The 71,062-nt window shown below is 35.1% G+C and overlaps 7 protein-coding genes and 1 long non-coding RNA gene across 10 annotated transcripts; 5 read left to right on the forward strand and 3 right to left on the reverse strand.

The window, feature by feature from the left end:
- Positions 1-435: 435 nt before the first annotated feature.
- On the forward strand, positions 436-4,174 carry LOC133313749 (uncharacterized). 2 transcript variants are annotated; one of them, XM_061515157.1, is made up of 2 exons: positions 436-2,299; positions 3,752-4,174. In XM_061515157.1, the coding sequence occupies exon 1, from the start codon at positions 596-598 to the stop codon at positions 2,288-2,290; it is 1,695 nt and encodes a 564-aa protein (XP_061371141.1). In that variant the 5' UTR covers positions 436-595; the 3' UTR covers positions 2,291-2,299; positions 3,752-4,174. The 2 variants fall into 2 exon arrangements, with proteins under 2 accessions (XP_061371141.1, XP_061371142.1); XM_061515158.1 differs by having other exon boundaries at positions 3,758-4,174.
- A 6,700-nt stretch (positions 4,175-10,874) lies between these two features.
- LOC133313760 (uncharacterized) lies at positions 10,875-17,973 on the forward strand. Its single transcript, XM_061515170.1, has 14 exons — positions 10,875-11,018; positions 12,720-12,775; positions 12,860-13,034; positions 13,419-13,520; positions 13,775-13,846; positions 14,214-14,330; positions 14,449-14,526; positions 14,770-14,832; positions 14,919-15,015; positions 15,703-15,781; positions 15,857-16,083; positions 16,683-16,828; positions 17,381-17,503; positions 17,646-17,973. The coding sequence occupies exons 1-14, from the start codon at positions 10,941-10,943 to the stop codon at positions 17,805-17,807; spliced, it is 1,575 nt and encodes a 524-aa protein (XP_061371154.1). The 5' UTR covers positions 10,875-10,940; the 3' UTR covers positions 17,808-17,973.
- A 1,296-nt stretch (positions 17,974-19,269) lies between these two features.
- LOC133313769 (senescence/dehydration-associated protein At4g35985, chloroplastic-like) lies at positions 19,270-21,112 on the forward strand. The gene is made up of 5 exons (XM_061515181.1): positions 19,270-19,842; positions 20,077-20,210; positions 20,296-20,462; positions 20,568-20,652; positions 20,944-21,112. The coding sequence occupies exons 1-5, from the start codon at positions 19,270-19,272 to the stop codon at positions 21,110-21,112; spliced, it is 1,128 nt and encodes a 375-aa protein (XP_061371165.1).
- Positions 21,113-21,554: 442 nt separating this feature from the next.
- LOC133313770 (uncharacterized) lies at positions 21,555-21,884 on the reverse strand. The gene has a single exon (XM_061515182.1). The coding sequence runs from the start codon at positions 21,882-21,884 to the stop codon at positions 21,555-21,557; it is 330 nt and encodes a 109-aa protein (XP_061371166.1).
- Positions 21,885-22,880: 996 nt separating this feature from the next.
- Positions 22,881-24,738, reverse strand: LOC133313774 (uncharacterized). The gene is made up of 3 exons (XR_009751853.1): positions 24,600-24,738; positions 23,623-23,711; positions 22,881-23,208 (listed from the first exon to the last, which is right to left on the reverse strand). It is a non-coding gene; the product is annotated as an uncharacterized LOC133313774 (long non-coding RNA).
- A 548-nt stretch (positions 24,739-25,286) lies between these two features.
- On the forward strand, positions 25,287-36,467 carry LOC133313756 (uncharacterized protein C3F10.06c). 2 transcript variants are annotated; one of them, XM_061515164.1, is made up of 7 exons: positions 25,287-25,646; positions 25,757-25,935; positions 26,058-26,721; positions 26,992-27,092; positions 27,191-27,299; positions 28,332-28,391; positions 35,855-36,467. In XM_061515164.1, exons 1-7 carry the CDS (start codon positions 25,358-25,360, stop codon positions 36,043-36,045), a joined length of 1,593 nt encoding a protein of 530 aa, XP_061371148.1. In that variant the 5' UTR covers positions 25,287-25,357; the 3' UTR covers positions 36,046-36,467. The 2 variants fall into 2 exon arrangements, with proteins under 2 accessions (XP_061371148.1, XP_061371149.1); XM_061515165.1 differs by having other exon boundaries at positions 25,526-25,646; positions 25,762-25,935.
- A 1,278-nt stretch (positions 36,468-37,745) lies between these two features.
- On the reverse strand, positions 37,746-54,311 carry LOC133313752 (probable protein phosphatase 2C 6). The gene is made up of 4 exons (XM_061515161.1): positions 53,622-54,311; positions 42,035-42,322; positions 41,502-41,607; positions 37,746-38,443 (listed from the first exon to the last, which is right to left on the reverse strand). Exons 1-4 carry the CDS (start codon positions 54,078-54,080, stop codon positions 38,121-38,123), a joined length of 1,176 nt encoding a protein of 391 aa, XP_061371145.1. The 5' UTR covers positions 54,081-54,311; the 3' UTR covers positions 37,746-38,120.
- Positions 54,312-69,412: 15,101 nt separating this feature from the next.
- Positions 69,413-69,799, forward strand: LOC133313771 (uncharacterized). The gene has a single exon (XM_061515183.1). It carries the CDS (start codon positions 69,413-69,415, stop codon positions 69,797-69,799), a length of 387 nt encoding a protein of 128 aa, XP_061371167.1.
- Positions 69,800-71,062: the final 1,263 nt, after the last annotated feature.

Raw genomic sequence — 71,062 nt, forward strand, 5'->3', positions numbered from 1 at the left:
CAACGTCGTTTAAGTATTGAAATATTAAAAAACTATAATTATACAGAAAATAATAACCCTGAAATAAATTAAAATTACAAAAATACCATAATTTCCACCCCAAAACGATATCGTATTGAACTTACTACAGATAACTTATATCTGCAGAAATTGCGAACCCAATTTTATAATGATTTTTTTAGTGAATGAACTTATGAACTTACACTAATAATTTTTTAATAAGAATATATACTATTTATGTCGATTGATTACTATAAATATATAATTCAACTCCTTATATTCTTTTTATTTTTTAAGAATTTTAAATTGTTGGACAAATTTATAGTTTGTAAAGTTAATTTTTTATTTTTTTATTTTGCGCTTTTTAAACTCTATGTTAAATTCTTAAATATCCGCTCATGTTCGTAGACTCTGTACAAACTACAAAGCCCTAATTTCACATCAATGGAACGCGGATAAGGTACTTTCATGGTAGCTCTAAAACTCACCTCTTTGCAAGTGACATGGTTGTTCCATCCCTAATCCATTGTATCAATATTTGAGATTGCTACCTGGGTTTCCATTTTGTAAACTTCGTAGTTCTCCTGCTATTTCAATGTATACCAATATTTCCAAAGCTCAGGCATTTCCTCTCGCCACTAAAATCTCTTCGCAACCCAGATGCTTTAATTCACTTCCCACCTTAAAGTCCCAATCTTTACCATTTGTTTCTCATAAAAAACCAATCTTGAAGAACCCCAGTTCACTCGAGCCCAGTTATAAATTTGGATCCTTGGAAATGGGAAAATTAGCGAATTCATATGGGTTGATGCTGCGAATTGCTAGAAGACATTGTAGCGCGAGAAGTTTCTGTGGTGCAGGAAGTGCTGAAAAGCAACTTCCTTGGTTAGTTGCTAATGAAGTTAAGGAAGGTAAAGTGATGGAGAAAGCAAAAACGACTAAGATTAGTAGCTCTAATCAGGAGGGGTCAGCAAAGAAGGCAAGTAGTAAGTCCTCTTGGGAGCAATCCATTGAAAGGTTAGAGAAAGCAACAGTTCCAGAATCAAAGCCGGGATCAACAGCAGCAACATTTTCTGTAAAAAATGGTATTTCAGCTGCAGCAAGTAAAGAAAGGAAGAATGGGGTGGTTGAGAAGGTGAGAGAGCATAGAAGTGATCATGGTAGAAGGTATGGGAAGTTTGATGATGATGAAGAAGAAGAAGAAGGGGTTGATGATGAAATGGAGGAGGCTGTTGACGATCCTAGGTGGGATAACATACAGAATAGGTTCAAGGGGATGGTGGGAGCTAAAGTTGGATCAGAAAGACCTGAATTTCGAAGATGGAATAAGCAGGAAAATTGGGGTAGGAAGACATGGAAAGAGACCACAGAATCCACTATGCCGAAGATTGTTGGTGAGGGAATTTATGGGGTTGGTCCAGTTTTGGCTGCACTGTCAGCTGGACGAAGGGAATTCTATGCACTGTATGTGCAAGAAGGATTGGATTTGAGTAGCAACAACAGGAAGAAGAAGGACAAGAAAGGGTTTGAGAAAGTTCTGAAGTTTGCTGAAAAGGTCAGTTTAAGTATAAAAGAAGCATCAAAACATGATCTGAATATGGTGGTTGATAACCGTCCCCATCAGGGTTTGGTTTTAGATGCTTCGCCACTAGAGATGGTGAAAATAAAGGAACTTGACCCTGTTTCTATTGAGGAGGGGAAGGGTTCCCTTTGGGTAGCCTTGGATGAAGTTACTGATCCTCAGAATTTGGGGGCAATAATTAGGTCTGCTTACTTTTTTGGAGCTTCTGGGATAGTGTTATGTGCCAAGAATTCAGCCCCATTAAGCGGTGTTGTGAGCAAAGCAAGTGCAGGATCGCTTGAATTAATGGAACTTAGGTATTGCAAGAATATGATGCAATTCTTAGTGTCTTCTGCTGAAAATGGTTGGCGAGTTCTTGGGGGCTCTGTCTCCTCTAAAGCTATTTCTTTGGATGAGGTTGTGCCTGGTCCTCCAACTATTCTTGTTTTGGGCAGTGAGGGCACTGGTTTGAGGCCTCTGGTGGAGAGATCATGTACTCAGTTAGTTAGGATTCCTGGGAACATTCCTTTTGACTTAAATACTAGTGAATTGGAAGGTGAAAGTACTGGTTTGAATTGTGAGAACTCTGGTAAAGAGTTCCTGTCATTTTTGGCCGTGGAAAGCTTAAATGTTAGTGTGGCAGCAGGTGTGCTTCTTCATCATTTAATTGGGAAAAAGTTGGTAGATTCACTGCCAGACGGGCATAGACAGAATGATGTGTCTGAGTGAAACTGCCAGGTCTTAATTTATTTAGTCTGCTGTCTCCTAGTATCTTCTGATGGGGCGTTAATTTATTTCTTTGAATACATTGTAGTTTCTCCTTTTTTATCATTTGATCATGTAATCGTATTACAATCATGTTAGCAAGTTGGTCTGTGTAAAACTGGAGTTAATTAACAGTTTGGTCTGCATTTTAACTTGAAGACTATATATAGTTGACACCATTATTCAAATCAAAGAGAAATGATCACTTAAATTGAGAGTTGATGCTTCCTTTTGGGTATCAATTTGAAGTTGTCTTAGTTTATGTATTTATAGTATTTTAAGTTTGAATTGTATTGTTTCAAGTTTCAACTTTTAAGTTTTAGTCTTTTAGATTTGATTTTTTTCATTTACAACTCAGGTTAATAATATTTGAGAATTGAAAATCATCATTTTTTTTTTTTATTGTTTTTCGTTCTAGGGAAAAAAAGTGTTTACCAATACGATGTTGTTTTGGGATTAGGAAAAAAATATAGTGTAGTTTGTAGGGGTGATAAACGAACCACGGGCTTTTCAGGGGCCTTTGGCTCGGCTCGTGAAGGCCTGAGCTTACATGCCTAAAATTGGTTGGAACCAGACTTGAACTTGTATAAAAGCTCGTTTAATAAAAAGCCTTGGGCTCCAATTCAAAAGCTCGACCTTATAGCCTCTCAGGCTGGCCTGGTATATTAATTTTAATTTTTTATACTACTTGTAATAGTCCTCTCTCTTCTCAATCCATTTCACCTTATTTTATTGGTTAAACAATTTTTTTGAATGATTTTGTTCTATATTATGTTGTTTGGATATACATTGAATTTATGAGTATTTATAGAATTATTAGTCCTGTATATTCTGTTTGGATAAATTTTTGTTGTCTTATTTTTTTTAAACATGCTAAATCAGGCTTTTATTTTTTGTAAATAAGTCAGGCCACATGTCGATAATTATATTCATAACAGGTAACAGACTTGGTCAGACACATTTAAACACAGACTTAACCTTTTAAGACCAAAGCTTGGCTCGGCCTGGCCCGTTAACACTCCTAGAGTTTGGAAGTTTTACTTTTCTTTTATATCATGAATTTTATTAAAATACCCTAAATAAGAGATAACTATCTCATATGATAGAAGAAATGTTAATTCCTTAGTTTTATTGTGGTTACTGGATCTATGTGGTAAAGTTTATGAGATAGTTGTTTCTTGTCCTAAATTTTGGCCATTGCTCCCACTTAACATGAAATTAATGGTCTGCTTATTATCCTAACTTTAGCTGAATCCCTATGACTTCATAACATCTAGCGTGTTCAACTTTGTTAGTTAAATATACATAACCCTCTATCTGTTTCAAGTCTGAAGTTCAGAAGGAGACATTAAATTTATATATATATCTATATTATTTGGGGTACTTCATATTGGTTCCAAATTGTGCCCCTCTCATTTGTGACAGTAAAAGTGACCTAGAGATGAAAGTTTCGGACACATGCCCACACCGCCCACTGTTCCTGGTGTTTCCTGAGCTCAATCCACCGAGTATCAGAGCCATGATGCTTCAAGCTCTTGTTTGGTCTCATTGATGAGTGGCGAGGTATCTGAATATGTTGGTTGATAACCGTCCCCATGCAGTTGCAGTTCCTCTGGATCGAGCCTTAGGATACGCAATATGCCTTGCATTCCAAGGTTCTGCAAATAATGGGCCATTGTATATATTACCCGATAAATATTCCATGATTAGGAAAAGGGTTTATTCTGAATCCTCTAAACAAGATACTGAACTGCTTTTATTTTTTTTGGGGTATATGTACACCCGATAATTCATTATTAATTGATCTCATACTTCCTAGTCCCAAGCAAGGATTGTATGATCCGTAACATTCTTACACATTTTCCTGTTTAGTATTAAATTTGTTAAATTCTCATTTATAAATAGCAGTGATTCTTAATATTCTGTAAGATCTGAAGATGGTGGTTAATTGCATTCTCCTTTGCAAGAATTGTGACAAGAAACACTCCCCCAGTCTCCTATTTAGTGTTAAATTTGAGAAACTTATCATATAGCAGCGATTGTTAGTATGTTGGAAAGACATTTAGCGACGTGTGGTGATCAGGATAGATTATTATATTATGTCTTAATCCACAGGATATGATAAGTTTTCCGATTTAAGGGAGGACTATGTTAGGATTAGACATGATACGATGACAAATGTTATATCCCTTTCATTTCAAATATAGTTATGTATTTTTCTTATGAATATTGTTGGACGAGTGATGGTTAACTCTTAATTCTTATCATGGGCTAGCCACTTTTACTACCCAGTATCTGCACCATCAGCTATCACTTAGCCACTATCTTCACTATCGGCATTACTACGAGTTACTAGTCATCACCATTATCATCGTTGTTTCAATTGGCCACTGTCACCACCACCTTGGGCCACTGGCACCTCCAATCACCTACCACCAACCATCACCGCCGCCTCTGCCAACAGTCAACTGCCATAATTGTCACTAGTCATCTTCGGCCTAGCCCTATCACCACCACCTGTGCCACCAGCCCCACAATCACTGCCACCATCACACTAGTCGCCGCTACCCTTACCAAGCGCTATTATCACTGGTCACCGACGGTCAATATTAACAATGGATTTAAAATTTAATTTTTAAAAATTTATTTGATAAGGATATATATTTTTTTTATTTTGAAAATTTTGCAAGTCTCTTATGTATTTTAATATATTTTATTTAAACTTGTGAGTTTTAAGTTTTTTTAATAATTTAAAATAAGAACTAATGTATAAATAAGGGGGTTTGCATTTGTCATTTAATATGACACAACAAACTTTCCTACACACACAACATTTTGTGGGGCTCACACTTTTTGAATAAAAAAAAATTATGGCACGCAAAACGAATCTCTATAACATTACACAATCACTTTTCCTACAACATAACTCTTATAAAATTAGGGGTGTTCGCGGTCTAGATTGGATCGGTTTTGGAAGCAAAAATCATCCGATCCAATCCCTTCGGTTTGATCATATAATCATCCATTCGGTTTTGATTTTTTTTCAAATCCGATCCGATCCAATCCAATTTTTTTCGGTTTGGATTGGATCGGTTTTCGGTTTTTTGAAAATCCTAAAATTTATTTCATGATTATTGTGCAAATAACATTTTTTTGTATATATTGGCTTTGTAAATTTTTTTTTTAAAATACAAAAGCATTAGTAAACTATAATATAATTTTTTTAATTTTGGCAATGAGATATGGAACTCTACAATGATAAAATTTTATTGATGAGATATGATTAGATTTTTCTTAGGTTTAGTTGATGGGTTAATGAGTCTTGGGTTTAGAAATTTTTAGGCTATGATTAGGGAAATACCCAAGTAGGTAGAGGGAAATTAATATATTGGATCGGTTTGGATTGGATCGGTTTTCATCAACCCATCCAAAAACCGATCTAATCCAATTAAAATTTGCGGTTTTTAATCAGTTTTCGGTTTATTCGGTTATCGATTTTTCGGTTCGGTCACCGCGGTTTGAATCGGTTTGGATCGGTTGATGAACACCCATATATAAAACCCATAAATAAGTGAAAAAAATTTCAATTTTTTTTTGAAAAAATGATATGAAATTATGTTAAAAATAATGTTTTTGTTAATTTATATGATTACATCATATAATTCAACTCGAACACTAGATATAATAATATTATTCTATCAAATTACTTGATTGGTGCATCAAACATATGATAAGATATCAACTTATCAATCTCATATTCTTTTCTATTTTTATCCAACCCTCTTGTTCTATTATTTTATTTGTATTCTATCCTATTTGCCTTAACATATTTGAATGATAGCAGAAATATCACCGGAGAAATGCCAATTTTCATTGATGGCTCTTAAAATTACTTTCAAGCAATGGTGTCTCTCGATAGGATAAGCCACCTAGGTGAGTTTTCACTTTGTAAACAAGCTAGTTTGGTGGGGAAAATAGAATTAAGTACAGTCTCGTAAGCTTTGTATGTTACCCGTGTTTGATGCGCAAAAAGATAAAATATGAGTAGATAAAAAGATTTGTGTATTATAATTTTATATAACTTTTTAAATTTATTATTAAACTATTTTTTATTTTAATTTAATTATATATAAATTTTATTTTAAATTAATAAGAAATTTAAAACTTTAAATAAAATATATTAAAATAACTTACAAAAAAATTTAAAATAAAAAATTATATTGTCATTAAATAAATTTTTAAAAATAATTTTAAAATGATTAGTATTGATAAATGACTTTTTTTTGGATAAAGTATTAATAAATGATGATCGTGATAATAATAATGATTACCACTGGTTGAGGACTGAGGTGGTGGTGATGGTGAATGATAACAATAGCGGCGGTGACAGTGGTCATAATCGATGATAATTGCTGATGAACAAATATGGCTGCAGCTTGCAGTAAATGAATATGGCTACAGTGACTAGAAGAAAAAAAATATGGAGACCAGAAAAACTACTTTTGGGAGATAAGATAATACAGAGCGGAGAAAAGGCAATAATAGAGCAGCAACACATGAGTGGAAAAGCACCCCACTAGATGCCCAATAAGGGAAGTGCTTGTTTTTTTCATCGCAATTTGCAGTTACAATTATTCAATGAAGGGATTATGGAAGTGAAGCAGCTGGTTGGTAGCAATTCTTTGACAACAAACATATTACTTTTGATTTAAAAAAGTGAATGCCTCTTAACCTGTGTCATATGTAATCCTACCGCAAAGTAACAAAAAAATCATTCTCTACTATTGTTCCTAATAAAACCATTGAGGTCAGATTGTTGCTGAGCTAGCATAAATAATAAAGTCAAGAAAAGACCGTCAGGTTAGAATTTTTTACTTAAGTTACAAATCACGCCATAGATAACGCTGGCAATATATACATACATTGCAATGGGCCACGTGATGAGTGGTATTCCATTAGAACATCAAAAGCAATGGCTGGCATTACCATGTGAGTAAGGTGGGGGCAGTTACACATGGATACCAAACTAAATCTCTTGATGTGGTCCATGCATGCCTCTTCTCTCTTTTAATTTTCTCTTTGCGTTTTGCAAATTAAGACGATTACAACCGTTGCGGCTTCAGTGATGCCACCCTGATTTCCAAGGTCAAAATTTTGTTAACTGTAGCATTATTGTTGGTGACTTTTTCTATCAAATAAATGAGGAATGTTATATTGCCTACCACTACCAGTTTAATCTTTCTATCTTTATTATCACTTTTGCACATCATTATTGGATGATGATATCTAAATCATAGCTTTCCAAATATGTTGTATCTCACTAATTTCTCTCGCTTTCTTCTCTCGCTTCTCTGTTTTTCCGTTCTATTCAAGTAACCAATGCTTCGTTTATTATATAACATTAACCGAAGCAATTTCATTTTAATATCATCTATGTTGTTTTATATAAAATACAATCTTCTGTTTTGGATTTTCTACTGAGTATTAATAGAAGCATGCTTCCTGGATTCCCACATGGGCATTCCTTAGAAGAACCATATTACTAGATGAGTATATTGCTTTCTTGTTTAATGTTAAATTCCATCACTGGCATCCTCGAATTCTATAATTGAAGGGAAAAAAGAAAGAAAGAAAACTTAATGAACATGCAATAGAACAAGGAATATGCATGGTATATGCGGATGCTTTTGTATCTTCCGTGAGTAGTAACCTCATCTCCAGCTTTTTGTGGGGCAAAATGAGGCTTTAACAGGTGTAATTATACGTAATAACACGACATTCCAAAGAAATAATTTTCAATTTTGTACCACAGAGACAAAAACATAGGCAATTTAGCATCCGGCCTACACAAAGGCGGTCATCCAAATAATTTAGATGTGCTAGGTTAGACCACAAGTTAGGGTTCACATGTCCTTTTGTTTAAGGTTTGGGACAAAACAAATTTAAAAATTCTAAAACACGCAGTTTTAAAAACATAAAAAACAAGTCCATCAGATTTAAGGTTTAAGTTTTAGGATGTCCACGAAAACTTTTTCAGATTTTTTTTTTTTTAATTTTCGTTTCCGGGAATAGAAATAGATAGAAAACTTGTTTGGTAAAATCTGTTTACTTTTTTATTCCTAGGATGAAACGATTTAATTTTTGCTCTGAGAAATAGAAAAAAGACTAAAAAAATTTCTATTTTTTTTTGTTCTGGCCACATAATGAGAAACACTTATCTCTCTTAATCACTCTCCACTACTACCATTATAACCATCGTCGCCACAATCATCATACCACCACTGTCGTCGTCACCACCACCACTATCACTAACTACCACCATGCCACCACTACTACCATTACCATCACCACCACTATCACTACATTCACCACCATCGTCACCAACCACCACTGCCTTCATCATCGTCACTGCCCTCGCCACCACCACTATCATTATCACGCCACCGCAACCATCACTACAATTGCCGCAGCCACTATAGTCATCACCACCACCAGTACCATCACTACGCCACTACCACCACCACTGTCACCAACCACTACCACTATTGTCGCAACCATTGCCGCGTCACCACCACCACCATGTCATTACCACCACCACTATCATCACCACGCTATCGCCACCGCCACCGCCACTATTATCACCACCGTCACTAACCACCTGTCTCCATGCCATCACCATCGCCACCATTACCATCACCATCGCCGCAGCTACTGTCGTCACCACCACCTCCACCACTACTACAATCACCACACTACCGCCACCACCATTGTCGCTATCGCCGCCGCCACCACCACACCATATGAAAACAAAAGTGATGATCCAAAAATTCTTTATGCTTAATAGGAATAATTTTTTATTATATTATTTGTCGTGTTATCAAAAGTAATTCTCATTCTCGGAATAAAAATAGAATATGTTATCAAATACATTTTTTTTTTCTCAAAAATTGTTCCAAGGCATAGAAATAGAAAAGAATTATTTCTTTTCAGAAACAAACAGTGTGTTAGTAAACATAATGATTGTTATGCACACTCTTAAGTTAAAAAATTATAAATCTACAAATTAAAAGAATAGTAATTAGTTTGGTTCAAATTTAATGCGAAATGAACAAGTTATCTAAATTAAATTGAACTCAAAAAAATTATCACAAAAAAAAATGAACTTGATTTGAATTATATAGTTAATTAAGTCAATTCGACTTGATAAACACTACTAGATTAGAGCGTGGTTATTACTTAAGAAGGAAAACATAAATTTAATTTTAATTTTTAATCAATGAAAATATTATACTTACAATCTATTTTCGTTTACAACTTCTTACAACCATATCTTAATTGTTGATTTTCGTCAATCAACGGTTATCATTTATTGTGAATTAATAATTAATTAATAAATTTTATTTGCAAAAATCTTAACTGTTAATTGACGGAAATCAACAATTAAGATATGATTATAAAAAGTTATAAACAAAAATAAATTATAATTATAACATTCCCCTTATAAACTTTACACGCTATTGTCTTCTAAAATATACATATCTTTATCGTTACTTATAAAGTTACATGTAACTAATAATAACCCAAAAGTGAAGGGACCATGTGAATTGTGAAGGATGTTGTCGTTGTACAGTGTCCCCAAAAAAACAATTTGCGATTGAAAAGCGACGTAGAAAATGAAAGATTCGGATCCTATGAAAAGCACCTTCTTTGTTTCTTCCATGGCTCCCAATAAGCATGTGACATCTTGCACCCTGCCATTCTTCTCTCCTTCTTATATAACCACCAATCCAACGGTCTGTCCCCCCCACCCCACCCCCTCCCCTCTTCATTTTTATTTTCCTCTCCAAAACAATAAAACTTGAAATAGTAAAACATAGTAAAGTTCAAAATTTTCTCTCTTTAAATATAGAAAACATCATAAACTTATACATAATAAAAAATATGATACTGTAAAGAATATTCCTATTAAATGCTTCGATTAAATTATATATCTTCTTACTCAAGAATCATCTCAAATCTTAAATTAAATAAGGATTTGATTGGTTAAATATAAATTAGAGTGACTAATCAAATTGACAGTAGCTTAACTGAAACATGAGAGTTGAGGTGAGCAAGTGAGAATAATATTATGTGTTTGATCTTTCAATACCATATTTGAAAATAGTTTAAAACTTTAATCCTAAACTTATCTCGAATAATATTACCTCTTATAAAAAATATTTAATAATTTATAAAAAAAAAATATAAGAGTGACTAAACCCTAATCGAAGAAATCATTATATATTACTAGAGAGTTACATATTTTTTTTTTATACCTAACTAATAAAATCTCAACTAAAGTTTATTATTTTTCTCTCCTAAATTTGATTAGAATAACCTATTTCATTAAGAAAATAGAGATTCGATTCTTAAAAATAAAATGTTATTTAATCAATAATTTTAAATTAAATTTCAGCTATCGTTCAGAGAGAGGTCTTTTCTTTTCTATCTGTTGCCAGCTTCAGTTTCTCTCTCAATGCTGCTCATGCCCATCTGAGCTAGAGAGAGAGAGAGAGACGTATCCGTTTCAGAGAAAGACAGAAACTGAGAGAGAGAGAGAGAGAGACGCAGCACAATGTCTTCGTTGGATTTGTTCCTCTTCTCTCTCAGCAGAACCTTTTGTAGTCCAATCGCGGTTTTCATTCAGATCCAGGTTTCCCTTTTCTTTCTTTTCGATCCATCTCCTCGAAACCCCTCGTCAATAAAAATAAAGTCTTGATTATGTTTCTTCGTTTTGGGGTACTTCCTTCCGAATTTTTCAACAAAATGAGCATAGGTCCTTTGTTTCGCTGGAAATTCGGTTGAGCTGCTCTTGTTTCGTTTAGTTAAAATCCCCCTCCCTCTTTGAATTCAATTATTATTATTTTGTCACTTGGTTTTGTTCGATTCTAACAGTTCATTCATGATTAAAGCTTTTTTCAGTGTTAGATATTATTTCCTTCTTATCATCCCATGACTTATGCATTATTAGGTGATACAATGTGAGCTTTTAGCTCTTCACTATCTCTATGCCAGTCCGTTTCTGCTTGGTTGTGATTGAATTTGGTCGGTTGAAAACTATGCTTTGTGTGTGTGTGTGTGTGTGTGTGTGTGTATTGGGGGGGTTTACAAAGGGTGTTGGGAGGGGAAAGGTAGACTAAAGTGGTGGCCTCAGTTGGATTTCATCTCCGAATCAAGTAGTTGTAGTTCCCAAAGGTGCTTGGTGACACATGAGTTAAGGCTCTTGGGCAGACAATTATGCTTTTGGTTTAACAACTTGGGGCAATTGGAAGAGTATATGAATTTAAGGTTCTTTCTGGATTGCTGTTGATATTGATACCTGCTGCCACCAAGAGGATTGAATGATTTAGATTTGGCTTGAGAAACAATGACCTAGTTTGGCTTGATAGGATGTGTATGGTATTCAACTATACTTCAATGCATGAGATTTAGCTGTACAATCTCTACTTTCTCCCAGGAATCTTTTTCACTGATTTTATTCTCCAATCACGGTAGTTGAGGTATCAGCTTGTTGGTTGCTTCCCACCTTTAGTGTTCATAGGTTTGACATCCATAATCCCTGTAGTTGAGATGTCTGGTAGGCTTTAAATCCACATGTATAATATGCTTGCAACACAAGCAACATTCTAGAGATAATAAGTTCTACCTTGTTGCAAGGGCTTTTTCCGTTGAGTTGCATACATAGTAGTTAATAGCGCTGCAATAGTACCGCAAGCCGCGCCGTATGGGCGTTGCGATGCCTCCCCGCAAGAAACTGCGCCGCGTCACACCCGAACGCAATAGCGGCCATTGCGATCGCATTTGCGGCCAAATTGCAGCCATATTGCTGTCATAAGGCAAAATGTCAATGTTGTCCTAAATTTAAATGTGTAACAGAAATTTTTTAAGGGTTTTTTAGTCTATCTGCGTCTCTCTTTGTCACTTCTGCTATCTCTACCTTTAAAAAATGTTTCTTTTTGTTATTGTTTCTGTCATATATCTATTCCGCTATTTCCGCAACCGCAACCCGCTATAACGCTATAGCGTTTTTCGGGGTTGGCCGCGACGCGCCGCAATCCGCATTTGATAACTTTGGTTGCATATCAAACTGAAGTTGTGAAATTGCATGCTTATTGAACAAAATTTAATTTATGAATGAGGTAATGGAACCTTAAGTATCAGAATATGGGCTTTGTATGTTAGCGGCAGTGTTAGGTAGAGAGATATAGCTCTTGCGTTTTGATTGCATCATTGCATGATAGTTTCTCTCGTAAGTTTCCTTGACATCTTACTCTGTATTCCTCCGCGTTTGGTGCTTAAGAGAAGAATCATGATAACATGTCATAAAAACCTGAATTTTTTGTTTGCTCTGCAGGGATGTTTAATTTGCTTAACACTTGCTTTGGGGTGGGCACTTGCTGCTTATGTCAGGTACTCACTGATGTCAAACAAGAGATAGGAAATACACTCATTGTCATGTCAATGAGAAAATTACAGCATTTTTTCCCCTCACAGGAACAGAGAGATAAAACAAATGAAGGATGGTATGAAGAATGGCAATAGCTTTTCTTTCCTTTATCATGACATTAATGAACTTGAGCACTCCAATCAGGTCTATCTTCCAAGAGTGACAGTAATTATGCCCCTAAAAGGGTTTGGAGAACACAATCTCCATAATTGGAGGAGTCAGGTGAGAAGATATAACACATGCCCCTGGAACTTAATTGAGGTTTCTTTTTTTGGTTTCTCTGCGGTGCCTTGTTGGTTCTCTCGTGAATAAACATTATGATTTGAAAATTTAAAATTTAATTGAATCTTATATGTATTTATGTATTTCACATACTTTTTCTTGCATTTTCCTAGATTTCTAATTTAAATTATATTTCTTAGCATTGTGGATGTACTATTAATTATTATTTTTCTGCATAGTAAATAATAATTGGTTGTAATTTTGAATATTTTTTCAGCTAATAATTGGAATTTATTTTGTTAACCATTGTTGTACCTTTTTTTTTACTGAGCTTCTCCTTTTGATCGAAACTTTCATTATGATTCTGTTCTTTTTTAAACGCAGATAACATCTCTTTATGGTGGCCCTATAGAATTTCTTTTTGTGGTAGAAAGTACAGAGGATCCTGCTTACCATGCTGTATCACGACTAATATCAGAATTTGAGGTATAAATGAGTCCAGAAAATCTCCCCCCCCCCTTTTCCGCGTTCATGTTTGTATTTATTTGCTATTAAGTTTTTCAGTCTTAAACTCATTTCAGTTAGTTTTTCTACTCGTCCTGCTGGAACCAGCAAAACTTTCATATTGAGGCTTGACTCTGTTCCTTTGGTTCCCTTGCATGAATCTGTCGCTGTTTTGGGCTGTATCTGACAATCTTTTAGGCATCACACCTAATTGGATGCCTGTTTGATGTATGCAGGATTATGTTGATGCTAAGATTGTTGTAGCTGGTTTGTCAACAACTTGTAGTCAGAAAATTCACAACCAATTGGTAAGGAATTTTGTTGACGTATATTTTGATCGTCTTGTCAAATACAAAGTATGGCCTTGGCCTGTGCTATATTGGGAACTTAGCCTTGTCTTTTTCACATTTATCTTATCCTTTTCACATTTATTTGAAGTCAATTTAAATCTATTGTGAAAATCATAATGATCTTTGTTGTTTCGTTGACTAGTTGTTAGAAAGCATCTCCTCTACATAACTCTAGCTAGGCAAATAAATGTGTGAAGGACCTGTGGTAACTTATTGATATCAAAATTTTGGGTCATTTTCATTCTTGTTGGAATTTGTTAGGTTGTCCTTGCTAGATGCATTTTACCAAGTAGACTAGTATTACATAGTATTGGCACCTGGGCAGGTTGGAGTGGAGAAAATGCATAAAGACAGCAAGTATATATTGTTTTTGGATGATGATGTTAGGCTGCATCCTGGATCAATCGGAGCGCTCACTCGTGAGATGGAAAAGAACCCAGAAGTATAACTTGAAATTTATTTCTTTTGTTGTTCCTTTTTTAAGTGTTTAATTAGAATAATTTTGGTTCCTTTTGCCTTAATTATTTGATTACGGTCTTATCCATTTTGATGCTTAACAGATATTTATTCAAACTGGATACCCTCTTGATCTGCCATCTGGAAGTCTAGGGAGTTACTGCATCTATGAATACCATATGGTACACAACTTCCTCTAGCTTTATATCTCCAATCTATGCAGCACGTGACTGTGTATAAGATTGTGTTTTCTTTTATTTTCCACTTGATTTAAAATAAAACCTACAAATGAATCTTATCTAATTGAATTTGACTTCAGTCTTAGAATTTATTAGATAACTTTTCATGTGGGCTTTAGATAATATATTATTATAATTATTTGACTCTCTTGTTCCTTATCCTCTTCTTTTTATTTTATTTCACAGCCTTGTTCAATGGGCTTTGCCACTGGTGGAAAAACATTCTTTCTTTGGGGAGGGTGCATGATGGCGAGTAGCTTTTACCTTTTTCATTTTTGATGCTATGAAAAAATAAAAATAAAAACTTATGTTCTAACTATTTAATTTTTCTCCAGATGCATGCTGATGACTTTAGGCAAGATAGTTATGGTATAGTCTCAGGACTTAAAGATGGTGGATATTCTGATGATATGACTCTTGCAGCCATATCTGGTACTCTTATCAAATTTTTTTATGTTAACACTTTGATCATCATATATAACAGCTTTATCTGTATCAGATATTGAAAATAATGATTACTTGATTATTGATCCATAAAGGAGCTGGTTCTTTATAGTAAGATTTGACAATTCTAAGAGCATTTTCTTGCAGCTGTCTGATGCTTATTTTTGCACAGTTTGCATAAAACTTATGTTCTATGGAAGAATTTCTCCTTTGGGTTGTTCTTCATTAAATTCATTGTTCAAGAGACTGGTCCATATTTTGTTTTTCATGCAACTCCTTAAATAAAAATTTTCATCTTTGATATTTGTGATTTTTTAGAAAGGAAATGTAATGAGCTTCCAGTAATTCAACTAGATTAGAATAACTTTTTTAGCTATATATTTAATGTTTGTTCTAGTCTTTCATTTCTATTTATTATCTTGTTCATTGCTGTTGAAATTACAAGTCAAAGAATGAGAAAACAGAATATATATATATATATATATATTTCATTAATAGGATTTTGATGTTTTATGCAAACCACTAACACTACTATTTACCCTAATAATCAAGTTCAAATACTAGTGTGGTGAATTTATTAGAAGCCCAGCCTAATAAGACTACTAAAACAACAAGTTTCCTACAAGAATTAGAATTCTAATATTCTAAAAATTACTATAATATTTGCTCTTACAGGGGCTCACAAAAGGCTCATTTCCTCACCTCCAGTTGCTGTCTTTCCTCATCCCCTTGCAAGTGATCTTAATTTTGGAAGGTTTGTGATCATTATTCGTCTGAATTTAAAGTTTCTTTGCGTATTTGTTGAATTTAATTATTTTAACATGTGTAGATACTGGAATTACTTGAGGAAACAAACATTCGTTTTGGAGTCATATATATCAAATGTTAACTGGATAATGAACCGTGCATTGTTTGGTTCCCACTGCTATCTGTCATGGGGATTTGTAGCACCATATGTAATGGCAATAATTCATGTTGCGGCAGCATTAAGATTGGCCGCATTAAGATTTTACGATAAGGAGTACTTACTTGAAGAAATGACCTACACTTCTGGTGGTGAGCATACTACTTTCCCTTTTTAGGTAGGTTGTTAGTATTGATTCATGGATAAAATTTGGCAGGAGTCTGGTGCTGAATGAGGGATATTTTTCAACTCATTTGCAGTGATTGAAGCTCTCTATTTAAGATGATTCTCTACGGTTTTATATCCAAAATCTGAAATCCTTGACGATTTCTTTAATTCAGGAATAGCATTTGAGTGGAACTTTTTGAGTGTTATATGAAATTTATAACCGCACTTATTATATAAGCACTTTGTAAGAATTTTAGTTATGTTATTAATTCATTACCTTCTCACCCCTATATGGGATATTAAAATAAAGCAGACAAATCAGGTCTGTTCGCTGTAATTTTATGTCATGGATTACTTGTTAATAATGCAATGAGATGACATGAAATTTTAATAATAACATTCTCTTCTCGATTGATATAAGACATAAGTTGCATTTCCCCCGACTGACATTTATTTATTTACAGTGAATAGACAATGCTCGTAAAAAAGAATACAAAAATGGGTGAACTGCATTATTGAGATGAACTTTTCCATTAAGCTTTACATTTTCAGTTCTTGCATTTTGATATGTGCCTTTTCCCAGGGTTATCATTGGTGACCTTCCTAGCTATATGCACTCTTGTCGAGCTTCTTTCAATGTGGAACTTGACAAGGATAGAGGTTCAGCTGTGCAACATGTTGTCTCCAGAGGCAACGCAACTTTCTCTAGCCTCCTATAATTGGTGTCTTGTAAGTATTTTTTTTCTTGCTTTCTTTTTATGCGGAAAGATTTGAGTAATGTTTATCGTATGGGCTTCTCTTTTCTCATGTCACATGAGATATCATCTCTCATGTCATAGACACAATAAGTGGTGGGGCCCACCACTTATTAAAAAAGAAGAAAAAACTAAAAAGATAGCACGAATTTCGATGTCTCACAACATGAGAAAACTATCTCCTATTACATAAGAAAATGATTTCCCTTATCGTATATGTCTTGTACATTTCTACTGTAGTATTCTGAGTAAATCTTTATCAGCCTTGTACGCCTTATGACCACAAATTCTAACTGTAGATAAAACAAAAAAGATAATTTTATATTTAGTCAAACTTGGCAAGCATGGATACCTGCCACAACAAGGATTGACATAAGCATGTTGAACCCTAGATCAAATATAAAATAGAGATAGTAATGCATGGACTTGCGTGAATATATGGTGATATAAATATAATATTATGGCACCATAGGATGTGAAATATGCCTGATTACTAGCTGATAAAGTTAGTGATTTCTTTGAGCAGGTATTCATTGCACTGCTGGTGGATAACTTTCTTTACCCTATCTCGGCGGTTCGCTCCCATTTTTCACAATCTATCAATTGGTCTGGTATTCGGTATTATTTGAAAGATGGAAAAATTAGCAAGGTAAATTGGTGAAGGCTTTATGTCATCTCTGGCTTCAATATTGGAGTAGATGCAGGACCCTATCCTGTTTTGTACGGACAAGATGAACTTTTACAGCTATTTTCTCAACCAAAATGTATTTGTTTGTTTCTATGTGATGCAGATTGAAAGAACTCAGAGAAGCAAAGATATGGGTCCAATTTTCACGGACTTGGGAGGAAAACAATTATACGGAAAGAAAGGGATGCCTACAAGAGGTTCATTCCTCAATTGTTTGTCCAGAAGTTTGGCGCAATGGCATCAACCTAAGAAATTTGATAACTAGGAAAGAGTTTCATGTAGCCATCAAATTCTGTCTCTTCTGTCTATCTCTTTGCCTCACTTGGGAAGCATGGGTGTTGGTAGATCAAATTGATCTTATTTATTGTTTGGTGCATTCATGATTGATTGTTTTTGTGGTATGAATCCATTTCCATTTTTTCATTATTCATTCAATCTATATGATTTTTCAGCCCAAGCCTTCCCCTTGGTGTTGATTTTGTGATTGTAAACAGTTCAGTGCTCTAATTTATGTAGTACAGTAATCAAGAATTGCAAAAAAATTCTACTGGTAGCGATTCACATTATTTTCATCTCTCCTTCACGGTAACACACATTACAGGCTTACTCGAAGGACCATAAAGAAGTACTTGGGAATCAGAACAATCGATAAGAAGAATGTGAAATTTATATATTTTAGATGCATTGTAAAAATTTTTAACACTTTTTTTCAAATATAATTTTAATATATTACATGGGTTTAACGTTTTTGTTATATTTATTTAAAAGTAAGTGGGTCTCATTATATAAAGAAAAGAAAGAAAAAATTAATAGTATTCACTCATTTTTATGTGAGTTCATCTCATTACGACGGGTTCTATATCTGATGTTAATTCTCCTCTTTTATCCTGATTTGAGACAATTATTTTTATGTGAATGTGATATTTTTTTTCGGCAATAAAAATAGAACTAGTTCCATTATTTAATATGTTTGATTGTATTAATAATAACATGAGATATTAAAAATTTATTAAATGATGTGATAATATATTATATTCATTGAATTTAAGTAATAACAATGGTGAAGTGTTGAAAGGATATAGACAACTACTTGAAACTGCTTAATCTATCTAACAATTGGTGACGTTCATATGAAGGTGCTCCTCCTGCTCTTGTTTAGTTGTCTCACGTGAAACATGAATTAGTACCATGCAAAAGGAAAGTAGCCAGGACAAAATTCCACGGTGAAGATTTTAAAACAATACTCACCGAAGGAGAAAATAAAAAAACAATGAAAAAAGTTCAGGAAAAAGGATAAGAAAAAAAACAATGCAGGTTATAACAAAGTCTTTGATTTCACACTGAGGGCAAGCTGTGATGCTTTGACACATTTTTCAAGAAGCTCTCCAATTTTTTCTTTATAATACATTCCGCCGAAAGTAATATCACCATAACACCAAATTATTCATCGGCAACAGAATAAAGCCACGAATAAAAGAAGGAATAATGATTCTCGTGTTAAGAAATAAAAGAAGGAATAATTTTATTTTTTATGCAGATAAAAGTATATCAACCCATATGAAAAAAATAAAAATAAGTCTTATATATTTTTATGTGTAAAAAATAAAACTGACAAAAACTAATCTCATGAAAGAATCCATAACAAGAAAAACTTTTTCGATTGTCTTCGTTTCCATCCATTAACATTCCACTCCCTAGAAAGAGAAAGCAACAAAAGCAAAGCAGAGATGGGGTGCTGCTTCCGTGGCTCCACAAATATGCCTCCCAATGAAACCTTTATGCCTGTAGTTGTTGAAGAATACCCAGAACCCAAAAATCTCAAACAAGAAGTTTTGATACAAATTCCAGGATGCAAAGTTCATCTGATGGATGAAGGAGAAGCTCTTGAACTGGCTCAAGGCCAGTTCATGATCATCAAAACCTTGGACGACAATGTGTCTCTGGCTACTATCATAAAAGTAGGAGATGATCTTCAATGGCCTTTGACAAAAGATGAGCCAGTAGTGAAGCTTGATGCTCTCCATTACCTGTTTTCGTTGCTTGTAAAAGATGGCGAGCCTCTTAGCTATGGTGTGACATTTTCAGAAGAGAGTTTTGGAAATTTGGGTGTGCTGGATTCTTTTCTGAAGGAGCACTCTTGCTTTTCTGGCTTGAAATTGAGTAACAAGAATGATCTTGATTGGAAGGAGTTTGCTCCAAGGGTTGAAGACTACAATCATTTTCTGTCCAAGGCAATTGCTGGAGGGACTGGTCAGATTGTGAAGGGTATCTTCATTTGCAGCAATGCTTACTCCAACAAGGTTTTGTTTTCCTGTTGAATTATTTGAGCATTTTAGTGCTTTCCTTGTGCTTTTCACTTTTTTATTTTATAGAGCATGAACCTTATAATTTATTGAGGCCAGAAAATGCATGAAATGTGCGTGACTGTGATAGAAAGACTCATAATGTTGAACACGAGAAAACAGAAAGACTTATTATATCACTAAATTGCTATAATTTTTTTATCTAAAATTTGTTGGGTGGAAAATCATCAGGTACAGAAAGGAGGAGAAACGATCCTAAATAGTTCTGCAGGTGAGAAAAATGGTGTGGTGGCCAGGGAAAGTATGAGCAACAAGACTACACCAAGTGCCTCGAAGAAGAACAAGATAAATAAAAACCTCAAACGGTATCCAAAAAGTAACACTGAAAACACAAATGCACATGTGAATGATTATGAGCTACTATTAATTATCTTTTAATTTGCAATGTAGTGTGAGAAAGCTGTCCAAGATGACAGAAAAGCTAAGCAAATCTTTGCTTAATGGAGTTGGTATAGTTAGTGGATCAGTGATGGGTCCTGTGGTTAAATCCCAAACAGGAAAGGCATTCCTAAGAATGCTTCCTGGAGAGGTGCTGTTAGCTTCCCTTGATGCAGTCAGTAAGTAAAACCAAATCAAACACTTTGTGACATTCTATGTCCTGATTCTTTCTTTCAAATAAGCAGCATAATCTTCACTTCTCTGTTTCTCTTCTAATGCTGCAGACAAGGTTCTCGATGCAGCTGAAGCTGCTGAAAAACAAACTCTTTCTGCCACCTCCAAAGCTGCATCCAGAATGGTCTCTAACAGGTGTAAAGGCAACACATTTATAGTTGGACCTTATTGTCAATTATGCTTTAAAATGAACTGCACCCTCTAAAATAACTTATTCCACTTAAATATGCCAATAGGCCATGTGGGGTCCTCAAGTGGGATCAGTTCCCATCTCTAGAGTTATCCCCTTAGTAGAAATCTCACATGGCCAAAACAAGGGTCAGAAAGAATAAAATGTTGAATGGAATTCAGTCAGTGGTTGCTAATAAATTTGTTTTGTTTGTCAATATGTTATTATTTACATGTAACTTCATCCTTGGTTAACAGGTTTGGGGAAAATGCTGGGGAAGCAACTGAACATGTGTTTGCAACTGCGGGACATGCTGCTAACACTGCTTGGAATGTCTTTAAGATACGAAAGGTCATCAATCCAGCTTCTTCAGCAACTACTGGAGTGCTGAAAAATGCTGCCAAGATTAGAAGTTTTAAGAATTAAAATTCAATCAAGTTGCTTTGTACTTGTTTGTCAAAGGTGTGGGCAGTGGGCACAATTAGTACCCGTTTTATTCATTTTGGGCTTCTTCAATTAAGAATTGGTAAGCACTATGCTTTGGTTTTAGAAGGAGTAACTGGACCAAAATGAAGTCAAATCAAATTAAGTGTTAAATCGAAATGAATTCATGTATAAGCCACAGTTCCAATTGCACTGTTTTTTGTTTTGTTTCCGTCTTTTCTTTTTAACATTTCATTTACACATTCTTTTACATCCAATAGATATCACTTAAAACAACTAACTTTAAATATTAAATCAAGAAAAAAGAGAGGAGACACCTCCTTAATTTTGGGAATAGATAATCTTTCAATTTCTTTTCATTTTTTTGGTAAATAAAAGGCCTAAGCCCAAACAAACAAAAGGAAAAAACAGACAGAAAGAACACCTAAGAACTACAAACCACCTCACGTGGTCTACAAACAGAAGCCAAATCTGCAAACAACAAAAAATAAACACCAGGAGGAGGATCCCACCAAACTCTTTTATCAGGCTGCTCTTGATCATCAAGTAAAAAATTGGCCAACCAATCAGCAACAGTATTGTCTTCTCGAAATGTATGACGAAAAGAAACTGTCCAATCTTTCTGAATCCAAATCCGTATGCGAGATATCAGATGACACTCACGGATTGCTATACCATTCATGGATAGCAGAGTGATTACACTAGAAGAATCACTTTCAATCATCACATTGCGATAGCCTGAGCTCCAAGCCATCTCCAAACCCCTAAGCACCCCCTATAATTCAGCTCTGAAAGCATTACAAATACCCTACTTTGACAAATACTTCCCTTAATTTTGTGATATTATGAAGCGAGATGTTATTTGCTAAGAAAAGTATGAATTTCTGGATGGAAAAATTAAAATAATCGACTCAATAACTTATGTTTTCGGCTATGTCATATGTCATGTTTTTGGGGATAGCGGTGCTATTTTGAAAATATTTTTCAGTTATTTTTATTAATAGAAAAAGTATTTGTCATTACATAATTTTGTGTTATTTTTAATGAAATTAAGTCATTTTGATCTATTTTGATATTCTCTCTTTCTCCTTTTTCTTCTTCTTAATTTTATAAAAAAGAGAAAATATAAAAAAATACAAAAAAAATCCTACCAAAACAATATAATGTTATCATTAAAGGAAAAAATGTTTATCTTTTTAAATGACACAACTTATATCATTTTATTCTCATAAAGAAGTGGGACCCACACTTTTATTTTTTATTTTGTCAACTCTCTCTCCACCTTTATCTATCTCTTTCTCTCTTAGAATGACACAACTTTACATCCTTTAAAATGACACTGTAACATCCCCGTCTCGAGCCGGTTGAATTAACATACATATGATACTTAACAGAAACAGCGAAAGACTTAACTTACGAAAATACGAACTAACTTTTTAACTTTTTCTTTTATCCCTTTCGCATGATATTTACCGTTGCATACATCCACTAGTTTACTTATCATTTGACAGAAATGAAAATCAGACAGAGTACCGTCTGTAAATTGGACAAATGAGGATTTGAGAATCCCACTCTCAAAATATCCTGATAGACAGTTTACATCATATATGCTTTCAGAAATATCAGACATCCATGTAGGACCATATACCCATCCATGGGCGCATGCATAACTTGGCTCTGTGTCACTATGTCTAACAACATGCAAATCCAACAGGTAAACATATAACTGAATACTGCATCATAATATTAACATGCCTGAATACACAATTGTACGTGCATCAAAACGGAAACATGTACAAAACATATACAGACCATATACAAGTATCGGATCAGACATCATGATCCACCAAAAAGAATGGAATACAAAATAACCAGAATATACTCCAAAATAGCAGTAGCCTACAACTACTCAAAAAGTTGATCCGTCGTAGCACCTCTACCCACGGGTTGTGTCCCTACCTCGTGAGGGCTCACCGGGAATCTGAGAACCTGAAATTATGTCCTCAAGAAGGGGTGAGATAACAAATCTCAATAAGCTACAGGTTTATAGAGAATTCTTCATACCACTGGGCTCACTCCTGCATGAAAGTCAGATACATAGTATACAAAGCATCATATAACAGATATCAGAACTAAACAAAGCATATGCACATATCTTATCAGAGGCGTACGTAGTCATTCCCAAGGGAAGACCCCAAACGGAAATCAACGCACGTGTTCCCAATGGAGGACCTCGAGCGGAACCAGAACATAACAGAGGTGTACACAGTCAGTCCCGAGGGAGGACCCCAAGTGAACATCAGTACACCAACAATTCAATAGCCAAAGATCAATACAAAAATCATATCAGAACAAATCATATCATGTTATCAAATAGCTCTATATGAATGCATCTATTCAAAGCATCAAATACAATCATACAATCCAGCCATAGTTCACTAACCATGGTGGAGCACTCAAGCAGGAAAAGACTCCTTAAACATAGAGCTTACCTCTTGAAGCTTTACCAATTCGATTACTTGTAGAACAAACTACTTATCTTGCTCTCGAGAGTCCAAACGTTCACAGTCCCTAGGCACACCTAGAGGAGGAATTCAACACAAAACTCAATAAAATGATATAATACCATGTAAAGATACAAGACACACACTTTATTGTTTACTTTCTTTTTACTTAATCATATTAGGCCATGAGTGAGTGGTTCTTTGTTCAACAAATTCTCACAAAATTTCACATATTCACTTAGTCTTAGGATAGTCCCAAAAAGCCTTTAGAACACTCATTACTCCTCTTAGCACCTAAAAGCCTATTTTTCCCAATTTAAGGCAGAATGCCCATTACAAAGGAAGATTTCTCTTTGTCTAGTACCTAAACCCAAGCTTAGCCACCTATATAAATTATTTTATGCATAAAAGTGTTCTCACTTGGCGAAATAGTAACTCCAAACGTATACCTCATTTGAAAATGGCCAAAACTCATTTTAAGGCCATACAAATAAGCTACCTTATTTTCTTTTTTATTTCACCAAAGCGAAGGTTCCTACATCTTAGAATATTATTCCACGCGTAAAAGTATGCTCGCTTTGCAAAACAGTAACTTCTAGCACATACCTCTTTTGAAAATGGCCATAATCACATATAAGGCCTAAAGAAGGAACTTACTCATTTTTTTACTATTCATATATACGGTACTATTCATCGCTACAGTACTATTCACATATACGTCACTATTCACATATACAGTACTATTCACATATACGTCACTATTCACGTATACGGTACTATTCAAAAATACGGCATCTTCAATTTTTTTTTTCTTACTTTCACCAATCAAATGCAATTCTCTATCATTTCTTCCAAAGGAGCATTTACAAATCCAGTATGTATAGCAAGTTACTATTCACTATTCATCCAAGTTACTATTCATCTAGATCAACAACAAAAACTCAATCAAAATGGAGTTTTCTTACCGTAGATGTGTTCCTCAGGTTGCACACTTCAACTTTGGTTTTGGAACAGATGAATTTCATTAACTCTAGCTCGAGTTATGATCCTTGAAAAATTTGATTTCAAAACCTCTGTTTTCTTCTCTCCGTCTCGGTCGTCCGCGAAGATAAATAAGAATGAACAGTAACATTTTTTTAGAAATTTCACTTATATAAGTCAAGTGAAATTCAACTGGGTAAATATTTATCTATCTACACATCTCTATTCATTATCAAACTTTACCAAATGGACTAAAATATTTTTCTAGTCATATTTATAACTTTACTTTCACTTTTCGGGTAACTTTTCTTACCCACATTTTTATCTTTTAACTGTCATTTCAACTCATTTTTCATCAAATGTGACTTTATTTCTTGTACTTGTAATTATTCTTCAATATTGAATCCACGAGTACTAGTTGAGGGTTATTATAGACACACACTTTATCCATCATTTAAAATGATAAAATATTTTTTTATTTATTAATTCTTTATTTCATAATTCTAATTACCGTTCTGGGGTCCGTATCCCTATAATTATGTAGAAAAACAAAAACAAAAACCATAGAAATACGAGACTAATATCAAATCCCAAATCGAATGACATGATAATTATTCAATCGTTTTCACGAATTAATAAGTTTACATGTACACAAAATTTTTAACTAGTTCAATCGTGAAGTATTTACAGTGGGGAGAGTTGTAGTTTTGTAGAGAGAGAGAGAGAGAGGGAGAGAGAGGGAATGGAGGATGAAGAAGTTGGGAAGCTAAGCATTTACAGAGCGGCGAGAAGCATTAAGAAAAGAGAGAACAGTTTGTACAACGCATTGAGATCGATCTATGAAGACTCAATCTTTGTGGGTGAGATCTCTCAGCTATGGCCTCAGCTCCCTCTTGTTGCCAACCTTCGTTGCGGTCTCTGGTATTCCCCCAAATTCCATTCAACTTGTTACTTCAAATCCACCGATGGCCACACCAACAACTGTTCTTTCAACACTTCTCGCCTTAACCTCCACCTAGCCCTCCTTGCTGGTAATTATGTTACTACTATCCTATCCCTATGCTATCCTTCCCCCTCTTTGCTTTAAACTACTTTTACAAATTAAAGATGATTTTTTTATGATCATTATTGAATTGGGTAGGACAGAAGGGAGGGTCTGTTATTGTTGATTCCACTCGAAGAGGAAAACGCTTTCCTGATAGCATGTCCAAAACTATACCCATTTGGACCTGTGTTTTGAATCGTGCCATTACCCTTTTCAGAAAAAGGGACCTTCATGTTGATAATGATGCATCATCCAATGAAAATGAAATGGTTCAGGTGAGAATGATTCAAATATTATTTCACAATTTTGGTTATTTACACTGTATCCTGTATATGATTGCTTGTCTACACATTATCTCTTGTAATTTCCTATTGTTTTGTTGCCTTCATAAAAGCAGGATTCTAATGTTACAAGAGATGTCTCTTTTGATTGGGATTGTTCCTTGCATCTCCCCCTGTGGGTTTCCCAAACAGAAAAAGCTTCCATTGAGGAGCGATTGCAAGAATGGACTGAACGATTAATAGCAAGTGGAGCTGATATTGCTTCCCTTGCTGCATGCCTTAAGAAACCCTTACGCCCTCTCTGGATTTCGCAGAAAACTGTCATCTGGTTGAATGAAGTACCTCACCATGATTCTTGGGATTTCACACCCATTATACTTGTGTCTGCATCTTCATCCATTGGAGTAAGCCAACATAGGACTACTTCTGAGTTTAGTTGGAATTACATACCGGGTGCCGGAGATGATGAAGAAAGCTGGGCTAGGGGTTTATCTCCCGGTCTCTTCTGGAATCATGTTTATGATATTATAAACTCTGGTCCTGATGTATGTAACCAGAAGGTCGCAGATATGGTTGAAAAGAGTAGAGTATACCATGCATATAGAGGAGAAAGTGCACCACAGATCACGGTTAAACCCCTCAAGTCAGTCTGCCTTTCACATGAAGAACCATCAGAAACTTCTGATATTTCAAACGTCAAAATCGACAACGAGTATTCCGAAGATTTTGCGATGTCTTGGCTGGGATCAACTAATTTGGCAGTTGGCACATCTCAAATTGGTATGCTGAGTTAATTAATGCACTCTTAAAATCCTCTGATGCATTTCTTTTGAGGATGCCTGATCCTCTTGAATTTATAATCACATTTATTGAAACTAGAAGATCTGTGAAATGAAAACACATTGTCACATTTGTAAATTCTATCAATAGTACGGACATACTTTAGTTGCCTTTGTGTCCGACCTAATTCTGATCAGCAACATCATTGAGCAGTAATTTGTTTCTATATTGTTTTTCTGGCTGAATCTCCAGTGTCCATGTTTTGTGCAGCTGCAGATACGGCTGATGTTGATTGCATATTGGATTGTGGTCATGAGTCCATATCTGTCTGTCTTCCCGGTGCTGAAGCATATTTTCATCTTCCAATAGTGGTCAGTATGAAGTGGAAGGAAAACTTGCTTAATTCTTCTTCTTTCTTATTATTATTATTATCAGCATTTTCCCACTCATTTTAGTTTTTGATGGCCAGACTTCAAAGTTTGATCGATTTTCCTTACTAAACAATCTTCCTAAAGCGGTGGGCTTCGCAAAGTTCAATCTTGGCCAAGGAAAAAGACTTCTAGTTTGTTGTAATAATGGTAAAGGCCCCGAAGTGTCCTCTGTCTACCTTGTCTATTTATTATGTAGACTAGGATTTATTCGAAACTAAATGACATGAATTCATTCCATGTGTTGTGCTTGGCATTTGAAAACAGCTTAATTGTCATTGATAGCGTTGTCACTATAGGACTCACTGGTGGAACTTAGTAGGGGCAGGCAGACAAATATTTTCTCCCTTAGCAGCTAGCACTATTACTTGACTACTGGATAGATCACTCTACCGTCATCACTAATTTATTTTTGTTGCCTTTGTACTACCAATAGATAGATAAATAATTTTACTCCCTATATATAGAGAATATCACTCCTTCCCTCCGAGCAATCCCATCCCCTCAAATTTGTTTTATATTCAAGGTAGCCAACACTCTTTTTCACTCCTAAACAGCCTCAGAATCCCCAGCAGATTCGAAGCATTTAGTTAACACTCCCCGCCCCAAAAAGAGGTTTTATGTCAAGTTCCGTCATTATAGACCTTCATCTAGGATTCTGTGTATCTCTAGATACCTGAGTTAGACACCTGTTTTTGGTAAACAGGTTTATGATTAAAACACCAATAACCTATGATTCCACCAATTACAAGTATCTCTTACCTCCAAAAAATGTGGGAATCTGAATTCCTGAGTAAATAGGTTTTACAGACTCATAAATTACTGTGTCCTTTATTTAATTACTACCAATTTTTATACCAATTACTAAACATGAGGATCTTAGACACCCATGCATCTATTACCTTCTTATCTTATTTCCATGCATCTTAGACATTTGCTTGTGAACCGAGCACCTCAATAATGTACTTGTCATGTATTGGGTGCAGTACAGAGTTACTTTAACTGTCCATTTAACTTCTATTGTTATATTCTTATTTTTATAACTTTATCTCTTGAATTTCTAAGGTACCATTCCTTATCCTTCTAAATCATTCTGGTGGACCTGTGTAAAAGCAAATTATTATGTGTGTTGCATAAAACCAACATACCTTGCCTAATATACTATTTTTCTTTGCTTTTCAGGGGAAGATATTAGTGTGTGTGTTTGTTTAGCGATTTTGATGTCACTATTTGATGAAAAAGGTACATATGTATATATCTTCCATATTGTTACAAAAGATTAATTATCAAGCGCATCTCTCGCATAGTATAGAATCAATGCATTACAGTGTTCATCATGCCCATTTTCAAGTGTACTTGTTAGACTCTTAAAATTTAAAATTGATGTCTTTCAAACACTATAAAATTGATCTAGGAAGAGAGAAAGAGGAGGAATAAAGAAAAGGTGGATGAAGAGGAAAGGAGTGGGTGAAAAATTGTGGGCAATTTACATAAAATCACCTTATACTTAGGTGCTTTTCAAAAAGCACCCTATATTTTCAATTAAATCAAAATACCCTTATCCTTAACTCAACAGCACCAACTTGCTTTTGTCCCCCACAGCCTGTTGTCAGCCATCGACACTGCTTGCCGCTAGCCGTCCGCCACCACCAGCCCATCTGCCAGCATGTGCGAACTGTAAATCTAAGTTTACACTACTTCCAACCTTATGCCCCAGCCATGCATCCCGAGCAACTTCACATCATATGACTACTCCATTAGCAGGCCTTTCTCCTTCCAGTGTCGGTGCTATCAGTAAACAATAGTTACAATACCACCACTTTCATATAAATATGAAATATCAATGGTCAAGTCTTGATAATACTTTAACCAGGAATATTATTTTTTAAAAGAAAATTTAATTTAAATCTGCACATGTTATGTATTCATCTAGCTAATAGAAAACTATCTGAATGCTTTTATATATTCGCAATTAAAAACCAAAAAGATGAAAGGACATGCGCTATGAAAATATCTAAACACTCTCTTGAGAGAGGTGAGGGTAACTGTTGCGACTCGGCAAGTGCACCGGTCGTAAAAGTAATAAAGTGTACTGAGTAAGAGATCGTTCCCACGAGGATGGAATTTTCAAGCACTAGTTCGCTAATCGCGATTTAGTTGGACAATCAAGAATAGGATTTGAGAGAATTGAATTGAAATTAAAAACAATCAATAACATGCAATTTCAGAATTAAAAGCATGAAAGTAAAAAGATGAAAGTTTTGAAAATCAAGAAAGAGTGTAGTTAAGGTTTCGACTTCCCCCAATCTCCTCTATATGCTATGAATTAAACTGCCAAGAATCTGTTCATAATATAATGCCAATCAATTCTGTCTAATTTAATTAGGGCTCAATTCCTTGTTATCCTAAATCTATGTGATCTTGAAAGAACTCTAGTTCCCCAATTATTCCCCAAGAAAACATGCATTAAGATCAAGAATTTAAAGATTGCACAATTACCCTATGTCAATCCCTAGATCACAAGGATTGTGATAAATTTACCATGTCAGGGTTCATGCACCAACATCCCTATTGTCGTACAATTCCCCAAAATCAATCTATAAGGAGCAAACTCATAGAAAGCATTAAAGACAGATAAATTTATTCATTTATAAAAAGAAAAGAATTCAAGAACAATTTAATTCATAAACGTAAACGATTCAAATGGGTTCCATCTACCCCTAACTACATAAAAATCTAGCCTAGCATACTAAATTCAAAAACAATAATAAAGAAAAGAGAACCCCAAGCCCCCATTGGTGTGATGTTGACTTGGTCCCTCAGTGTTCCAGCGCTCCGCAACAGGATTCCTTCTTCAGATCTCTATGTAATTCTCTGGATTGGTGAATTGGTGTTGACCCTCAGCTCCTTATTTATAATCATTGGAGTTGTATCCTTCATTCAATATCCCGACGAATCCGTATCAGATATGTAATTGATTCCATAGTTGTTTCCTTTTTGCATTTAAGATCTTGTAGATTGGTGATAGATTTTTGACTTTGAATCTTGTTATAATCTTTCTTCAATCTTCCCGTGGATCTCTATGAATCAAGGTCGATATGTTTCCGCTTTAATCCCAGATATCGCGATCTGTATCCATTGGCAAATCTTAGTTGAATCTTGGGCTAATGAGTTCGTACAAGGACGTTTTAGTGTGCTATTTGTGCGCCAAAACGTCCTCCCAGTGTGTTGTTGTCTGCCTCTGGGCGTTTTGGCACGCTGTTGGGCGCCAAAACGTCCTCTTCGAAGGGTGACTTGTTACTGCTGGAGCGTTTTGGCGCTCTGTTTGACCGCCAAAACGCTCTGGTCCAGGGAGTTATTGTTGTTTTCTTCATTTAGAGCATTTAAACGTTCTTCTTGGACGCCAAAACGTCCTCTTCCAACTTGTTTATGATTACAATCTTGCTTCCTTGAGGCTTCAACTCCTCTTGTTGCATTCCTTTGGCTCCAAAAAGCCTTGATGGATGTTAAAATCCTTTGAAATAAGAAATATTACAAGATGTTAGCTAGATATTCAATTCTCGTGACTTTATGGTGTAAAACCCTAATTTCCATGCAATTCATGTTGTATTTCAAGTATAATAAGGCCTAAATCCAAGGTAAACCAAGGGTTTATCAGTAACTGAAGAACCCAAGGAAGACCTTGCAACTTGAAACTCAAAGGAATCATAACAGAGACATAGTTCCACCACCAGAAGTCTAGAAACCAATTTTACGAAATCCTTGCAGCACGTTGCTTGTTACCTTCACTTGGTTCCTCTGTCCATGGTTGTTAAAACGTCGTTCCAACTCGTTGAAACAGACGTTTTTATGTTGTTTTGGCCAAAATCGTTTCAGAACGATGATAGAAACGGATTTTGGATAGACTCGGTTGAAACGTCGAGTTAACTCGGTAAACTCGGTTGACTCAACGAGTTTACTGAGTTAACTCGGAACTGGTAAAAAGAAGAAGAAAGAAATGAACTCTGACGTCGACACAGAAACAACCTCATCTTCTTCGCTCTCCGAAGCTGAAGCAGAGGATGTCGACGGAGGGCCCTGAATCTAATTGCTCTGCATCCTCCTTCTGAGGTGTGATGCTTCCATCTTTTGCAATCTGTCTTCGTCTTCGTCTTCATCGATTTTCTTCCTTCTCTTTTGAGACGCACTTCGATCCTCATTGTCATCATCGTCATCATGCTTCGGTGTAAGAGTATCATTGGGCTTTTTGCTCGATTGAAGAGCTTCCTGGAAAAATCGAGTTAAAGTTTGGTGCTTCGTTCGCTGGTAATCAAGGTAAGTTGAGCAAAGATGGTTGACGAGTTCATCAACGGTAGAATACTTGAACTTGCAAGACTCCAATCGACGACAAAAGGTTTCTTGCAATGACCTTCCCCCGTTTCTTCTTCCCATCTTCCCACCCCTTTTTCCCTCTCTGATTTCTCACCTGTGTTATGTTATTCAACTCATAAACCCTAACAAAACTGTTGCGTTTCGTGAACCTTTCGTTCTTATTGACTTGGGCTCATTAGCTAATGGATTGGGTTGGCCTAGTTTGCTACTTTTTTTTTTTCTATTAATATATTACAGTGTATTAATTGAAAATATTTAGAATATATTCACACACTATAATGGCTATAAAATTATAGGAAAAAAATTCAAAAACTCTATCATTTATCTTTTATATTTTTTTTATTACTTATCTTATATGTGAATTTTTTTTATCGAAATTCATTTTAATAATGTTAAATATTGGGTTATTTCATCTAATTAATGTTTTGATTTTAATTTATACTATGATGATTGAATTTGAACTTACTTTTTATTTACTTTAGTGTTTGGACTTAAATTTATGATGACTTATATATTGGTGTAATATATGTTGGATATATTTATTTATATATATATATTTTTAGTACGTAGTAAACTCTTACGTTTCGTTTATTTTTTTCGGATATACGTTTTTGCTCACCTCCACCGTTTCTATGTAGACTCTACGTTTTAACAACATTGCCTCTGTCTAAATAACATGCCGCAACAACTTCTCCCCCTCCCCAAAGAACCGATTCCCCACAAACTCCTCCACTCTCTTGAATATTTTGTAGGATCGCTCAAATACAAAACCAACAAATAAAACAACTATTCAAGAATGTCGTGGACTTGTGGAGAAAGAGAACAAACTTCTGTGAAATATTTCTGTGAAATATTTTACTAAACTTCGTTGCTTCTCAATTCTGTGTTTCTCAAGCAATATACTAGACTATTTATAGGCTATAGTTTGCCTTTCTAAAACTGCAACACTAAATAGCCATAAACCACATTTAAAACCAAACTTAATAACAAAACATAACGACTGACTCTTAACCTTTCAAAACTCCTAAACTTAATGCTAACCCTCATGACTCATAAACTCCATAACCGACAAATTCAAACCAAAACTCCTAAGATAAATGTTAATCTTATGACTCATAAACTATCCATAACTGACATCTTTAAACACATTAAAGTAACATTTAACGTTTACTTAACAAAACTCCCCCGTAAACTTAAATGCTTCTTTCTTTCTTCGTGTTGCTTTTGCTTTTCTTCAACTTTCTGATCGCGCTTGTTTTCTTCAATCTTGATCACTAACAAAAAAACATCTAACACCTTCCAACTTAATTAACTCAAAAAAAATATCTCCCCTGCAATTATTTTCCTGAACATATTTTATTTTATCCGGTGGCTTCTTCAATTTGATATTTTCAGTTTCATTAGCAGGACTTTCCTTGTTTCCATTCACTGTATCTTCTTCACCTGCAAGTTTCTCGTCACCCAAATTCTTCTCAGTTTCATTTGCCACTTCATCAGTTGTGATCACAATTTTATTTCCTCGTCCAATCCCAATTTCTGCATCATTGGTATTGTCAACAAAACCTCTTTTTCTCTTCAAGACCACATCATTTTCTTCAAATCATCAGTTGTGATCACAATTTTATTTCCTCGTCCAATCCCAATTTCTGCATCATTGGTATTGTCAACAAAACTTCTTTTTCTTTTCAAGACCACATCATTTTCTTCAAATGCACCTTCCATTTTTTCGCTCTTAGTTTCTTTATCGTCGGGTTCTTCTTCAACAAGTCCAGCTTCCATGCGCCTCATCGATAGAATCTCAGACAACCGTCCTCCAGGGAAATGGTCTCTTTTTGGTGGTGTCGACACCTTCCACTTCCACCATAAATTCAATGCAGTCTCCGACTTCTGACTACCAACCCGAACCGCGCCTATGCCGGTCTCCGACATCAACCTCATCACGCCGAGGTCGAGCTCTTCTCCAAAACATGAACTCGGTGATTTAGCCAGGATCTCCCCCATCCCGGTTATCAACACGGAACTCGGATTCGCAGTCTCCTCCATGCCGGTCTCCATCAAGCACCTCGGCTTCTCAATCTCCTTTCCGATTTTCGACTCTGTCTCCAAATACTCAGGTTCCGCGAAGTCTTCTACCTCGACAATGGACTCGTCGTTCCCGTCCTTCTCTGCTTCGATCTCGGCTCCTTCGTTCTCCTCATCTTCTATCTCAGCTCCTTCGTTCTCCTCCTCGTCTATCTCGGCTCCCTTGTTCTCTTCCTCTTCTATCTCGGCTCCTTCGGCCGCAGTCATCTCCCTCGTCTTCTTCTCCGAGTCGTCTCTTACGCGTTCTGACACGTCAATCTCCTCCGCGGATGCGTTGCCGTTGGCAACCTCGGATTCCGCCATCTCGGTCTCTTCTTCATCCGCATCATTCTCATCATCTTCATCTTCATCATTGAAGATTTCATCTTCTTCATTAATCAGATCAAAACGTCCAGGCAAGTATTTTGTTATGAAGGCCATTAGAAAATCCTTCCACATATTATTAAAGTCGCGGCAGTTCCATGTACGGGGAACCATTTGATTGCGCTTCCTCTGAGTCTTCTCATGGCTACCTGCCATTTGTCTTCCGTCCAGGTTTTTTCTTTCCGAAAATGTTCCTTCAAACAAAGAAGCCAATCTAATGCTTCATCCTTATCTCCATGGAAGAGTGGCACTTCCATCTCGTGCCCAAGCTCTGATACCAATTTGTAGGATCGCTCAAATACAAAACCAACAAATAAAACAACTATTCAAGAATGTCATGGACTTGTGGAGAAAGAGAACAAACTTCTGTGAAATATTTTACTAAACTTCGTTGCTTCTCAATTCTGTGTTTCTCAAACAATATACTAGACTATTTATAGGCTATAGTTTGCCTTTCTAAAACTGCAACACTAAATAGCCATAAACCACATTTAAAACCAAACTTAATAACAAAACATAACGACTGACTCTTAACCTTTCAAAACTCCTAAACTTAATGCTATCCCTCATGACTCATAAACTCCATAACCGACAAATTCAAACCAAAACTCCTAAGATAAATGTTAACCTTATGACTCATAAACTATCCATAACTGACATCTTTAAACACATTAAAGTAACATTTAACGTTTACTTAACATATTTTGGATCCTTCATCGCAACCGGTACTCGAACAACAGCTCCCCTTCTTTCACTTGGAACTTGTTCTCATGGCTTTCAATTTCCTCCACGTCCTGCTTCACCTTCATGTACTGCAACAGCACCAACAACTCAATTTGAGCTCGGTGCTGGGTAATAAGGGGAGCCCATGGTAGGGGAGAAATACCATCAATGGACTAATCGGTACTCCATCGCATAAGTGGGCTCGACATTACATCTCAACCCAAAACCTAAAGGTGTTAAGTTTATGGGTCCTTTCACTTATATGGTTATCACTTTGTCCATTTTCAAGCAATGTGGGACATTTCACTTCTCACATTTGGATTCCCAACACTCGACCATCCATTTCAACATTTTTGGGAAGAAAATTTTCATGTCCCCAAATGAATTGAAGCATGTGGCGAAAAAGATGTGGCAAGATTCTTCTTAGAGATGCCAAGGTGCACTGCTTTGTCAAGTACCGACCTAGATGCCTCGTAGAAGAAATCATATAGGAAGGAAGACCCAATGTAGGAGGATTGTGTCAAATGAGTTGGTCCCATAAAGAGAACGAGCAAAGAAGTTAAACCCGGCAAAAAAGCTGGTATCTCCAAATTAGCTTTTCCTTGGCAGCAAGCTCTCTCTCTAAGGTGTCAAAGAGGTCTGAGTAGCTTGCATCGAACTCAGGAATGACGTTGCAGCTGCAAGATTTGAAGAGGAAGAACAAAGGCGGCAGTGGAGATGATGCTCGACGGTGGCTGGTGGCAGGCATTGGCCAGTAGAAACATTGATCGGTGTAAATTAATAATGGGGTGTTTTTGTCTTAAAAATGTTAAATATGTTTAATTGGTGCAATGTGATAGTGCAAGGAGTTAAATTGTTCTAATTAAAAATGTAGGGTGGTTTTTTTGAAAAAACCACCTTAAGTACAGGGTGGTTTTAATAATTTACTCAAAAAAAATTGGTAGTTTTTATTGAATACTGAAATAAGGAGGCATGATGTTCTAACTTCTAAGGGATAGATGATAAATTAGATTATCTGTGAGGAAGATATGTTTGCAAAACCCAGGTGGAGTTAATTGCTCAAAATGTTTGTGTTTCTGTACATTCTTGAATATTTAAAGCTTGAGGCATTATTAATATTATTCTTAATTCTATCACTAATCATCCTTGTTGTCTGCACTTTTTAGGTACTTTTGATGATGGGAAATCCTTCAACGAGACACATGTCACTAAATGGGATATGAGGCGACGGCTTGTATATGTCTGTAAGTTTGCAACAAATGCGCGACCATCCAGAGGAAATTTGAGGCAAGTTTTTAACTTTCTTGGTGGTGGAAAATGCGTTCAACAACGACTGAACACTGGAAGAGACGAGTAATTGCATAGGCACATGAATATCATTCCTTAAACGTTCCAAACTTATCACCCTTGATTTTGCTTTGGGCGGATTTGAAATCATTCCAAACCCAGTTGTACAAAATTGTTGTATGACTAAGTTTATACGACACTTCTGACATCTCACTAACCTGTGCATGCCTTCTTTGGCTCTTGTCTGAATGCACAGCCTGAGACGTCTATACTTTTCAATACCTTTTATCAAGAGACAACAACAGACAGCCCTTGTGCCTGAATATGGGCTTTTGCTAAGCAAGGTGACAGTTAAAACAAACCATAAACTCGTATTCCAAGCATGTATCCTATTAATTTGTAAGATGCTTTGAATTTAAAAATGCAAATAGCATAGAGTACAATTTATGTTTCGACTTTTAAGTGTATGAAACTTTATTAAATCATATTTAAGAAGGCATTGTGCATCATTATTTTATTTTATTTTTTTGTTATTTTAATTTAAGTAAGATTTTTAAGTCTTTATGTATCAAAAAATTAATTCAAATACATTTATGGTATGGACCAAGATGGACAGACTCCTATTTTTAAGTTTTGTTGTAACATCCCGAGCGCTGACGAGGGCGGGGAGTGATCGTTGGTGCAAAGAGGCACGGACAAGGAGCGGCTCCTGACAAGCTTTCAGCGGGGGGTTACATGCATGAATGAATCGAATCGACACCCGAAAGAGAGGGATTCCAAAGGCTGTGCAGGTATAAGACTGCACAGTTTGAAATAGCTTATAAGAATTAATTGGACTACCTATGCTAACAAGATGCATCTGTTTTTCGGTAGCCCGGATCGGAAGAACTTCACAGTTAAGCGTGCTAGACTTGGAGCAATTCTGGGATGGGTGACCTCCTGGGAAGTTTTTTCGGAAAGTGTGCGAGTGAGGAAAAAACACACTGAAAAGTCTCATGTTAGTATGTGGGGATAGTCATTGATTCTTGAAGCGGTCGGGCGTTACAAGTGGTATCAGAGCAGGGCCTCTCATCCAGTACGGTGTGGTTCGAGGACGAACCAGGCGGAAGCTGGTGGGCATGTAACATCCCGAGCGCTGACGAGGGCGGGGAGTGATCGCCGGTGCAAAGAGGCACAGACAAGGAGCGGCTCCTGACAGGCTTCCAGCGGGGGGTTACATGCATGAATGAATCGAATCGACACCCGAAAGAGAGAGATTCCAAAGGTTGTGCAGTTATAAGACTGCACAGTTTGTGATAGCTTATAAGAATTAATTGGTACTACCTATGCTAACAAGATGCATCTGTTTTTCGGTAGCCCGGATCAGAAGAACTCCACAGTTAAGCGTACTTGACTTGGAGCAATTATGGGATTGGTGACCTCCTAAGAAGTTTTTTCGGAAAGTGTGTGAATGAGGAAAAAGCACACTGAAAAATTTCGTGTTAGTATGTGGGGATAGTTATTGATTCTTGAAACGGTCGGACGTTACATTTGCTATATTTGATTATCTAATAATAAGTAGAATATAATAAAAATGAAATAAAATTGCCATATTATTATTTAAATATTTTATGATGAGACAAAGTGAAATTTTCTGTTTCATTATTTGAGAAATGATGAAATAATAAGAATGATAACTTTATTGAAGTAGTTTCATCCTATATCCCAAAATTTTGAAAAAGAAATATTAAATAAAATAAAATAGAATAGAATTTTTTATCATGTTCCGTTACATTTCTTCTAATTTTAAGAAATTCAAGCAATGGTAACCTTTGATATTCCGTTCCATTTCTCTCCATTCTATTTCTTTTTTATCAATCCAAACATAACAGTTAGGAACCAAACCCAGAAAAATTGAGTATTGATCTATACTTCATCATAACTAGCGAGCTCAAGCTAGTTGTCACTTGTCATGAAGCAGATTCTTTCTGACAGTCAACTCTGTACAGCAGGTTAGGAGAAACACAAAGTTGAAGTGATAACTGATAACAAGTACCAATGGGGTCATCAGACAAAATAGTCTATTTGTTTATAGATCAACTCTAGAACTTCATTACCATCCTTTTGCCCTTCTCAAGGTTCAAAAGATGAAAGAGAATTGGATTCTTAGGAAATTAAAGGAGACCTTTGCTGACGTTTTCTCTTTGATCTCAGATCAACAACTATGATCGAAATGTTATCTTTACTGTTTCTACCATACGCAATTTCAGTCAGGCTATCCGCAACAACTTGTGCAGGAGATATTTCCTCCATTGACAAGGATCTGCGGCGCCTTCTAAGCATATGGCGCGCTACTTCTCCAACCTCTTCATTGGTCATTACATCCCAAAGTCCATCACTTGCCAAAATTAAGCATTCATCCTCGTCGGTTCTTGCTGTAAAAGTTATCTCCGGCACAGGAATAATCCAAGGCCTCAAGTACCGATCACCTGAAATATCACCATTAAGCAGGTAAATTCAAGACTGGTCAGTTTGACGTTTCGTTCCAAGATGTCCAAATCCTAATTTAACTTGGAAAAATTTCTTCTTAGTATCTGGAAGCTAATAGCGCAAAAGAAAGGAAATATAAAAAGGCAAAGTTTGCACCAGATGCTACACCAGTAACCTAGAATATCCATCCACATAGTGGTATGCATACCAAAATACCTTAGTATATAATCAAACAATTTCCAAATTAAATGTAAATGTGATCGCTGCAGTATTTATATTTAAGATAATATGAAATACAAGGGATATAGAATAGTCAGGCATGAAGACAATATTTAGAAGTACTCTTATACTGGTGCCAAACTTAAAAGATAAATATGTGAGCTAGAAATGCTGCATAACCGTAAGATGTTTGCCAGACTTACTATTAAGTACTCTTATACTGGTACCAAAACTCAAGGAGGATTGTTAGATGACTCAAAGCAAAGGGAACTTTATTACAAACCCACAAGCAAAAGAATTAAGAAATATGTAGAAAAGAGAGAAAGAGGGGTGGGAGGTGAAATCTACAAAAGTTTATTAAATCTCTACAGAAAAGGAGAGAACTCTCCTCCCAAGTGTTTCCCCTTCAACAAAGTTAATGCTTAGTTTTCCAATGCTAATCATTCAGAATCATCTCTCTTCTATTCCCTCCTACCATTTAAGCTAAGCCAATGCTCTTACAAGTCTTAACCACCTAACTAATTCTATAGCTACTTTGTAACTGTAACTAATTCTATAATTACTTTGTCCTGGTCCTATCAATGTCACCTTTTGAAATTCCACTTTGTCCTCGAAGTGAAAGTTGGTTGGGTTGCTGGAATCTAGAGCTCTGTGTTGGCCGCACTAATTGGGGGAAATGTTGAGCTTTGCTAAACATGTACAAAATCTAGCTGAATCTTAGTGGCTGAGATTGTGTTTGTAGTTTTTCTTTTTCTTTTCCTGTTGTTTCCAAAACAAATAGAAAACATTGTGTATGAAAAAAAATGAGAAAAAAAAAGTGAAGGAAGAAGAAAGAGCAAAACACAACAAAACAATAAACAAAACAAACACAAAAGGACTGACAGCTGCAAGCTGTGAAGTGGGAGCAGAGACCGAACTTTGATGTGTGAGTAGAGACCAAAGGAAGAACAGAGACTTGCGAGCAGGGGGTCAGTGACTGGTAAATGTAGGTGTCGGCCAGAAGCAAACGCCGGCAAGCAATGGGTTACTGAGTCAGACGACAGAATTCGAAACAGCAGTAACTATTTTTGGGTAAATGATTGAGGAAGAAGGGTTTAAAATCCTATAATGTTTCTGAAGCAAAAACGCACAAGAAATCACGAGACTATAAAAAAAATTTGGTTTGTACTCCTTGTTAGCCATGGGGAAAGCAACGACAGCCTTTTTCTGCTATAACGATAGCGATTTTGGACACAAGGCGAACGAGTACCTGTAACGGTCACCTGCCTTAAAGCCGACATCGAAGGCAATTGATGATTCTGGCTCAAAAGACAACTGAGCAAGATGCAGCCTAATGAGATGATTGGAATGATAGATGACCGAAAAAGAAGAGACTTAATGAATGATCATGAGAGAAAATTTTCAAGCAAACAATTTTACAAAGCAGGAATAGAAAGTTCCCTAATTTCCTAGCAAACAATTTGAAAGCTTCAAGCAGCTTAAAATAAAATAAAACCTTAGAAACCCAAAAGGTTAGGAATAAAATCTGGGGCAAAGACTGCATATGGGATCAATACATCTGCCATATATAGGGCCAAATCGCATCTGGGGGACGAACCAACAAAGATGGACCAGGGAAAAGACAGGGCTAGTCTGTCTGTATCTGAGACTTAAGATGGGGCCAGAACATGGAGATAGGCTAGAGTATCTGGGACAAAGACCGGGGTGGGACAACGACCATTTGGACAATGCTTGGGTCTAAGACACCTTCAAATTTTCACTCCCTCAATGCTGCCGAAAAGACGACATGATAGAGGGACAAATTAATTTAAGGAATCATAGAGAAGATGGTGGCAGTGGCAGAGGCACCTTGGAAAGCCCTACTAACAGAAAATAAACCAGAGAAAGAAAAAGGGTGACCGAAATTCGTCACAGCTAACCAGAAAATGAAAACAGTCGCTGAAGATATGGTGAAACAAAATACTCCAATCCAAACCTTAAAATAATTGGCAATAGAAGCGTGATGGATAGATTACAAAGACAGTTATTGTGCTGCCATGGTTCAACTACATATGAAAGAAAAGAAATACTCAAAGTACTAAAACTATATTGATTTGTTTGAAGGATGTAATATGGTATTTAAAAAAAAAACAAATAAAAACAAAGTAGGAAGCACTATTTATATTAATAGAAATTTTTTAATATGATTAAATAAGGAAATAAATTATGAAATATAAAAAAATAAAAAATAAAAAATAAAAAATGTTTTTAAAGATCATATTAGTGCTTTAAACTATTTTAAGATATAGTGAAATACTATGTGATATCTTCTAAATATTCTCAAAAGTATCTGAACCACTTTGAGAATAGTCCTATAATTACTTTGAAGATTAAGCCGTGTGCATCCTTCGTTAGCTCATAGCAAAAAGATAATTTGCCATGAAATGTTGAAATAAACTTGATTTCCAAATGTCTGATTGAGAAGTCTTTTTTTTTTTTTTTAATTTTTCTTCTTCTTATAAGAAGAAGTTAAATCAAACAAATTTTTACAAAAGCTCTTATAATAAAAAAGTTTTTTTTAATGATGAAGAAAAAAGCCAAAAACTCTTGGGAGAAATTTTTTTATAGTTGTTCAGCTTTTTTTGAAATAAAAAGCTTTTAAATAAAATTGTTAAACTAAAATTTTTATATAATTATCAAACCGCTTTTAACTTTATTTTTAAAACTCTTTTTTTCTAACTTTAACTTAAAAATAAATTTTAGCTTAAAAAATAAATGCCAAACAGGCTTTTAATCAATAGTTCAAAAGAAAATATTTCGCATATTCTTAAGACTGGATATGAGGCTAAATTAAGGTACCTATAGCCCTGGACATGGCAAGAACACCAAACACCCTAGCTCCATTCCAGTTTATGACTCTTCCTCCTCCTCCTTCAATTCTCAAGAGTTCATCTTGTCTATCTGGCTGTACAAGCAAGGACAATGGTATCTTAATTTTGTTAATGAAATAAAAGATAACTGTATTGAAGGAAAAGAAAAAATGTTTGAATATATATGGCTGCATACTGGAAATGCGAGTTCTTTTCTTTCTTTCTTTTTTTTAGTCATCTCTTCTCTTGGGTTACAAGTATCTTAGAACTTCAAAAGCAGCATACGTTAAATGTTTTTTTATATTTTGATTTGCACAATTATTGACAATAGATTATAGACTTATCTTCTACACATATACATGCAAATTAAAGAATGCATGGAAAACAAAGAAGATAGCCAGCCTCAATTTGATAAAATGACACTGCATATAATTTTTCATTTTCAAAAAACCTAAAACAGAACACATAACCACATGTTTGTAGTTATATCAACGTAAGCAGATAAGTGGGTTCTCGCTAGACCTTCTGATCCACTGTCAAGGGGATTGTTTCAGTCCTTCGGCAAAGAACTACCCTCGAGTCGCCGCAGTTGGATGTAATAATTTGGCAACCAGATAGAACCACCAGAGAGGCAGTAGATCCTACCATTTCTGGTGCAACTGCGTCTGATAGGATTTCATTGTCAGTCCTCTCAAAGCCATTAGCAAGCACAGCTTCCCACCTTCTCCGCCATTCAGCGCCACCTGCGATTTCTCGGTCCCACTCCTCTGCTATAACATCGTGCATCCTCTTGGCACAAAATTTAGCCACCTAGGATTAAATTACCACAAAAGTTAGGAGAATGGTACTACTCATGATATATTAACTTCTTCTAGACGGCCATATATTTTCTGACTCAAAGGTGGACAAATGCATTCCAATAGAATCAAAGCATATAATGTAATTAAGAGGGGGGTAAAAAAAATTAGCCATGATGGGAAAATTTTGGACACAATTCAACACCAAAATGTTATCCTCTATAATGACCTCCACCGCCTCGCATTTTGGACAGGTATTACTCACGTTCATAATTCAGTTGCCCGATCTTAATCCATCTTTGATATCATAATTCTGAAATAGATAGTTGTAATATCAGTTACATCTACCATAAATTTAATACAATGCTAAAGAATCATTCAATCTAAAGAGGTATGCTATTTATTTAATGAGAAAATTCAATTAACCTCATATTTAGCATCACACCCACAGAGACCTTAATCTATAGAGGAGCACTTTTTTGGTGCAGCGGTGCACCGTAAAAGGAGTAAAAAAAAAGATTTAAATGGTAATAACTTAAAAAGATGAAATAAGTTATTTTAGCTATCTTTTTTTTCCTGCCTACTTTGTATATCACTCTCCAACACAATCTCAACAGAAGAAAGAAATGATAAATATAATTGAGATTCTGATCTAATGGTATTGGAGAATATTAAGCCAAGGTAAGTAAAAAAATAAAAAATAAATAGAATAACCTATCTCTAAAAAAATACCAAACAAAGTGAATTTTTTTTCTTATTTTGAAAAAAACATCAACTGCACAATAGACATGCTCATTCTTGCTTAAAAATGTACAAGAATGACGAGACTTACCACTTACAAAGTTTATCTTGTGAACTAACCTCCAACCCCAACGTTATATTATAGGCTCCTATTATTGAAGAAAAGATCAAAGAGAAATTCGTTGCATGATAGAGAGAAAGGTGCGCCTATAGGTACCTTGACGGCTTTTCTCTCTATTCGAACTTGTTCCTCAATTATTTAGGTAGCTACACATTCCAATGTAAAGAAGTGCAAGCCTCCATGCTTAGAAAATAACCCTTAATAATTGTAGAAAATCTAGAGCATGGAAGAACAGTCCATTGACCACCTATAAATGGGGGTAGAAATAAGAATTCTTATGTAGAACACTAGTATGTAAGTGTATTAGAAATTTTCTTCCAAAGAAGAGAGAGCATTCCTCCTTGTGAGAGATAAAACTTTGTATTCCATCCATCTTAGTGGGTGAGAAATTGAGAGTAATCCTCGATGTTGTGCTGGGGAAGATCATCATCCTATAATCCTACTTTAAAGAGTGGACATTTTCTAAACCAAGTCTTGTGATTTTTACTCCTCACATTGAGGGAGTTTTCCAAGTTAAGAACCTTACTATACCTTTCTCTTTTACACCGCTAACTTGCTAGATCCGATTTCCAAGTTTCGGGTTCATCGCTCGTACTGACGAATTTCGCGCTCACTAAACGTTCTTTAACCTAAGAATAATATCAGAGCTCGTAGATCAAGGGCTCTATGGAGATAGAGATGGAGGGCATTGAATGTTCAAACTCATCAAAGAAAATTACTCATATTGGAAGCCCATGATGGAGGACCACCTCTACTTCAAGAACCTAAATGAACCCATCCTGAGCACTGAGAAGACAGAAGATAAAGTGAAAAGAAATGGAAACACCTAAACCGAAAGATGATAGCCATGATCCAGAAATACATAGATTTTTTTTTTTCAAATATGTGTCGACCTACACTAATAAACTATGGACAAAGCTTGAATCTATGATTCAAAAGAAGACATCACGTAATAAAGCACACTAGGTGCATGAACTTGTTAAGCTAGAATACATGGACGAACAAAGTAGGATAGAGCACCTAAACACTTAAAAAAAATATAATAAATTCATTGACAAAAATTGATACGAAGATTAATGACGAGCTACAAGCTCTTCTACTCAGTACATTGTCGGAGAGTAGGGATACTCTAGTCGTAACACTTATAGAAACTTGGCTCCTGAGAGGGGGGGACTAACATTGGACTTGGTTGCAGATTCCTCCTAAATGAAGAATCCAAGAGGAGGGACCAGCCAATATGAGGCCAATGTTGTAGGAAATCGTGGAAGATCTAGGCACTGAGGATAGAGCAAAAGTCGAGGATGAGCAAATCTCAAGGTTGGTCAAGGTCAAAATCTAAGTTTGTTTGCTACTATTGTGTAAAGTTAGGTCATAGAAAGTTGGACTGCCAAGCTTTTAAAAAAGATTAGAAGAACGATAATGCCGAGGTCGATGTCTTTCTGGTGGTGAAGACAATTACCTTAACGTTGTGTATGTTGATTGTAGATTCATGAGCATCGCTCCATGTTATCTAACATGAAAGCTACTTCTCATCTTATAAAAGCGGGGACTTTGGAGTTGTCAAAATGGGAAACTGAGTCACAAACAAAATAGTTGGAATGAGCGAGGTCACCTTGATGACGGATGTAGGGTGAGGTTGTCAGGCGTGTGCCCGACATACCCCTCAACCTTATCTCAGCTAGAAAACTTGATGATATCGGGCTAGTAAGCTACTTCGCCTCATGCAAATGGAAACTCGTCATGGGCAATATGGTGATAGCCTGAGACAAGAAAGAATGATCCTTGTTTGTCACGTAAGGTAAAATCTATGGTGAAGTTAATGTTGTCCGAGAAGGATCCAACACGGAACTATGGCATACAAGACTTGACCATATGAGTGAGAAACAACTTTAAGTACTCACCAAGAATGGACTACTTCAAGGCTTGAAAGGGCAGCTTCAAGAGAAACACATACATTGTCTAGTCAGCAAGCAACATCGGGTATCAATCCTGAGGCTAGGGAGAAATTGAAGGCCTTCCGGGAAGACTTCTCTTGAAAGGCCAATGATTAGATTCTTCAAGCATCCAAAGGTTCTTTAAGCTTCCAAAGAGTTTCTTGCCCTTGTAGAATAAGAGACTGGGGAGAAATTGAAGTCCTTCCAGGAAGACAATAGAGGCAAGTACCAAGGTCAATTTGAGTTAAATTACAGGTCAACACAAATCAAAGAAGAGAAGACTCCTCTCAAGATGCCTTAGTTAAGCATAGTTGCAAAAAGAATGAACTGTACTATTGAGGAGCGGGTTCAAAGTATGTTGTCATATGTTAAACTTCCTAAGTCATTTTGGGGTGAAGCTGTAAAGACTATTATGGTGGACTTAGCAAATTTATCAACCTCTAGGACTCTAGAAGGAGAGATCCTAGAAGGAGTTTGGACAGGGAAACTAGCCTATTATGAACAACTGAAATTATTTAGATGTTGTGCATTTGTTCACATTCCAAAATATGAAAGAGCTAAACTGGATGCAAAACCCAAGGAATATACATACATTGGATCTTCGAGAAGTGAGTTTGGCTTCTAACTTTTAAACCCTGTTAATAGAAGAATTGTAAGAAGCTGAGATGTAGTCTTTTTTGAATATCAAATAATCGAAGACATTAAAAAGCCTTAGGTCCAGGTTACTTCTCACGATGATTTTGTACCTACTGCCCGAGTTGACATTAGGGGAGAACTAACATAAACAATAAATGAAGAAGTTGAAGAAAAAATGTTGAACCACTAGCAGAAGATGAGAAAGCTAAGACCGAACAAGTCCAACCTAAGAGCAATGAAGTCTAAGTTGATGAGTTGAACTCTCAACCTCAACCACAAAATTCGTTAATCCACCCGAAAAAGGCATCATTCCACTAGATGTCTTGTTGATGAATACATGGTAATTGCAGAAGGTGGGTAGCCCTAGAGTTATGAAGAAGAAAAGACGAATGTCAAGAACAAGGAATGAGAAAAGGCCATATAATAAGAAAAATGGAATACTTGTATGAGAATCACCCCTACAACTTGGTTGAGTTTCCCAAAGGAAGATGTGCTTTGAAAAATAAATGGATTTACAAAGTTAAAATTCATGAAAATCACCCAAGGCTGAGATACAAGGCCCGGATTGTAGTTAAAGGGTGAAATTAGAAGAAAAGGTTTTATTTTGAAGAAACATTCTCACTAATGTTGAAGATTACCTCTATTCAAGCTGTAGTCGGCATGGCGGCCTCAATTGATTTGTAGATTAAGCAATTAGATGTGAAAATGGCTTTTTTCATTAAGACTTGGAAGAAAAAATATACATGAACAACTTAATGGTTTTCAGGTGTCGGGTAAGGAACATGTAGTATATCGGCTCAAGAAAAGTCTCTACGGCAACAAGAACCAACATAGTGATACAAGAAATTTGACGTCTTCATGTCGGACAACAACTTCAAGAAGATTGAAGCTGACCACTATGTATTTGAAATGATGTTTGACAGTGAAGACTTCATAATTCTTTTGCTTTATGTTAACAACATGTTAATAGTTAGTCAGGATATGAAGAAGATTTGCGCTCTCAAGAAAACCTTGAGCATGTTCTTTGCCATGAAAGATCTCTGACGAGCAAAACAAATCCTTGGAATAAAAATCATCTGAGATTGTCCAAAGAAGCTATTGTGGCTATCTTAGGAGAAATACATTGAGAAGGTTTAACATGCACAAAGCCAAGTTGATAAGCACTCCTCTGATCGAACATATCAAGATAATTCAAAAGCAAAGTTCGACCAGTAGACAAAGAAAAAATGTTGAAGGTCCTATACTAGTCAATTATTGGCAGCCTTATATACACGATGGTATGCTCAACACTTGACCTTTCTCATGTTGTCGATCTTGTAAGTCAGATCCTTTCGAATTCAGGTAAGGGGCATTGGGTTGTTGTCAAGTGGGTATTCAAACATCTTATGAGTGTTGACAAGGCAACAAGAATCCTTGGCTTGGATGAAGTTTGAGATAACGCAAAACTCGGATAGCAGCATTATAGTGTTGTTGCTGAGGAGCTTGCATAAACTAGAATAGTGTGTGAATTACATAACATAGCTCAAGCCAAGTGATGGTCAAGTAGACAAGTCTCCCTACTAGACGACGATAGGCAGCAGCATTAGAAAATTCATAACCCAAAGCAAGTGCCAACTTGTGGTGCTGTTCAATAGGAAATTCGACGGGTTTACAACCTACCATACTAGCTTCCTAAGGGATATCGAGAGTGTATTTACGTTGACCATTTCGGTTACGGGCAATTTCGATGCCTAAGAAATACTTTGACGATCTAAGATCTTTAGTTTTTAAACAAGATTGCAAATAGGATCGAATAGTAGAACAAGCGGCACCACCATTACCAGCAAGAATAATATACATATATCAATTGCACACTGAAAGTTGTCCCACGTTGTAGGATGAACAAGTGTAGTCTGCTTTGGACTGAAGAAACCCATATGCGAGCAAGGAGTGCCTTAGTCTATGGAACCAATTGCGCGGGGACTGTCGTAGTACATAGAGGGACTTTTTCAAGCGACAAACAAAGTGATGTTGGCTAGGAGAGTAACCGAGTGGAGGCTTCATGTACACCTCGTCATGGAGGTCACCATGGAGAAATGCTTTTGTGACATCCAATTGAAGTAATTCCCACTATCTAGTAGATGCTACAACCAATAATGTCCGTACACTAGTTATTTTGGCGACTGGCGCAAATTTTGAGTGAAGTCCTCCCCTTCTATTTGCTTGTTGCCAGTGACAACGAGCCTTGCTTTAAAACTTTCAATAGTACCATTGGATTTATGTTTAATGCGAAAGACTTACTTGCTAGGTATGGCTTTCTTCCCAGCAGGTAAAGGAGCCAACTCCCAAGTCTAATTAAGTTCCAGTGTATCAATCTCTTCTTGCATTGCCTTACGCCAAGCAGGATCTGTCATAGCCTCTTTGAAGTTGTTAGGTTCTTTGCTTGCATGGATAGCTACCAAAAAAGCTCTATATTTGGGGTGAGAAATTAGAATAGCTAACATAATTTATAAGAGGATGTAAAATACCTGAGGTTGACGTGGACAGGGGAGCCACAAGAAAGGTGCATGCAACAGAGTAGTTACATGATTAATCTTTGATAATGAGGTATTTAATAACAACATGGATTGTTTCATTTGTCCAGCATGCGAATATTCATCTGTCTGGAATAGGTAGCTTCACACCTCTTTATGTCACTAGTTAGTGAGTTTCTTGTTGTCATAGAGGCTGTCATAGTTGTTAATGTAGCCATAGCATTTGACATATAGTATTCTTATCCTTGATGTAACTCTCATCTATTTAAAGACGTCTTCAGTAAATACAAATCACACATCAAGATTGTCATAAATCTTTTATGGTATCAAAGCGGAGATCCTTACCTTGTATAGTTTAACAGTGCAGTCTTGGATCGCTTTCTATTTCACGCGAACCTTTGACCCTACCAAATAGCTTATGAAGCTAACACTAGCAAGCAGCTAAAATCACATGACCCACTTTCTCCATTTTATACCCATCCTTCAGATAACCCAGGTGTCCACATTATAAGCATACTGCTAAAAGGAGAAACTAATTACGAAATTTGGGCGAAGGCTATGAAAAATGCGTTAGATGCAAAGAATAAGTTGGGGTTCATAGATGAAGAAGTGACAAAGCCTGATGACCTGACATCTCAGGAAGGACACTCATGGAGGATATGTAACTCTATAGTAAGTGGACGGATTCATAATGCTATTGATCCTCAGCTTCAACCATACATTCCTTATTCAGTGGAGAACTCACCCTGAACTTATCAACTCAAATGCAGTCTAGCCACTTTCAAACAAGAAGGCTCAACAGTGGGAACTTACTACACCAAACTAAGAGCTGTTTAGGATGAATTAGATGTTGTTGCCTCAAAAGTGATGTGCTCCAACGGATAAAATGTCAGGTGTTGAAACGTGTTGTAAACGAAATGGCTAAAGACCGTGTGTACCAGTTTCTTATGGGGTTGGACAACGATATTTTTAGCAATTTGCGCACTCAAATTCTAAATCAATCACCTCTCCCATCCCTCAACAAAGTGTATGGCATGGTCGTTCAGGAAGAAACTGACAAACCCATAGCTCGTTGCCATTCAGATTGGGTTGATGTCGTGTGCTATGCAGTGCAGTCAACCAACCGTAAGCCTATGAGATCTTCCCGCGCTTTTCGTGACTATTTTGACAAAGGACGCAAACGGGCACCGTGAAAACATTGCGGACGTACAAACCACGATGTATCAAAGTATTATGTCCTACATGGCTACCCAAATAAAGATGTTAGAGGACGAAGCTATTCCAAGCCAGACATATGACGTGGATCACAAGCAAATGTTGCTGCCATGGATCAAAATAGACATAAGGATGTTGGAAGCAAATATCCAGAACTTACACCAAAGTTCTTTCAACAGTTGATTACTCTAGTAGAAAACTATAAATCTAGTACTGAAAAGATGACTGGTAAGACCAATACTTCTTCTAAATGGCTTGTGGATAGTGGGGAGTCCCATCACATGACAGGGAGGCTAGAATTTTTATTTGATGTTAAACCAATTTCTCCTTCTCCGATAACTTTGCCTGATGGATAACAAACATGTGTTGTTGAATGTGGAAGAGTGAAACTTGGGGCTCAATTTGTTCTTGAAAATGTGTTATTTGTGCCCAAACTTACCTGTAACTTAATTTCAGTATCTCAGCTACTTCGTTACAAAAACTGGTGAATGTTCTTTACTGATAAAAGTTGCATTATGCAGGACCTAAGCTTGAGGAAGACGACTAGACTAGGTAAAGAACAACGAGGGTGTATATTCATGAAGCCCATGCCCCACGAATATTTGATGTTTGAAGTTCATCATCCTCAGAATTATGGCATAAGAGATTGAGGCATCCTTCTTTTCAATGTATTTTGTTTTTATCATTTGTATTCAAACCTACTACTGATCAGTTTACTAAAGTTTGTGAAGCTACCCATGTTGGACAGATGAAGCAATTCATGTTGTTATTAAATGCCTCCTTATAATTAGAGCTATTAAAATTATAATGATTTTCCAGGTACCCTCGAAGGTTTGGTACCCATACATTTTTTACCTCTAAATTATATATACAAAATTCGTACAATAGTTACCCAATAGATAATATGTGAAACAAAACTTCTGAGTGTTATCAAGGGAAATGATTATGTAAAGAACCAATTCAACCCAAAAGCTTAAGGCTACATTAATGATTTTATACTTCTCTAACACGCCCCCTCATATGAGAGCCCACTGAGCTAGAATGGTGGATAACGCACTTACCACCCACCTGTAGAAAGAAATTCCACAAGAGAAAGTAGGGGGACGGTGAGGATCGAACTCGTGACATCGAAACTCTGATACTAGGAAAACATTTCCAAAATGAAGCAGACCAGCCACGAACACCATCAGTCAGTCCTATGTAATATACCAAAAGTGGAGCATACACACGTGATGCAGCGTAGGTCCCACTTACTCACACATGAATAATACACCTTTTCTTTCGACTAAAAGCTCATCCTTCTATCCGCGTGGCTCAGCCTTTTCCTACGATCCGCACTCTTTCCCCCCCTCCCCATCGCAATCCAAACATAGTAACCACAACAATTATTAAATATGATATTTTTTTTACACCACAAAAAAATAAAATAAAGAGTGTGCATGGCAGCCTTTCCGAAATTATTTTTTTTAATTTTTATTTTCGGGAAGAGAAATGAATAGAAAACTCGTTTGATTAAATCGGTTTATTTTATTTTTCTGGATGAGCCGATTTAATTTTTGTATTGAGAAACAAAAAAAAAAGAATAAAAGAATTTTTGCCTTTTTATTCTCAAGCATAAAATAAGAAATGCTTGTCTTTCTCAATCACTCTTCATCACTACCCTCACCGACACCATCATCATCGTAATCACTACCCTCACTATCACCATGTCATCGCCACCACCACCACAATTATATTATTTGTTTATTATTAAACGCAATTCTCAAAATAAAAATAGAACATATTATCAAACACATTTTTTTTTCTCAAAAACTATTTCAAGGCATAAAACTAGAAAAGAATTATTTTTTTTCAAAAAAAATGCTATGAAATAAAATGGTTGTCATGCACAGTGGTGGACCCAGAAAAAAAAATTAATGTCCGCACATTTAGTGGTGGGGGTTCGGCCCCCGAATTTTTTTTTGTAAAGAAAGTTTAAATCAACGCTTGAACCCGCTCATAATCTAGTTGCTTCTATAGCAAGCTGCAGACAGTAGTTTGACCAATTATTTCCCCCCCTAAATCTTACCAATCCTTCAAAACAAATATGAGAATATATTCCATTACATCCATACATCATCATTCTATTTTATAGTGGTGAATAAAAAAGTCAACACTACTCATACAGAAGGCAAGCAAAATCACAGTGAAGGTCTCGTCTCTAGATATTAACTTATTTGAGAATGTCAAACCTGAAATCAATTCTCTCTTTTTATAAAAATGAAAAAGGGAACAAATGATGAAGAGAGCATGGGAATGGGTACGTGACAGGGGAGGAAGAATAAGTTTTCTCTCTAATCAATTTGCATTGCTACGTTGTTTTAATCATCTCCGTACGTTGCTACGTTGCTAACTAATATAAGAATAAATATATTTTTTGGTCCCTAACAAAAAATTTGGTCCCCACTTTAGTCCATTATAAAAAAAAAATTAGTCATCTAATCCTATGAAATTCAAAGTGGATCCATTTTGATCTTTTTGAGGGACTAATGTAAGTCTTTTTTGAATTTGTGAGGGATCACAATTTTAACTAAATTGAGCCACTTTAAATTTTTTATGGACCTCGAGACTAATTTTTTTTTGTAAGGTACTAAAATGGGAAACATATTTTTTGTTAGGGACTTAAAAAAATATTTACTCCTAATATATATATTGAACCAAGAGACAAATAAAAAATCTGCCACCAAGAAAAAAAAATTGAAATAAAAATTTTTATGTCCACACTTGCGGGCATTTGTCCGCCAATGGTCATGCACATATAAATGAATATATTTTAAATTAATTATTTTTCACAAAAAGGAATGTTTATTTTCCTAGCTCATCTCCTCTCCTTTTTCTCTAACTTACTTATGCTCCCTAGAAACAAGAAAATAACAAATTGTCCTTTTTGCCATGCCACGGAATGATTAGGAACAGTGATCATTTTGTCACTGTTGATAAAAAAAATTAGCAGACTGCCACGCTAACAATAAATTTTATCAAAATACCACGTGTCATAATTCGCTACACTGTGTAGCAAAATATGTTTGCAAATAATGGGCTACACAGTGTAGCAAAATATGCCACGTCAGAACCAAAAATGTCACGTGTCGAACAGGGAGAATTTTGCTACACAATGTAGCAAAATTCTCCCTGTTTGACACGTGACTTTTTTGGTTCTGTGCATTCTGACGGGGCATATTTCGCTACACTGTGTAGCGAATTATTTGCACACATATGTGTAACGAAATATGCCACGTGATATTTTGATAAAATTTACTGTTAGCATGACAGTCTGATAATTTTTTTTTTTGCCAGAGTGACAATTTGATAACTGTTTCGAATGATTATACGTCTGTGACGAAAGCCACTTCAGAACTCAGTCACGCTAACCAATCCCTGTTCCCTACTACTAGTATATCTGTGCTAAACGAGAAAAGGCCCACGCCCGTATTATGCACGGTCATACTTATACGTGTCACAGCAACACGAAACGCACCACGAATTTATCTCTCTCTTTATGGACCACTATGCCTATAACACGTGGCCTTTCTATAGAACCCACCCACCAACCTCATTCCCAGTTTAAGTTTAACGACCATAATAATTCCACTTATCAGCTTTTTTTTATTTACAGAGAAATTGTAATAAATATTAAGATTATTTGAGCATGAATTAATTTCCGTGAGAAAAAAATTTTATGCTACATACACAATATGAGTGAGGTCCAAAAAAAATCAAAATAAAATTTATGTATTGTGAATGTAACATAAAAAATTATTTTCATAATATATAGGATTTATCATTTATTATTTAATATGACAATAAAAAATTTCTTACACACAACATTTTGTGGCACCCGCAACAACAACAACAAAAAAAACTTCGACACGCAAAACGAATCTCTATAACATAATAGAATCACTTTTTCTACAACATAACTCTTATAAAACTCATATATCACTTACATATCTTGTATTGTCCACTTATATTGATTATATATTTTTATATATGTATAAAAAATAAAATTATATTTTTCATTTGAAAGATTAATTTCTATATATATATATATAATAAAAACCGCATTTTAGCAGAAATTATAGAATGAAGAAAAAAAATTGGAAGGAGGTTTACCTGAGAGCCACCGTGGCCGTCGTAAACGCCGAAGTAATGAACGGGGGAGATCTCGACGGAAGATCTGGAGCCGGGAGCCGTACAACCGCCGACGTGATCGCATGTCTGTGACATGAATCCTGGAATAACGGCAACGGCGTCTTCGTTTTCTCTCCGCCTCCCAATCACCGAAGTGTGTCCCCAACTCACTCCCTTGTTATTCCTTCCGACGCACTTCTCTCTCACCGCCACTTCCGCAAACTCAGCCGGCAAAGAGCGGTAAAGCAACGGAGGAGAAAGAATCGCCTCGTTCACTGCGAGGGCCAGAATCTCGCCGGAGCCGCTGCTGATAGAGGAATTGTCGCCGGAGCTGTTGATGTTCCGGAAATCCTCAGTGCTGAATATTGAAGAAATGCCTGAACCAGAACTAATGGAAGCGAAGTCGGATTCGAGGACTTGCTCATCGTCCAAAGGTTCCATGACGCAGCAGTAGTTGAGAGAGAGAGAGAGTTGAGAGAAGGGAAGAGAAAGAAAGATAAAAAGGAGAAGAAAGGACAGGTAAGGAAATGACACGTGTTATAAGTTTTGTTGATGGCACACGCATCTGTTGTGAATTTGTGAGTTGAGTTGGGGAAAGCAAAGGAGACACGAGCTTTTTGTAGTCGCACTCACCTCCCTTATTCTGCGACTCCACCTGTCCCCTTTTTAATCTCCCTTCAACACGCTTCTCTTGCGGTTTCGCTCGGGACTCTTGGTTATTTATCACCGGCCCATTTTCATTCTCTACTTCACACAACCCTGCACTCGCTTCTAATATATTCCAATACCCAACAGTTTTCTAATCCTATGTTCTGTGATTGGACCGTCCTCAAAGTGCGACATTACATTAGTCCGTACTGAATAGTTGCCTCTCTCTGTGTGAGGAAGGTACGTAAGCAACGGTCCTCTGTCTTTTATTACAAAAAAGGCCAGGTGGCATGTCTATTGCTTCATGGGCCTACTCGTTTGGTAAAATTTGACGTGTGAATTAGACCAAGTTAATGACAAAAAAAAAAAAAAAAATTATTTTGCCAATTTTACAATTCAACAAAAATGTCTCAGTTTTTTATAAGTCAAGAAAAAAAAGTACGAGGGAAGATAATTTTGATGCGATTTGACAGCGACAAAGAACTGGTCATTCTTAGATACAACATACAGGTGTGCACTGTGATGAAATATAATCCATCGCGGTAAAGACTTTAACAGAAAACACAAACAATGAAACAACACGTCGAGAGTTCTTCCAGAAGGGAGAAAGATTAGACGGCCTAAAACTCTAAGTAGTTGATGAATTTTCTTGTTATTATGGAATGTCTATCACATTCATTATAGTTCCTAAAAAATAATTACAATAGCATACGGGGAGTAATACGTGTCACGTGTGGGCCCGCGTGTGAAGTGTTTTAAGGAGGAAAGTGTCGATTAACACGAGGGTGTATGTGTGTAGTGGATTTGTTTAATTATGGTTTTGAATTTGAAGGGTGTGGACATGTAAGTGGATGATTGATTGGTGCTTTCCACGGGTCTTGGGGTGTGAAATTAACCCCCCGCCCCCCGGAGACAAGGACCTCGAAGCCAGAGATTCCCTTCCCATCCTTCACTCCAATGACGGGTACGGTTATCATTCCCCTTTAGAAATAATTGCTGCTAATTCTAAATTTCTAATCGTGGGAGGACGCATAGATGTTGGATCTATGTGTTGGCAACTATTGGCATGCCTTTTCCATTGACAATTATGTTTCAATTTTACTTTAAATCACTTTTACACTAATTAATTCTCATTTATAACCAATATTTTCTACCAAATTGTCAACAGACGCCGCAGTAATTTATCTATAAGGCTCGATGTAATTATAAGAGAATTATGTTATTAGATAAAAGAATATTTCAATTTTAGAAAGAAAAAAAAAGTAATTCCTCCAATAACTTCTTAGTTATAACCAGTTGTAATAACATCATGTAGATTAGTGTTCTGATAAATAAATATTTTAAAAAATAAGATCAATTGGCCACTACTTATTTATTCACGTGATTTTATTCAAAAATTGTTTAAAAATTGTTTTTTAATTTTTATAATTTGGTGTCGGACTGTTTATTAAGATCAATGACACATATAAATTTAATATAAAATCAATTCAATCTAAAAACTTAAATTGTGAAGTGATCGACCTTCAATTTTTTATATTATATCTTTCTTTCTTTTTTGGTATAATATATTATATCTTTTTAATACATTTATGTTGTACAAATTTATTTATTTTTTAATCTTGCACAGATTAATTTTACTAGAAAATAGGAATGATAATGATCAAACTTGTAACCCAATGATCATAGAAACTTTAATTTCATGTAAATAATTGTTTCAACTCAAAAGCTTAAGTTAGTAAATGAAGACTTATCAATCATTTTATATTTATCGAATATTTAATAATATAATATTATTTATAATCAAAGGGAAAGATATACTTACCACCAAAAAAAGTTTATATCAATATGTAAAATTATAAAATATTCATGATTTTCTAAACTTGTAAATTACCTTTCAATTTCGTTTTTATAAAAAATGTAAAAGATTGTTGTCGATTGGAAACCAATTGAATTTTTTTTTACTCAATAACTAATTATATTTTTTTAGGGAGTTATTGTTTTGATGATTTCCTGATTTACATGATTTGCTCAATCGGTCCTTTTTGTTCTTTATATTAATCTCACATCTGCTGGCTTAAAAAAAGTTTTAGAAAATCAATGTAATTTGTTCAATGTGTTTTAACTCATTCTAGCTTGTAATTTACTCGTCATTATAAAGAAATCGATCTAGTTAATTATAATAGCGTATACTGTACAAAATGATGCCTATCTGTTTAATTTTAAAAAGTAAAGCGATTATATATATATATATATATATATATATATGGTAAATTTGGTGTATTTAATTAAACAATGACGTAAATTTTTTTGTTAAAAAGAAATTAATAACATTATTTTTTGACATCTGATTTTAAAGTGGTGTGAAACTAACTCTTAATGTAAAGAGCTCAATGTTAAGTTGTTGTACTTCAGCCAACAAATTCAAGGGCTAAATGTAAAATCAAGTGATTTTTTATTTTTATTTTATAAATTACATTATCTTTTACAAAAGACAATTCTGTTTGGGATGAATTTAAAATTAAGACTTTAAATCGCAAAGGTGGTACTGGGGAAGATCTAACTCGTACTTTCATTCTATACCTGCTTAACTTTCATGCGTCAACTGAACTACCATCATTTGGTAGTGTTGTTTTCTAATAGTGCTTGAAACTTCTGTGTCAAATCATTCATATTATCTAACTCCTAAAAAAATAGTTATAAATAAATATATTATTATACAGTCACTTTATGCCAAACAGATTTAGATCTTTTAAAATAAAAGTTATATTTTTAAAAATGAAATATAAAACTGATAACTGTTGAGGATAAATTAAAGATTTAAGATTTTTTAAAATTCAAATATTTGTACAACTAATCCAAGATTTCGTCTCGTTAATTTTATTATTTACCGCTTAAATTTTACTCTCTGATGAACTACATCCATCGCTTTTAAAAGATCCAAATCCATATTTTAAATTAATGGCCAGATTCTAAATCAAATGCAAGGGGTAAAAATGTCCTATTGGTTTAAGAACCAGCCATAATAAGTTTGATTTCTTCGAAGTTTCTTTTGCTGTGTTAAGCAGTTACAAAAGTGTGACTTAAAGGTTGGGTAGATTCAGCGGATCAAAAACTTGATTTGGTTAATCATGAGTCATCAGATTAATAGTTAATTAATCGGGTATTAGTTGTAAATCAACTCGCATGATTACCAGAAAATAAATTATTAAAATTAAGGATTTATTATTTATCTTTTTAAATGATATACAATTGTGTACTTTTAACTTAAAGAAAAAGATTATAACAAAAATCATAAGAGAGAAAGTAAATATTTTTTTTAATTTAAATAAACACATTAGTTTTAATTAAAATAACTTCCCTTTAGAACGACACACATTCTTTCCTAAAATTAAAGAACAAAAGTTGCCTCATTCATTTTGCTTATTATGACATAACTTTTGCCACAACTTTGGACACTTCACACTTTTGGATATATATATATGAGATAGGATATTGTGACACCCAAGTTATGTTACACCCGTGTGACACCCAGTCAATCTCACCGTTAGATCGCTTATGTTGATCTAACAGTTATATTTATTTCCATCTTTGTATGGTCATGATTTCCCAAATTTAAAGTGAAAGCATTAAATATGGGAAATTATAACCATACAAAGGTAGAAATAAATATTAAATATTAAATTTGGGAAATCATGACCATACAAAGATGGAAATAAATATAACCGTTGGATCAACATAAACGATCTAACGGTGAGATTGACTGGGTGTCACATGGGTGTAACATAACTTGGGTGTCACAATATCCTATCCATATATATATATATATATATATATATATATATATATATATATATATATATATATATATATATATATATATATATATATATATATATAATGGGTTTATTTTTTCTAAAGTTACTTTAGATAAACTCTAATGTTCATCGAAACGACGTCGTTTTGGGACGGAAATCATAGTATTTTTGTAATTTTAATTTATTTCAGGGTTATAATGGTCTTTATCATTCTAATTTTTTAATTTTTCAACCCAAAACAACGTCATTTCGATGAACATTAGACAAAGTTGTCTAAAGTAACATTAGATACTTTTTTCCCATATATAATATATGTTATGGAATATATCAATATCCTAATTACCCACCAAAAGATCTCTCAAAGGATAATTATCCAATTATCTTAACAGTACAAAACAATAAAGCCAATCGGGATAAAGATTCTATCCCAACAGAAGAGGAGTTGAATCCTACCACAACTGGGAGATCTACACAAATCTAAGAGGTAACTCTTATAAATAAGAGGCTAAGACCCCTGTACACACTTCTGAACTCATTTACTACTTCTCCCCACGCTGTGCACACACACACGTCTCGGCTATAAGTTTATTGCTTGTGCGCAGTGATTGGGATATTGGCTATAAGCCAACCAAGATACCTATCTCTAGGGTATCTCTGAGTGCATACTATACGGTATAACAATACGGTTCTCTAGGATTGAACATTGGCGCCGTCTGTGGGGATCGGCAAATTTCCACTCTCATCAACGGTGAACACGCGCGGCATAGCACGAAGCCACAGATTGCAGGCTACCTCGCGTATCCTGAAATTGCTAAAACCACATATATATGAGGAGACAAACCTTACCGCAAAAAAGGCTTTTGATCCTCCGAGAGACTCTAGAATGGAGCTCTAGATCCAAACAGATGATGATTTGACAAAGATTCTTGTCGTCGCAATTCTTGATGGAGCAAGTGAAGACCTGGAAGAGGTCATTAAATTATAAGGAAAAAGCTTCAATCAAAAAGAAGGCTTTAAATTTAAAAGCTCGGCATCAGCCTTAAGCTTCAACCCAACCCAGTTAAAGGCTTCAAATTTATCAGCTCAGGCCTTGAGCTCAGCCCAATAAAGGGCTTCAAGTTTAAAAGATCGGCATCAGCCATGAGCTTCAACTCAGCCCAGTTAAGAGCTTTAAATTTATTAGCTCGGCCTCGACATTGAGCTCCAACTCAGCCCAACCAAGGGCTTCAAGATTAAACGCTCAGCATCAGCCTTGAGCTTCATCTCAGTCCAACTAAGGGCTTCAAGTTTAATAGCTCAACCTTGGCCTTGAGCTCTCACTCAGCCCAGTGAAGGGCTTCAAGATTAAAGTTCAGCCTCAGCCTTGAGCTTCAACTTAGCCCAGTTAAGGGGCTTTAAATTTGTTAACTTGGCCTCGGCCTTGAGCTTTGCCCAACGAAGGGCTTCAAGTTTAAAATCATGATATCTTCCTTGAGCTACAACTCAGCCCAGTTAAGGGCTTCAAATTTATTAGCTCAGCCTCGGCATTGAGTTCAACCCAACGAAGGGCTTCAAATTTAAAAACTCGGCATCAGCCTTGAGCTTCAACTCAGCCCAGTTAAGGGCTTCAAATTTGTTAGTTCGGCCTCGGCCTTGAGCTCATCCAGCGAATGGCTTCAAGTTTAAAAGCACGGGATCGTCCTTGAGCTTCAACTCAGCCCAGTTAAGGGCTTCAAATTTATTAGCTCAGCCTCGGCATTGAGCTCAGCCAAACTAAGGGCTTCAAGTTTAAAAGCTCGGCATCTTGAGCTTCAATTTAGCCCAGTTAAGGGCTTCAAATTTGTTAGCTCGGCCTCGGCCTTGAGCTCAGCCCAGCGAAGGGCTTCAAGTTTAAAAGCTCGTTATTGGCCTTGGGCTTCAACTTAGCCTCGGCATTAAGCTCCAACTCAGCCCAACCAAGGGCTTTAAGATTAAAAGCTCGTCATCGGACTTGAGCTTTAACTAAGCCTAGTTAAGCGCTTGATATTTATTAGCTCGGCCTCGGCATTGAGCTCCAACTCAGCCCAACCAAGGGCTTCAAGATTAAAAGCTTGGCATTAACCTTGAGCTTCAACTCCGCCTAACTAAGGGCTTCAAATTTATTAGCTCAGCCTCGGCATTGAGCTCAGCCTTATGAAGGGCTTCAAGTTTTAAAGCTCGACATCAGCCTTGAGCTTTAACTCAGCCCAGTTAAGGGCTTCAAATTTGTTAGCTCGACCTCGGCCTTGAGCTCAGCCCAGTGAAGGGCTTCAAGTTTGAAGCTCGACATAAGCCTTGAGCTTCATCTTAGCCCAACTAAGGGCTTCAATTTTATTAGCTCGGCCTCAGCCTTGATCTCAGCCCAGTGAAGGACTTCGAGTTTATTAGCTCCGTCCAGCCAAGGGCTTCAAGTTTAAGAAGTCGGCCTCAAATTGAAAGCCCACGGCGTAAAAAATATGGTTCAAATTGAGGCGAAAGAAGCGGGGCTCAAATTAAAAGACTATGGCATAAGGAGTCGGGTTCAGATAAAAAAGCCTCCACGAAAGAAACGGGACTCAAATTAAAAGCACACGACGTAAAAAGCCGAATTCAAATTAAAAAGCCTCTGCAAAAGAAGCGGGACTCAAATTAAAAGACCATGGCGTAAAAATTCAGGTTCAGATAAAAAAGCCTCAACGAAAGAAATGAGGCTCAAATTAAAAGACCGCAGCGTAAAAAGTCAGGTTAAAAAAAAGATGGAATTGGAGAGATGTGATCATAGTAAAAGGATCACACCCTAATCCGCGATAAAAATAAAGACATAATTGGAGAGATGTGATCCTAGCAAAAGAATCACACCCCGATCCAAAAAAATAAAAAGAAAGATGGAATTGGAGAGATGTGATTCTAGCAAAAAAGATCACACCTGAATCCGAGAAGATGAATTCTGAGAGATCGTGATCCTAGAAAAGGATCACACCCCAATTTGAGATGAAAGAAAAATTGAGGCGGCATATGATGTCGGGCTCATATTCAAGATTTTGGCAACAAGCCAAATGATAAAGTTTGCGGCCCAACAGGCCAGCCTCAAATTAAAAATCCATCGCCAATGAAGCTATGCTAAAAGTAGAAAGCTACGGTATGCGAAGCCGGACTCAAACAAAATATGACAAAAAGTCTAGTCCAACAGTAAAGCCACGGTACGTTAAGCCGGTCTAAAATATGAAAGGCAAAGATACTGCCTTCAAAGGTGTAGACAAGGCAAAAGCCAAGTCAATTTAAAGAAAGCCACAGTATGTGAAGCTGGGCTCAAAATGAAAAAGGCAGAAAATTGCCCTAATAACTTAAGACTACAACAGCAAAGCCAAGTCATTAAGGTTTTGGCCACATATGCTAACAGCTTGGTCTCAAATTAAAAAGACATCGTGAATGAAGCGGGGCTCAAAATAAAAGCCACGGTATACGTATTCGGGCTTAAAATCGAGGAGGCGAACTCCTCCTTCAAGAATCCAAGACTATGGCAAAAAAAGCCAAGTCCGTAAAAAACAAGAGAAGTCATGGTATTCGAAGTCAGACTAATCGTTCAAGAAGGCACGAAAGACCTTCCCAAAATTAAGATATAGGCAGCAAGCCAAATCCAAAAGGGGGAAGTCGCAGTAAGAAAATTTGTGCTCCTAAAGTACAATACACCTTTGCAAAAGGACAAATCCATGCTAATAGAGATCTCGGTACGTGAAACCGAGCCAAATCTAAAACCACGACACATAAAGCCAGGGAGTGAAAAGTCGGGTTAATTATTAAGGATGGCGTTTACTAAAACTTAGGTGGATGCCTATATCAAAGACTGACAATAAGTCTAATCAAAACTAAAAAGTCTCGGCAAGAGAAGCCGAGCTCAAAGTAAAAAAAAGGCAAACACAGCCTCCTCACTCAGAGATTTCAAGAGAAAAGAAGCCAATATAAAAAGCTAAACCAAGAAGAGATAGTCGCACCAGACCCAAGGCAGGATCATAGTACCTCGTTAGGGTCGACCTATCAATCAAACTTAGACATCTCGTCATTCCGAGCTTCGGAATACCGGGCTGGGGGAAACTGTTATGGAATATATCGATATCCTAACTACCCACTCAAAGATCCGTCAAAGGATAATTACCCAATTATCTTAACAGTACAAAACAATAAAGCCAATCGGGATAAAGATTCTATCCCAACAGAAGAGGAGTTGAATCCTACCATAATAGGGAGAACTACACAAACCCGAGAGGTAACACTTATAAATAAGAGGCTAAAAATCCCAGGTACACACTTCTAAACTCATTTACTACTTCTGCCCACACTATGCACACACCCACGTCTCGGCTATAAGCCTATTGCTTGTGCGCAGTGATTGGGATATTGGCTATAAGCCAACCAAGATACCTATCTCTAGGATATCTCTGAGCGCATACCATACGATATAGCAATACGATTCTCTAGGACTGAACAATATATTTACAAATTTAACGTATGTATAAATTTATTATTATTTTTTACCATTTTATTATTTATAATTAATTATATCTTGTTTTTTCGTACATTTATATTTTAATTTACCACTTTAATACATGTAAATGGACCTAACACTTAATCTTACTGATACTCTCTGCATAATTTACTTTGTTTTCGCGTCTGAAAGTCCAACTCAACCAGATCAAATTAATTGAATAATTAATGAATTGGCGGAGATTTTTTCTTTAAAAAAGAAAAAGAAAAGAATCCTACTCCATTGAAGTAAATGCATTTTTTTAGAATTAGTTTTGATTTATGTAATTTGCAAATTACAAAAAAGTAACTAATATCACATATAATTTTTTTTTTTTTAGTTACCCAACCCTAATTATCTTTTTGAGACGAGTTGGCTCCCTCCGGTATCCCCACGAGCTTCGACTCTTTGAGCCGGCTATGGGACTAATCCGGAGTGCGGGGGAACAGTGAAGTCAATAGAGACGAGTAGAAATTTAACCCACGTTATGTTTTTGAGTTTTTTTATTTTTTCAGAAGAGCTCAGAACAGTATTTCTGGTCATCTATTGTCCCTTTCTAAGTGGGCACACGGGCCTGACATAAAAAAAATTAATGGGCCTATAGCCCTATGCCTTTTGCACTAACAAGTCCAAAGCCTAATGTTCAATTCAGTTCCGCGCTCTGCTCTCATGGATTTTTATTTTTATTTTTATTTAAAATTTTAAGGAATTTTACAGATTTTTGTTTGAGAACTTATTTTTTTTTTTATTTCTCACTTTAAGTTCCATAAACACATTGGGTAACTCATAAATAGCATCATGTGGAGCAATCTTAGCCATCCAAAACCCTTAACTCTTCGTATAAATACGTCACTCCCCTCATACTTACTCTTATGTTAATTGTTATACTCACTCTGTTTTATGCTAATTGCTATGATCACAATGTCATGTTTCATTACTGATGACATCCAAAGTAGCAATAATGTAGGGTGTTCATACTGATATAACATGGAATTACAATAACCACATGTAACATTATACGTCATCTACGATTCACACTCGTTCATTTCATTCCTAATTTGTATTGACGTCAGCCGACCCTTAAGACACAATGATATTGGATTAGAAAATAAAATGAGACCTTTCGCAATGGAAATATAATCTTAATCTCCAATCGAGTACCATTATTCAAAATGTGCATTAACAATGTACTATAGTGAATAAATCGGATCTACAAATTGGTAAAAGTCAAAGTCTTGAAACCTGAATGCGACAATGACATGAGAGCATGGATAGTGGAATACAATTATCCTTCCACTTTACAATTGAGTTTGCTCAAATCAATCGAAAGAACACAACTATTTTGTCTGTGTAAAATATTGAAAGCCTCTTCAACCTTAAACCTATGTGAAATATGGTTATAACTATGAACGACATGGGTAGATGCAACCTCTTGATTATTTTGCATCGCATCAGGGATTTGCAGTATTTATCAAAAAGGTTAAGGGCTAGTTATGGGTTTGGATGTCTAAGATTATGCCATGTGGCCGATTTGTGAATTTTCCATAGGATCCATATAACTTGAAGTAAAAAATTAAAAAATGATAAAATTAATGAGTTCCCAAATGTATCCACAAAATTTATTAAAAAAATATAAAAGCATTTCAGAGCCCATTGAAAAATAGTTCCAATTGCATACCAAACAAACAAAAATACCATTAAGACAGACCTAAATGTTCAAACAATCTGAATTTAACCTCATGAGTTGAGGTATAATTCAAATTTTGCTCATGATAAAAAAAGAGTCATAATCAATAATTGTTTACAAGTAAATGAAAAAGTTCCTGAAAGACTTACCAAGGATAATCAACATCTACAATATTACGAAGACGATCTCTTTATTCAAATTTTATTTACTTAAAATATTATTATTCATTTGAGTACAAAAATAAAAAGGAAAACCAAGGAAAACAGTATACACACTTCTTACTTTACAGTTATAATTACTTTCGAATATCATAACTTCTTTTATCTTTATTTTATTGGTTTCAAATACTCGATTGTAATTGGCTGTCAATAGGTTAAAATAATTAAATAATTAACTCCTTTTCTCCAAAAATCACCAACCAAACAAAATAAATAAGACCTTGAAAAAATCATTGGTAAAAGTCAAGCTAAGCCCAAACTTAATAACTAAATAAATCCTTTTACTAGCTTGAAAAATCTTTAAGTTATGCATGGATCACTTTCATGAATTATTGTACCAACCTGCAATGCGACATATAGTTTTGGTCGAGATAACCAAATTGGATTAGATTAGCAATTAAGGGTTTTGAATAATTTGCATAGAATAATAAATTCAAACTTTATTATTATCATTGTATATAAAAAAATAAAAAGTTAGATGGTAATCGGTTTGAGTTGATGGTCTGTATAAACGTGTACATGTAACTAACGCTGTGGCATGCTCCTTGCGAGTCGTTACATACGTGCTTACTGCTTACCCCGTACCACAATTTTAAATTTCTATTATACTATTGCCCTGATGTATTCAAGTTGCCATTGTATAAAATTAAGTATAATATGTGACAACAGACTCAAATACCAACTGTTAGGTTATATATGATTATACTATTTTAAATTTCTATTATACTATTGCCCTAATTGTTTATTGCTATTTTTATAATGGATAATGTTATATATACATATATATTAATCTTTTTAATCTTTTTTTCTTCTATCTTTTCATATATTTTTTTATTTGGATTCATTTATAATCGATCCAATCAATTTGGAATAAATGTGTTATTGATATTGAGGTTAGATGTATGAGTTCCATTAAAAAGTTAATTGAAAAAGATAAAACTGTTAGTTAAGATCCACGAAGGATTAAAAACAAACAATTGTCAAAAACTAGTCTAAAAACTTAAAAATGAAGAAACAGTACAAATGTAGTGTAAAAATGTGTTAAAATGTAAGTAGAAACGGATAGAAACGCGGTGTAGAAACATAAAAACAGTAGAAATGCAAGTTTTTATATTTTTTATCGTTTTTACTTAAACTCAATTTTTTTTCTTCAAAAAATCTATTTTCTATTTTTTAAATTCAATTTTCTCTTTTAATGTTTTTGGATTTATGTTGTATATAGTTATATGACTTATATCTTTTAAATATAAAGTTATTTATTAAATTTTGAGAAATGACTTATGTGGAATTTTTTTTTCATACATATATATAATTTTATATTTTGACCTTAAGTAGTAAAAACTTTACGTGAAGGAGTTTTGAGTTTGAGTCTGTTACAGACCTTGAGATCACCACCCTAAGAGCTAGCTCAAAGAATGGGAGTGCCCAAGGCTTTATAAATCCCACATTAACTTCCTATACAACTAATGTGGGACTCATAAAATTACCACCATTTTTAAGGGCCGACGTCCACGGCGGCTTTCACTCTATCGACACTGACCTGACGGTAGCCCTTTCTCCCCTTGGGCGGCTTCACTCACCTATCAGTATTCAGTGCCTATAGACACCTTAATCCAGCCTATGAGTAACCCTTTCCGTGGCCTCAACTCTTAATGAAAACATCAATTGTTACGGATTTTGAGGTCACCACCCAAAAGCTAGCTCAAAGGATAAGAGTGCCCAAAGTCTTATAAACCCTATATTAACTTCCTATACAACTAATATGAGACTCGTAACAGAGTCATCAAAATAAAGAAAATAATATTGAAAATAGCGCTTCAATATAAATCCGAGAATGCTTGAATCTAATTAAATCAACTTTTTAAATAAAAAAAGAAAGACTAATAACTGTTGCTGATGTATGAAAATAATATTTTTATATAGGAAAACAACTTAATTTAAATTCAACATGAAATGGTCAAGAAATAGAAAATCACAACCCCACACACACACACCATCATTCATGACAATAGGGGATGATTTATATATGGTCGACTTAGTTAATTAACGGGGCGGCGGATATAATATGATAATGATATCACGAAGTTATAAATATGAAAAAGTAGTTTGTCATAATGGTAATTTGTTAACGGATTCTGACTTCTTCTTTTTTTCTGTTATCAAAATCTACTGATACTATTCTAATTTTTTAGGAGGGTTTGTTTTTTCTACGGTTACTGCAGATAAGATGTTTACAGTAATCCTAATATGACATTATTTTGGGACGAAAATTATAGTGTTTTTATAATTTTAATTTATTTCAAAATTATTATAGTCTTTATAATTATAATTTTCTAATCTTTCAATTTTAAAATGATATCATTTTGAAAGTAAAATACAGATAATTTATCTGCATTGCAAAAATATTTTTTTATTTTTTAAAATGTGGGATCTGATATATATCTACAGGTACACAATACCTGTCTCACAAGTCACAACATGACAAAAAGCGAATATAAGATGATGTGGGGATCCATTTGGTATGAGGAATTTTTGGAGATTTATGGAAAATTGAATTTTTAAAATTTTTAATTTTCAGATATTATTGTAAACTGAATGTAAAAATTATATTTTTAAAAATTAAGATTCTTAGATAAAAAAAAAATTCCTCTACTAAACATCCCCTGAAAGTAAGGTTGCATAAAAAATAAAAAGTGTCCCACTGACATAAAAATCAACGGGGCCACATGTTTTTTTTTTTTTAAAAATAAATACTAATCCATGGATCAGCTGCACCACTTTTTGTTTTTCTTGCAATATTACCTTCACATTATGGCAAAAACACCGTACAAAAATTTTTTGTGAAAGATTTTTCAACTAGAAGCATATTTAATAAGTTTTGTCAGATTAATACAGTCAAATACATCAAAATAAATAAAAGGGGGATATTTTGACTACTAAAAATGTCAACTACCACCTTATTACCTATCAAATCACCATTGGATCAAAGTGAGAGAATATTAAAAAGTTTTTGAAGAGAGAGAAAATGTTAATCCAATAATAATTAGATAGATAATAAGATGATAGTAGAAATTTTTAATAATCAAAATATCATCCCTCAATAAATAATAGGACCAATTCCGTCAAATATTATTAGGGGATTACTGGTCCACATTGAATTCTGCAGACAGTTTTGTAGGAGAAGCTGACAGCACCCAAACCCTTCATGAACATTAATGACACTCCTTCTCCACATGAGCTCTATGTGTGTCAGTCCCATCAAATACCTTGACGAAACCAAACCAGAGAAACAAAAGTAATCACGTCAAAGTGTTTTCCATCTTTTACATACTGCTATATCAATTTGGAGGATTCAATTAGAATTATATATATTTTATACTTTTGGTAAGAATAATTTTTTTAAAATTACTCCGTAGTTATTTTAGGTAACTATAATAGAATTAAAGTCCTACTAGAATATTGTAAGCATTAATCAAGTTTTATACGCTAATAAAATAAATTGAAAAATAATTTATTTTTAATTTTTACCTACTCTATTTTCATTTAATTTTTAGAAATTCTAAGTTATCTCTCGTTACAATTGTATAACTATTGGTTTAATTGACGGTTAACATTCAAAAAAATTTACCTACTCTATTTTCATTTAATTTTTAAAAATTCCAAGTTATCTCTCATTACAATTGTATAACTATTAGTTTAATTCACTGTTAACGTTCAAACTTCACTGCTTTTAAATTGTTTATTTAGTTCACCAAAAAAAATAAAATTTGTTTATTTAAAATTTTATTTTTGTATTCAATAAAATAATTTAAAAGTACATATAAACACATAATTTTAATTTTATTTGTCCTGATGATATAAGCATAAGTTGTGTCAAAATAAATTTTTTCAATTAAATTATTTTTCAAGTTATTTTATTAATATAATAAAACTTGATTAATGCTTATAGTACTCTAGTAGGACTTTAATTCTATTATAGTCACCTAAAATAACTACGTAGTAACTTTAAAAAAATTATTCCTACCAAAAGTATAAAAAAATCAAAATATAATTCTAATTGAATCCTCCAAATTGATATAGCAATTAGCAAAGATGGATACCGTCAAACACTTTGACGTGAATACTTTTGTTTAATGATTTGGTTTCGTTAATGTATTTGACCAGACTGGCACACATGATATGGAGAGAGAGTGTGGATGCCGTCTATTTCTTTTGCGGGACTGGTCCCGTAATTTCTTTTCACGTATTTAGGTAAAACTTATCAAATATACTTTTAATGAAAAAAAATTCACAAAAAATTCTTAGTATGGTGCTTTTGCCTCACATTACTCATAAATATAATGGGAGTTGAAAGGTACAAAACAAGGACTTTACAATTGATTGTATATAAGATCTAAAATCAAATTACACATTTATTCACTTTCTCTTTTCCATAATATTAGTAAAATAGATAAATTATTCTATCTATCATTTTTTTACCTATTTTTTCTTATCACTCTAAAATATTATTAGATCAGAATCTTAACTAACATTTTTCTTTCTCTCTAGATGATTCTGATCTAACAGACATTTTTTCTTTCTCTCTAGATGATTCTGATCTAATGATGCTGGAGGATGGTAGGCGAAGGTAGACAAAAAAAAGATGATAAATAGAATAACTTATCGCTTAATAATATACATTCAACGTCTAATATATAAATAATTTCGTCGATCAAATTATCTACAAAAAAAAAAAAAAAAAAAGGCTGGTGACTCAGCAACCATATAATAATCAATCTGTTTGCACAACTATTCTTACCTTCAATAAATAATGATATTGACAAGCCGCAACTTCTACGTATATGCTTATAAACTTTTCTGTCAATTCATCTGTAAAGCTTACAATTGAGTTTTCTTGCGTTTGCGTTATGGATGACCTTAATGTTATACTGTCAGAGACCAACAACAATATTGTGGTCATGCCGCTGCCATCGTCGACAACGGTGTCAACTTCCAACAATCCCATAGATTTTGAAGCTTTTTTTGATCTCGACGAGGCTCTTGCGATGACAGGAGAATCACGCCTCCCATTTGTGGCGTGGAAGACCTTCGTTTCCAACTTACCGGCGGTTAACGACGTCAAGGACGATGATGTTTGTTCCGTTTGCATGGAAGGCTTTGACCACCACAAATCAGGTGGTGGAAACAAACGAGTCCCATGCGGTCACGTGTACCACTCAAACTGCATAACCGTCTGGCTCGAGCACTGCAATTCTTGCCCGCTTTGCCGCCGCCATGTCTCCCTTCAGCTCTAAGTAATGCAATTAGTTTTTTGTTTTATTTTTTTAAGGGAAAAGTTCACCAATACTCCTGTGATTTACTCCGAAGAATCACTTATGCCCTGTGATTTTTTTTCTTATCACATATGTCCTTATGGTTTGTAAAAGGGTATATTTTTTTATCACATATGCCCCTGTGGTTTCTTAATTTTTACAAAGCACATGGACACATGTGATCGAAAAAAAACTACAAGGGCATAAGTGATTCTGGAGTAAACCATAGGGGCGTTGGTGAACTTTTCCTTTTTTTAATTAAACCTATTGCTATGCCCTCTTGCTTCAAACTTTGAACAGAAATTCCATATTAGAATATTTGAGTTTTGAAATTAATTTCAGTGCTGGATGTTGTTTACAATATAATTTTAGGAAAGCTAGTGCTATCTAGATTAATCTGTTTTAAATTAGCTGAAAATTTATTTTATGTTAAAAAAAAGTCGAACTAAATTTTTTTCTAGGCTTGTAAACAAATACCTGTTATTCCCATTTCCTTTTTAGATTCGTAAGCCATTTTATATTGAATATAAAAATATATTATTTATCAAAGAAAAAGATATAAGTTATGTTACATTTTCTTTTGTCATTTTTATGTTTTTTTAATAAAAATTTCAAAATGGAAATTTTTGTCCAAATTTAAAATATACTTATAAGTCGCTTGCATTAATGTTTATAATTAATCTACTATTTAAATATTACCGACAAGTCTTACATCATACATTTTTGTGGCCTTGTGATCCTAAAAAGCCCGCGTTCGTTGGGAAATATTTATTATGGTTCAGGACCACCTAATGATATGGTGCTTCCTCTCACATCATTAATTTTTTCTTTTTCTTTTTACTCCTGTTATTTTTTCTTTTTTTCAATTTTACTCATCCATTTACACTAAGGAACTATCTAAAAATGGTGGTCCCGAGCACAATAAATAATCTCCCTTCGTTGGCTTATATTTTTAACGATAACCGTATATATCATATTCCAGGAGAGTGGAGACATATTCCGGGTATATGCAAACGAGGAAGTTTGTATTTCTTACATATTTAAAGTGTGTATCATAAGTCGTAACGATTACGTCAACTAATATATATATTTTTTAATTTTAATTTTAATTTTTATGTTTAGAAAAATTTTTACAACAAAAATAAGTTCAATAGTGATCTAACTGTTTCAAGATAAGATGAGTCAAATCACACACGGTTGAAGGTTGAAGAATTTGGGCCTTAAAATTATAACAAGTAGGCTTGA

Source organism: Gastrolobium bilobum, unplaced genomic scaffold (genome assembly GCF_033153095.1).
Source record: "Gastrolobium bilobum isolate Gb01-03AN ecotype WA unplaced genomic scaffold, APGP_CSIRO_Gbil_v1 utg15927, whole genome shotgun sequence".
NCBI classification, from domain to species: Eukaryota; Viridiplantae; Streptophyta; class Magnoliopsida; order Fabales; family Fabaceae; genus Gastrolobium; species Gastrolobium bilobum.

What these genes read in the sequence shown, in the direction of transcription:
- LOC133313770 (XM_061515182.1), bottom strand. Translation starts at nt 21,884, where the DNA reads ATGGCTTGGAGCTCAGGCTATCGCAATGTGATGATTGAAAGTGATTCT.
- LOC133313760 (XM_061515170.1), top strand. Translation starts at nt 10,941, where the DNA reads ATGTCTTCGTTGGATTTGTTCCTCTTCTCTCTCAGCAGAACCTTTTGT. An exon ending in GCACTTGCTGCTTATGTCAG is followed by an intron (nt 12,776 to 12,859) that starts GTACTCACTGAT and finishes TTCCCCTCACAG; the next exon opens with GAACAGAGAGATAAAACAAA. An exon ending in TCCATAATTGGAGGAGTCAG is followed by an intron (nt 13,035 to 13,418) that starts GTGAGAAGATAT and finishes TTTTAAACGCAG; the next exon opens with ATAACATCTCTTTATGGTGG.
- LOC133313752 (XM_061515161.1), bottom strand. Translation starts at nt 54,080, where the DNA reads ATGGAACCTTTGGACGATGAGCAAGTCCTCGAATCCGACTTCGCTTCC. An exon ending in ACGGCCACGGTGGCTCTCAG is followed by an intron (nt 42,323 to 53,621) that starts GTAAACCTCCTT and finishes ATTTAATCCTAG; the next exon opens with GTGGCTAAATTTTGTGCCAA. An exon ending in TGCCATGTCCAGGGCTATAG is followed by an intron (nt 38,444 to 41,501) that starts GTACCTTAATTT and finishes GTGATATTTCAG; the next exon opens with GTGATCGGTACTTGAGGCCT.
- LOC133313756 (XM_061515164.1), top strand. Translation starts at nt 25,358, where the DNA reads ATGGAGGATGAAGAAGTTGGGAAGCTAAGCATTTACAGAGCGGCGAGA. An exon ending in ATTTTCATCTTCCAATAGTG is followed by an intron (nt 27,093 to 27,190) that starts GTCAGTATGAAG and finishes TTTGATGGCCAG; the next exon opens with ACTTCAAAGTTTGATCGATT. An exon ending in GTCACTATTTGATGAAAAAG is followed by an intron (nt 28,392 to 35,854) that starts GTACATATGTAT and finishes TGCACTTTTTAG; the next exon opens with GTACTTTTGATGATGGGAAA.
- LOC133313769 (XM_061515181.1), top strand. Translation starts at nt 19,270, where the DNA reads ATGGGGTGCTGCTTCCGTGGCTCCACAAATATGCCTCCCAATGAAACC. An exon ending in ATAAATAAAAACCTCAAACG is followed by an intron (nt 20,211 to 20,295) that starts GTATCCAAAAAG and finishes TTTGCAATGTAG; the next exon opens with TGTGAGAAAGCTGTCCAAGA. An exon ending in TCCAGAATGGTCTCTAACAG is followed by an intron (nt 20,653 to 20,943) that starts GTGTAAAGGCAA and finishes CTTGGTTAACAG; the next exon opens with GTTTGGGGAAAATGCTGGGG.
- LOC133313771 (XM_061515183.1), top strand. Translation starts at nt 69,413, where the DNA reads ATGGATGACCTTAATGTTATACTGTCAGAGACCAACAACAATATTGTG.
- LOC133313749 (XM_061515157.1), top strand. Translation starts at nt 596, where the DNA reads ATGTATACCAATATTTCCAAAGCTCAGGCATTTCCTCTCGCCACTAAA.